This window comes from Macaca nemestrina, chromosome 11, assembly GCF_043159975.1.
Source record: "Macaca nemestrina isolate mMacNem1 chromosome 11, mMacNem.hap1, whole genome shotgun sequence".
NCBI classification, from domain to species: Eukaryota; Metazoa; Chordata; class Mammalia; order Primates; family Cercopithecidae; genus Macaca; species Macaca nemestrina.
Genome location: NC_092135.1, coordinates 78017744 through 78089832, shown reverse-complemented (window position 1 = coordinate 78089832; position 72089 = coordinate 78017744).

Here is a 72089-nt window from a genome sequence, read left to right as displayed (position 1 = left end):
AAGGTTAAATTTAAAACAATGTAAAATTAGAAAATAATTTGAAGAGAAACAAGGATAACAGCAAAGAAAAAGTTGTCTACATAGCAATAGGTAAATGGAAAAGGAGGATGAGGCGGAATGAGGTGACAGGAAGCAGAAGAAACAAAGGAGAGAAGAAAAGAGCAGTGATAGGAGGAAGAGTGAATAAAAAAATAGAAAATAAAAACAATATGGAAGTATTTGGCAAAATATACATTTATGGCAATAAATTAAAATGTGTTGTCCAGGCACGGTGGCTCACGCCTGTAATCCCACCACTTTGGGAGGCAGGGGTGGGCGGATCACATGAGGTCAGGAGTTTGAGACCAGCTTGGCCAACATGGCAAAACCTGTCTCTACTAAAAACACAAAAATCAGCCAGGTGTGGTGGCAGGTGCCTGTAATCCCAGCTAGCTGGGAGGCTGAGGTAGGAGAATTGCTTGAACTTGGGAGGCGGAGTTTGCAGTGAGCCGAGATCGTGCCACTGCACTCCAGCCTGGGCGACAAGAGTGAAACTCTATCTCAAAAAGAAAAAAAAAAAGTGTCAAAGACAAAGTCTCCAGTAGTGAACCTTAAACAAAATACAACCAGACATCATAAGAATGACTGAAAAAAGTGACATTTTAGAAAGGTTTAAAAGTTTAAGCATACAAAAAGTTTTTTTCAAACAAAAAGAATGATTAAAAAGTATAACTAGCATGAGCCATTAAGTATTAAATAAGAGCAACAAAAATACAAGAGTAATTTTTTAAAAAATATAAGAAAAATGACAGAAAAGCCAGCAGGAAACAACACACCTCCCTCAATCTTTGATCAATGAGGAAAAATAATAGAAGTTCTAAACTGGATAATAATGTAGATCTGGCCAGGTGCGGTAGCTCATGCCTGTAATCCCAGCACTTTGGGAGGCCAAGTTGGGCAGATCACCTGAGGTCAGGAGTTTGAGATCAGCTTGGCCAACTTAGCAAAGCTCCATCTCTACTAAAAATACAAAAATTAACCAGGTGTGGTGGGAGGCACCTGTAATCCCAGCTACTCGGGAGCCTGAGGTAGGAGAATCGACTGAACCCAGGAGGTGGAGGTTGCAGTAAGCCGAGATCACGCCACTGCACTCTCCAGCCAGGGTGACACAGCGAGACTGTGTCTCAAAAATAATAATAATATAGATCTAACTTCAGATTCACATAGTTTTCAAATGTATATAGTTAACATTTACAAGAAAACTTTTCTTTCATTCATTCCATAGATATTAATTGCTTACCTGTATGCCAACGCCCCTAATACCCTGACTCAAACATAGTGCTATTAAGTGTTAGAACAAGAGAACCCCAGGACTCCCCCAAAAGCAGAAATGTATCTGACTATACTCTGATCACAATGTAACAAAACTGGAATTGAACATACACACACACGCACACAGCCCTCTTAAGTGATCCTGGGGAGAAATGAAATCAACTGCAATTAACAATATTTAGAAATTTTTAAGTGAAAAAAATCATAAATTAATGACAATGAAAGCATGATATATGAAAATGTATGGGGTATAGGCACAGTTTAACTCAAATGCCAATACATAGCTTTAAAGTATTATTAGGAAATATCACAATAATCAAAGCACTTAACTCTAGACAGAAAGGTAGAATAGCATAATTAAGTAAAATACATTTCATTAGAATACAGGAAGTCAAAAGAGACCATAACTCTCACCCCAATAACCAAAACAAATCAAGTAAGTTGCAACATCATAGCTTTTAAGCCAATTAGGAATCTGAAGATACAAAGAAATCTAAATAAATTAATTCATTAAATGAATGAGCCAAGCCTTTCATAGGAGAAAAAAAAGACCACAGCTGCTTATGTTTCAGGCATAGTGACAGGAATGAGGACAAATGTACCACAGATGGGTTGAAGGAGGAATGAACAGAACTTTTAACAAACTTTTAACCACCATATGGCATTACACACTAGAATTCAAAGAAGCCCCAGTCAGAGTGTATCTACTCCCACATGCCAACATTTTCCCATAGTTCTTCACCTGGTACAAAAATACCACCCCAGCATCCCAAAAAGCTGACAGTCAGAACATACAGAAGAGGGAGATCACACAGTTAGGTAAGCTGGTGGTTCACCTGTAAAGCACTAAGAAATTTCTGGAACCTTGCCAATGTATAATCCCAAACACTATTGAAAGGAAAAGTCCTGATCCCACCTTCAAGTGTTGAAGCCGGTGGTGAACTGAATCAAATGGAAGGCAAATGAATGAATGAATGAGTGAACAACTCAACAACAGATAACCACACTAACTCAGGTGCTCCTCTAGCAGCTGGCAAAAAAAAAAAAGTAGCATGCTTTTTTTTAGAAGGCAAATATTAACTTTAGGGTCTAGTATCCTTTTATGCAAAATGTTCTCTATGTAATCAAACATTATGAGACACAAAAATAAGCATAACACTGTGGCCCATGGTCAAGGTAGAAAAGTATAAACAGAAGACGACCCAGGAACAGCTCAGAGGTTGGAATTATTAGGTATCATCTTTATCTGTGATAAAAATGCTAACAGATTCTGGGGGAAATGTAGACAACATGCATGAAGAGATAGACAATTTCAGCAAAGAATTGGGAGCTACATGTTTTTTTAAAAACACAAATGCTTCCAGTGAAAATTCTAAAACTGGAAAAGAGAATATCAGAAATGTTCAGGGGAAGTATCAGGGCAGACATTCTCACCTTCTTCCTGATGTTAGGAGAGAAGCATCTAGTCTTTAACTGTCGAAGTATAAGGCTAATTGTAGACTAGAAGGGAGTGGGTTTTTTTTTCAGATGACCTTAAATGGAAGAAATTCCCTTTTTGGTTTGCTGGGAGTTTATTTTATTATAAATGAAGGTTGAATTTCATCACATGTCTTTTTTCCATCAATTAAGTTAATACAGTAAGCATCAGAAGTGGGATTCTCTAGAATGACAATCATGGAAGCATGGTGAAAGCAGTGTTTGGGGAAAGTGTGAGGAACAAAGATCAACTTTTGATGCCTAGGTCGCTACCAAGTCCCCTTGGGTATGAGACAGCAGCCATGCTATGATCAGTTACTAGAAGTGAAAGTTACCAATAGAATTTTAAAATGATAGACCCAACTCCTAAGGAATTTGCTCACTGGATACATAAGGAAATGCAAAATAATGATAAGCAAGCTAAATACAGTCGTTTGGGGTTTTTTAAATCTGTAATAGCTAAGCTCAAAATAAAGCAAAATGTTGGGGTAGACACTGTTACTGCATCAGCCTTAGGGGTTTGGGACAATTTGAGCTACAGCATGTAGCCTTAAAGCCACTACGAAAGGGAAAAAATAATAGTGAAAAAACACTACAGTGGGAGGAAACAAAAAAAACTACTGAAACCAGGGAGCATAATGTGAAGAAATTGTTTCATTTTGTAGTTCAGTATCATCAGCTTCCTGAAAAATCTTTACTAAATGGACTGGGTTACTAATTTAGAAGGCTCCTTAGTTTTGAATGTTGCAAAATGGAGGAGCATGGATTGATGCAAGACATACAGATCACTATTGAATAATAGATGACTATACAAATCCCCTGGGGGAAGGCCCGGCACATAGCTGGCAAGTAGACTACATCAGACCACTACTGGTAACCCAGGGAGGCTTATCAATAGGTCTTGACAGGAGTAGACACTTACATGGGACAGGGCTTTGCATATTTGTGGTAGATGCAAATGCTCAAAACAACACAAAAGACCTGAAACAGAACATACTATGCCAGTTTGCACCACTCAAGCTATACTCCTTCAGACCGAAGAACACAGTGTATAGCCTATAGCATGAGGACAATTTAATGGTTATTCTTAAAATGTAACAACGGCTTCTATATCTGCATTTTCAGTATTTAAAATTTGATTGTGATTAAAATTTACATAAATATGATAAAATGTATGATTAACCTGAACACCTATATAAATTTTATATAACTTCATATTTGCTCTCTGTGTTCTTTAAACTCTAATAAATTACATCTTTTCCATAAACTGCTTGGTTTCTAGAAAAGTAGCACACACAGTAAATACACAAGAATCTATAATGATATGAGCATGATAGCAGAGAAACTAATTACAGGGATTTTTAAAAGCAAAATGCAAAAGGTAGGAGGGAAAGCAAAGAAAGAAATCATTTAACAAAACCATTTCAGCAAAACAAGTGATGAGAAACACGAAACGCCTAAGGCACTGATACAGCAGCAATTATATCCATATCTCCCATTAACTTTCTATTTGATGCCTCAGGGAGTCTTAACTCACAACCCTGGGAGACATCATTCTGGAAAGTTGGTTTACTTAGTCTTTTTTCTTTTAGAATTATTAAACTCATCATTAATGGTATTTTTTAAAAAGTAACATATACAAAAAATTACTTATAGTTAAGAATTTGTTTTGTATATGAGTGGAATATTTTGATTTTTATTGAGTATGGTAGGAGATGAATGGATCTCCTACTCATTCATGATTAATTCACTAATGATAAACATTCATTCCTTTATACTTGACAAATGCCCCCATTTTGTACGTTTTTACCACGTAGTGATGGAGGAAGTATCAGAGAAACTACAGGCCTCTCTCAGGCGAACAGCATCCAGGGATTCATGTAGCCATCTGTGTAAAGGCTGGCAAGAATATTTAAGTTTATCTGATTGAATGTCATTTTGATATGAGAAGTTTCAACTCCACTGATACCCACCCCAGGAGTTAGTTGCTAGTCTAGAGTGAAGCCACAATTTTCTCACCATATTGTTTTTGCTACTCTCCACTCCACCTACATTTCTTGATCTGTCATATTCTGCGTTAAACTGGGAATCAATTTATATTACTCAGGATTAGCAGACAGAATAGAATGTATGTGTATACAGAGAAAAAGATATTTATTATAAGAAATTAGCACATGTGATTATGGAGACCGGCAAGTCCAAAATCTGTGGTGTGTATTCACAGGCTGGAGACTGAGGAGAGATGATGATACAAATAAAATCCAAAGACATCTGCTGAAGAATTCTCTCTTGCTCAGGAAATTTAGTCTTGTTGCTGTATTTGGACCTTCAACTTATTGTGCAAGGCCCACCTACACTATGGAGCGAGATTCGTTTTACTCATAGTTCACACATTAAAGCGTTAATCTTATCCAAAAACACCCTCCAACCTGATATATACAATTGGCTATCACACAATCCCTCAAACAAATATTTTCCTGGTAATACACTGTCATTGATCTTTGCTAAAGTTGGGGGATTTAGACAGCAGACAAAACTTGGTTTCACAACTTTTTTCTTCCCTGAAGTAAGTAGAATTGAAGCCTAGACGGGAGCAGTGGTAAGCATCCTAGGAGATAGCCGGGAAGAAACAGGACAAACCAGGTGTGGGAACTGAAGAAAACAAAACACCATAAACTTGAAAGAAATAAATATTCTCAAAATGTAGATATTTTCATATCCCAATAATTTATCTACAGTAAGGATGTTTAAATTATGTAAATTCTCACATCCCTCAGTACCAGACTTAACTATATTTGAAATCACGACTATTTCATATTCATATTCATAGAGCCAATGGGACAGCCAGGTTTCCTAGAAATAAGATAATCAAATAGCAAGATGATATAATTTAGCTATTCTCAGGTCAGTAGTAGTCAGTGGCCCATAAGCAAAATGCAAGCTCTGTAATAAATGCCATGAAGGTCACAAAAAGCTGAAAGGCTTAAAGGCAGGGGGAGAAACTATATTCAACAGTTAAGGAAAATTCACACAAGGATCCCAGATACCTATCTACCTTGAGAAGTCACATAGGAAACTTTCATTCAAAGTCTCAAACTGTATGGATAAGGGATGAACTTAAAGATGTTAAAATTCCATCTCTAATTCTGACAAGGATTGATGTTTATGACAATGAAATTATTTAAATGTAAGTATTATCATTAATTATCTTCCATTTATGTCTTCTGGTTCATTTGGCTTTCTGATTCATACTTACAAGCATTAAGTTTACTTTGAATACAATTCAAGGACAGTGCTTTATTGCAAAATAACTTGCATATGAAACTAGTCTTTTTAGGGGCACCATCTGTTCTTCGTGACACTTTAAATGAAGGAGATTTCAGTTGCTAAATATTCCACAGAAACATATGAAGAAAATTCAAAGGGTTTGGGTTTCTAAGAAAATACAATATCCTCTAAACATGAAATAAAGCCCTTTCTTCAAAGAGTTTGCAATAACAAATAAATGTTTAATTATAGTTGATATTCATAGACCTTCTCTGGAAAAGCAAAATAGAATGTGTATTAGATAAATCTTTTTGTAAAGCAAGTGCAATGATGAAAGTCAGTGGCATTCTTATTTATAATCATGTAAGGGCAGAAACAAATGGTGGTTAAGCAACTTGCCCAAAGTCAAATGGTTCTGAAAAGGCTATTTAATTTGTTCCCCCTTACTCAAGATGAAAATATGAGTCAATTGTCCAAGGACAGAGTTGAGCCACAGAAGACAAGTTGTCTAATGGCATATCTTTGGAGAGGTTATTGAGACTTACTAGGCCTTAGTGTCTCACTTTTAAATATCTTGAATATGCTAGAACATCTCACAGACATAATTAATGAATATTAGTTAGATTTCAAAGTCATTGCAAGTAAGAAGTTATCTGATAAATACTAGGCATAAAAGTACCGATTAGTAATGTTTTGAGCTGCTTGGATGAAAGGTTTTCATGAACAGCTCAGTTGGACTATTACAAAGGAATTGGAGCTGCCATCTTTTGTGAACCACTTTAATCTGTAACAATCTACCCTGTCAATAAACCAGTTAAACTGTGGCTTTGTTGGAGAGCTAGGGTCAGAAAGTTTATTGTAGATTGTCATTTTGCTCTCTACATGGTGCGCCACACATCATTTTAAAATGATACACTGTGTTCAATATTTTACATGACTGGAGGATAACTCTAGACTTGAATTTATTGCCACATATACTTGCAGCTAAATCATGTATTACTTCAACCATTATTTTCAAGATATCAGCTAGCATAACTGATGCTAAACCATTTTATATATAAATTCATTTTGTCTCATCGTTCATTTACTACTTTATCGCTTTATGGTTATCTAAACTATTTTATAGCTGGAAAATTTTTGACGCCTTACATACAATATAATTCTGTTAGAGTAGGAGGAAGAAGAAAGAAAACCAAGACTTGCACCCTTTAATGCACCCTTTATGAAAAGTATTTTAAGAGGTTTGATTTTGTTTTTAACTTAGAGTCGCTATGATTTGGGGAAGAGCTTTTTGTCTTGGGATAAAAATCGATGTTGCCTTATTGCAAATATTTGTTTTCAATATGGCTGAGGAAAAAATCAGGACAGAAGCCATTTGTTATATGTATCTCTGAATTGCTTATATCTTGTGTAAATATCAATTCATCCTGAATTTCAGTTAAATTTTAATTGTCCTCAACATTCCTCACAGTGACTATTTCAACACTTAAATTTCAACAATAATCTTATATTCCAAGGTTTAAACCAACAACCTCACTCAAAAAAATCAATGAGGTTCTTTCCAAGACATTGTATTATTTAGCACATAGAGAACTGAATAAACCAAGAATTTTCTTATTTAAAAGAAAGTTAGCTTATATAGGCGAAGATCATGCAAGATTATAGCAAGTATCTCTTTGAAGTTAAAATACTGACTGTCAGGAATCCAAAGACAGATTTGTTCACAAAATTTTTTTTTTCCTTTTCTTCTCTGAAAGTGTTTTGACAGTCTAGCAATGCAGTTAAGTAGAGAGAGACCTGGGTTTGTAAGCATAGTAACTCCTGTTCTATTTATTTCCTCACAATTTAAACGGAACCGTTTAATGTGATATGGAGCCCACTAATTACTACAACTTCTAAACTTCCTATACCTCAAAGTCATTCAAGATGTAGTGTTACATTTGGTTAGAAATCAAATTATCCAAAGCAATTGTGCACAATTATTTTGTGTGATATATGCTTGATTTATATGGCATGTTTTAGCACTGAAGATCACATGCCGGTAGATTATGATTAATGAAATATCATACATCTCGATAACAATCTACATAGATTAAATACATGATTGCTTCACAGGCATTTACTTCAGAATAACCTCTGGAGGCACTATGTGTAGTATTATATCTCAGGTAGACATAAACCATAAAGATGATCCAGGGAGCAGAGGAGCCAGACATTTGTGTCTCTCTCACTCAGGTGAAGATAAAGTCCATGTAACTTAAGACAAATGGTATCTGCTTCTCATCCCTCTTCCCACCTCCATAAAATAAAAATGATGATACTTTGCCAAGGATCACAGGAATGCCAGAATATTCAAATATTATCTTGTTCATCTACTCCATAAGAGTCTGAAACAAAATGGTCTATGTAAAGTGTACTAAGATGATTTTATTTTCCAATATAATTTTATATTCATTTGTAGTTACCCTGTAGGGAAAATAGGTCTCTAGTAAATTGGCTAAAATGAAGTCTTTAGTAAGCCTGTAAACTTACAGAAGGCCACAGAGGGAAAGTGATCTTAAAATGCAGAAGCAACAGCTAAAGGCAAATAAACCTCCAGTCTACTTTGTTTATGTAATTTTAACGGCTCGAAAGTGAAAAGGGATGGGAATTATGTAAAAGAATAAATCATAGGTAGATTATCAGAAAGAGGAATTAAGGATTTCCAGGAATGTAACATGTTAAATTACACTAATAGTGACATTAATGATTAATCAAATAAGGTACTTACATAAAATATAAAGAAACATTCATTCTTCAGGTACAAAGCACAGTATCTTTGCAACTGCCAAATCTATGACCAAAATTTGAGAGCTTCTGTTCTCATGAGTAGGTTTATAGACCACTTTCACAGCCATCATTAACTTCCACATATAATAAGTAAATCATCCACCAAATTGTCCATCAATCCTTCTTGAATTTATCCATGTTTTTAGCTAACAGCACCTACTATGTGTCTGACTGAGATAAGCTCTGATTAGGAATATTAGAAAATCTCTTAATATGACTTATTTTAATATTTCAAAGAAGATAACTATCATCTCTGCTGGGCGCGGTGGCTCACGCCTGTAATCCCAGCACTTTGGGAGGTCGAGGTGGGCGGATCACAAAGTCAGGAGATCGAGACCATCCTGGCTAACACGGTGAAACCCCGTCTCTACTAAAAATACAAAAAATTAGCCGAGCGTGGTGGTGGGTGCCTGTAGTCCCAGCTACTCGGGAGGCTGAGGCAGGAGAATGGCGTGAACCCGGGAGGCGGAGCTTGCGGTGAGCAGAGATCGCGCCACCGCACTCCAGCCTGGGCGACAGAGCGAGACTCCATCTCAAAAAACAAAACAAAACAAAATGAAAAAACAAAAACAAAAAAACTATCATCTCTGAGAATTATTCAAAACCAATGCCTATTTTCAGCTAGACTGTAAATTATTTAACTTAATTTCTAAAATAAGGTATAAATATCAGAACGGAGGAGATAAATTTAACTTTATTTGCAGATAACATGATTTGAAATTCCAACTGCTCAGGGCACATGTTCACCCTTTGAACAAATCACTACACTTAGGGAGTTAGGAACTATCCATGGTCTATAGCTTGGGCTCAAGGTCTGCCCCAGTAGGTACACATATTTGGAAGTTCCACTAGAACTCTATGGAGTAGATAAGATTGGTTCTGCTAAAGAAGAAAAGGGTTATTAGCAGAATGGGGGAAAGGAATGCTAGATGATTTTTGAAGTCTTGTACATTTGCACTGTAAAAGGTGGAGTACTTTGTACAGTGCCTGGTGCATAAGTCCTCACTGAATATTAGTTATTAAAAGTGGGGACCATCTTTCCCTCTCCAGAGGTTCATGTAAAGTAACTTTGACTGCCTTTTCAGAAATATCGAGAACGGTTTTCTCTCAATCTCTCTTCCCATTAGAGAGAAAAATTACGTGACTGGAAAAGTTTAGAAAAACACAAAGCAAGAGTAACTTTCCCCTCCTAAGACTCCCCCTTTTGCAATATTCTGTGCCCAAGAGGGAGAGATTCCTCTTGTCCCTGCCACCATTCAGGATATAGCCCACGACTTGACCTCTAGAGGTCAAACCTACCTCTTCCTTTGGGTATAAACATGTTGATTCCCCATACATCTGGCCAAATGTGAGCTTTAAGTCTCATCTTAGATGGTCACCCCAAATACTTGCTGTGAGGACAGGTGTCAGGAAATCTGACTATGGTGGCAGCTCTATTACCTAGCTTCACCAGAAAAAAAATCTATGATTCTGTATATTGCTTATGTCTATTTTTTTGTTTAATCCAAACTAAGAGGGATAGAGGTGGGATTAATCATTAAATATTTAAAGACATGTTCAAGATCGCCAGCATTAGCTGTTATTGTTATTGAGAAATGGCACAGCACTAAACAAGCAAGAGATTTAGTTACTACTCAAGCTTAGCTTAAATTGAGTCATAGACTGTAGATCAATCATAATGCTTTAAAGTTGTCTGATACAAAAATCAAATACACAACAATGTAGTTGAGGGGGAGGCACAAAACCTATTGAAGATAACAGCTGCGGTTTGGTAGAGTATAGCCTACTATCCTTAAATGTCTGTGATAAAACAAAGTTTATTAACCAAAGAATATCTTCTATACAAAAAAGCAAGCCAAACTCTACAATCTCAAGGTTTCCTATTCCGGAAAAAAACTAAGTTTTCAGAATAACTTGGGAATAGGAGTGAAATCAAAGTATCTTAATATGCGGTTAAATAAGTATCAGGATGAATTGAGCCCCTTTGAACATAAACTTAGATGCATACACTGCCTCAAAGAAGAAAGCCAAGCAGAAAGGACAGGAGTCAACATCAGAGTCAGGGTCAGAAAGGAAGGATGCATGACAGACAGAGACGTTTTGCATTCAAAGGAAAAGCAATGTTATAAGGAGACAAAAGTTTAAATATATGAGAAAGTCTTCCCATATACCCCCAATTCTATTTCAAAAGGATTAATGTATACAAAAAGCATACAAATGGATAGTTTTCTATATTGTGAATGGACAGACTAGATGACCACTGAGGTCTCCCACCTCCGTGAAACCAAAAAATTATTTAAAACAAAATATTGGTCACTCTTGAATAAAACGAAAGAGGTTTTATTTAATGCTTTTATAGTTGGTGTTTTACTACTCAAATTTAAACATTCAGCCCCAAAGAATTTCAAAAAACTTACATATGAAAAAAATATTAAACAATGATATAAAGGTTGTTTTCCCTAAAAGAAGTCAGACTATTTTGTCAACAAAAAAATATGAATCTACAAAAAGAAATAATAAAACAAGTCTCAAAGGAACACTTACACACTGTTGGTGGGAATTTAAATTAGTTCAACCATTATGGAAGGCAGTGTGACAATTCAAAGAACTTAAAACAGAACTACCATTCTACCCAGCAATCCCATTGCTGGGTTTATACTCAGAGGAATGTAAATCATTCTACCGTAAAGACACATGCAAGTAAATGTTCATTGCAGCACTACTCACAATAGCAAAGATGTGGAATCAACCTAAATGCCCATCAATGACAGATTGGATAAAGAAAATGTGGTACTTATATACCATGGAATACCATGCAGCCATAAAAAATGAGATTATGTCGTTTGTGGGAACATGGGTGGAGCTGGAGGCTATGGTCTTTAGCAAACTAATACAGGAACATAAAATACCTCACATTCTCTCTTATAAGTGGAGGGTAAATGATGAAAATTCATGGACACAAAGAGGGGAATGACGGACACTGGGGCTTATTTGAGGGCAGAGGGTGAGAGGACGGAGAGGAGAAGAAAAAAAAATACTGGGCACTAAGGCTTACTACCTGGGTGACAAAATAATCTGTACAAAAACCCCCCGTGACAGAAGTTTACCTGTATAACAAACCTGCATATGTACTCCTGAACCTAAAAGTTTTTAAAAAGTCTTTACTACCACCAGGACAGAAAGTATTCTATTTTCACTGCTCCATCAAGAATTGAAAATCTAGAATATCTATAATCTAAACATCTTAAATTTATTAAGATAACTGTACTTATTAACCATAGAATTCTGCATTCAAATAAAATTTAAAATCATCATGTCAATCAATGGTAGCAAAGTGATATTTATATACAAACAAAAATAGTTTGAATTTGCAAAGGCAGTATGACTACTCTTATATAAGGTATACATAACGGATACAGAAATAATTATTAACAAAGAACAGTTAGGGGTACACAGAAAATTTGATAAGCCACCAGGAATACACCAAAAATGCAAATCCTTCCTCATGATGTCATGGTTGGATAAGTAATTTCCTAACTTGTATATGTATATAACATATGTACAATAGAGAGGAAAAAAAGGGGGACTGTTTGAATTTTTCTCTGCTTAATGGGAGAACAAGCACTGCCTTAGAATTTGAACTAGGATATGTTAATGAAATATTTTAATTCCAAATCTTATTTCAAGACCTATTCAAAGTTTTGAGTATGCCTAGGAGGAATGTTCTGAAGAGTAAAAGGTAATTAGCATGATATCAGGCAAGGGTCAAGGAAAGATAATCATAAGGAATCCCCAAAACAGAGATGCCCCGGAATTGTAAGAATAGGGGGTTTAGGTTTTCTTCTATTGTCTGCTATGCTCTAGGCTGCCACCATGATTTTAAATGTTCAATGAAAGTGTGATGTACGTAAGTGTTGTATTGAGGAATATGGGAGGCACATGTCCCTTCTTTAGCAAAGTTTATAGAAGTCAAACAGTAGTTTCAAGAGCGAATACAACAATCAGAGATTAAGTACTCAGCACGAAATCCCAAAGAGCTACCTGTGAGGAAAAAAACACACCCCCCTCCTGACATCTTCCATATCTAGAACCTCCTAGAAATCTGTGAAGATCTGTTTAAGGGATATTTTAGACTCCCCACAGTAAGTGGAAATAGAAGCTTCAGTCATTCTATTAGGATATTTTTTTGAATGTTTTAGTCATCTGACGAAAGGCTACTTACTCTTAAGGAAGTTTTAACAGTATTAAATACAGTAATAAAGTAAAATTAGTGCACTACTAGAGTTTACTAAGAAATGAAATTCAGTGTTCTGCTTTGAAGTCTGGCTGCTACACAATAGCCAAACTTTCAACTTCGTGGTATGTTTGCATACAGACATATGGCTGGATGGTCCAGTATCTTCAGATAACTTATTTAATTTCTTCAGGCAGCATTTATTTTGTTTTGAGCCACTTAAGATTCTCAGTCACTTCCGTTCTTGCCTTTTGATTATAAATTAGTTTATTTTCTTCAATTAAATTTGCCCAGGGTTGTCAGCTGACCCCATAGTGTGAGCTAAGGCACATATGCATCAACAGTGCTTTGGGGTTATACCTTTCTAATACATATATTTTCGAGTTTAGGATTTATAGGTCTTGGAGCTCAAATACAGAATTATTCAGTTTCTTGGCTCTAATGCAGAAGCAAACTAATATTCCAACAAAAGCATACTTACGCAGTGAAACAGCAATGTTTTTCCTATCAAACGTGGAAACAGATAAAGTAGGTTAGGACCCAGGCTTACCTGATGAGTGTAGGAAGAGCTCTGCATAAGGATAAAGCTATCATTTCCCTGCATGAGGAAGTGACAGTAAGACATGCCTATGTTTGAACCATCATATTCTAACTCAGTCCTTCATAAGGTCAAATTTTATGGACGATAAATGTTGCAAAGAAAGCAGGACTACAGTTGTCACTCTTTCAACAAATAAAATATATCTACTGCTAGAACTCTATGTTATTGATGTCATATAAGATCCAATTTATCCAATTGGAATAACAAGAAAATGCGGTAAGAACCATTTACATTGTGCAATTGATAATCCTCATGAAACTCTCATGTAAAATGATACTCCTCTTCGAGATAAATTGTTGAAAACTAAAGACAGTGACATTTTACCTCAAAATTTCCTCTGCCCCTCTAAGTACCAGTTTCTTAGCCACCAAAAGGCACAGATTAGAAAAAGCTGTAAAATGTACCTAATTTCTCAAATCTATGTGCTTGATATGAAATAATAGAGAATCTGTATTCCTGGCTTTATTCATCCTACATTGATCAGCCAAACAAGAATATGGTAAAAAGGGAGGTAAAAATATATCTTCTCAATTTGTATTGTTTGCAGATTAACATTCAGTACATACGGCTACCATGGTAATAAGTTAAAATAGTCATAAGATATGGTGAAAATTTTTAAATAATTCATGTCTCTAAACTATGAATGCAGAATTTTTAAAGTTTCTATTTATAGTCTTTAAGGGAACCTAGGATTACACAAGAGTATGCTTTTATGTGAGTACAAATTCAGAAAGTTATAGAAAATTAATGATGAGAAAGCAAGCCTAAATGTGATGTTATCTTTTCTCTCAAGGCAAAACAGAATGATTCAATTATTACTATTATTCCCCTTGTTTTCCTATTCATAAATAGAAACAGTGATCCAGTGTTAACTCCTACTGAACAGGCAGTCCACCTGCAAAGACCAGCACCCAGGCTCTCATGACATTAAGACAGAACAGGGTGATTCACACCAGCAAGAGATTGTATTGTCTTCCTGCAGAAGATCATTACCCTGAGGAAAAAAGAGTGGGTGAGAAGTCTTAGTTTTGATTTTTAAAAAAATAGGTTCTAATTTATCAGTAAAAGAAGTTATAAAACATGGGGTAACTTTGAGCATACCCCTTTTAAGCCTCTTCAAATGGGAAAAACTGCTCATGGCTTCCTGCTGATTACCTGCTTATGTATAGGTCAAGTGTTTCAGAATGAAAATCCTGATGTTTTCTGGGCAAGCTCACCTTCTCAAGGTCCAGATTGTCATGTGTCAGGGGATAACAGTTACACATCTGCTTCACCTGCCTTCCTAACTCTTCCTCACCTGCTGTTGTCTAGTGACCCAGCCATTGAATGTCCTGTCCCGTATCTAACACATGCAGGATTTGCTTAGCCAACATAAATAGTGCACCCATTTTGGCCCCACAGGAAGTTGTTATAACATGAACAAGCTATCTGTCACTTTTATTATTTGGTTAATAATTTAATGTCTAGAATTATTCTTAAGTTATTAATGAGTTTTGACTGTTCAGCCTCCTTTCCTAACCAATAGCAAGGAAGGGTAGTGAATATACAGAATATTTACATATATACATATACACATTATATATATGTATATATACACAAAATATACAAAATATTGGAGTATATGTACTTGCAGGGCAGAATTTTAAATGTCTACCATGTTAAGAAAATAAAAAATGCTATGGTTCTGATAAAATTAGAAAAGACTACATACATTTATATATATACATATATGTGTGTATATATATATACATACAAAATATTGTGGGTATGTATACTTGCAGGGTAGAATTTTAAATGTCTACTATGTCAACAAGAAAATGAAAAAATGCTATGGTTGTGAGAAAATTAGAAAAGACTACATTCTATGAAATAATGCCTTTTTTTCCAAACTCTTGTTAGTTGCAAGTTTATTGCATTATGCTGGATTTCAGTTCTAAGGACTTCCCTGGATATTTTCTGAACACTTATAGCAATTTGACAAATATTAAAGTTGTGTCATCCTAAGACTGCTAGGGCAAGATGGGAAGATTTTATTTCTTTGTTCTTATTTGGTCTTATGATGGATAACTATTTTTTATTACTTCAGATAATTTCATAGAACTTCAATTTTATTTTGAAGGAAAAGAAATGGCTGTGGACAGTGCTTTAGAAATTAGGATTAAGCTGCCAGTAACCTTGATGTCAGGCAGTGGAGCAAGCAATAAAATGATGAAATGTGAGAAGACAGCCTTATCTTGGATAAAGTAAGACCCAGTCCTCTCTAGCGGAATCCATTAAAATCACATTTTGTTTATTCATTTGCTTGTTGTATAAAAATAAGAATTGGTCTCTTTAAGTCTAATTTAGAAATTACTAATTTTGGTCTGTTGCTGTTGTCTTTAATTAGCCGAAAAGCTACTCTGAGCTATTACTACTACTAGAAAGTATCCAAGACATGGGAATTGGTCTTGCAGATATTTCCATTTTTACTCAACAGGGATTCTAGAGATAACTATTTTATATCCGATAGGTATTGGTTATGGACACTCAGAAATTTTAAATTGAAATATCTTCACAGAAAATTTCCTAATAGAGATTCCATTTATGTTTAGTCATCTAGAAATGATATTTCCAGATTTTTCTAGTGAAGATTGTTTTAATTTTATCAGCAAGAATTGCTTTGGTGCTTCACTGTTTTTCAGGATTTCACTTTCCTTACATAGGTTACTTGCTTCAAACCTATACAGCAATTACTGACATCAAACATTTGCATCAATTTTAACTAAAATTGTGTTGATCAAATCCAAATTCCCCATATTCTTATTACATGCTTAAGATCATTTATCTAAATGTATTTTTCTTAAACATTTAATATCTACATTTTAACCAAAGTTTCAGAATTTAATACCAATGTCACTTCAGAATGGTTTTGTTTTTGTAGTACCTTATTAAGAATACTCTTCATTTCAGTTGATTAATAGTAATATTTATTGTTTTTTTTTCTTTATATATATTTTTTCTTTCTAGTTTTGTTTTAGTAATCTTTTCAGTTACAGTCACCTTGGGAATCATTAACTCCTTTTCCAATTAGGGCTCCCTACCTACAGATGAAGGACAGGACTGAGCTTGTTCTCTCTCAGAAAGGAAGGTTCTTTTCCTTTGAGACTAAATTCACCTGACTGGGAGGTAAAAAGGTGTTTCTGGACTTAGAGTATGGAAACCTTAAATAGTAATCTGAACTGATCTTGGAAACCTTAAATAGTAATCTGAACTGATCTTGGACATAATCTGATAAAAATTAGGTGTAAAACACTTATTACCATGGCATCTATATGAAGTATGAGAGATCCTTATGGTGATGGAGTATTCTACAGTTTGGCTGCATCAATATCAATATCCTTCGTGTGATATTGTACTCTGGGTTTATGTTGTTATTAGAGGAAACTGGATAAAGGGTACATAGAATCTCCCTGTATTATTTCTCTGCACTAGAACTACATGTGAACCAGAAATTATCTCAAAATAAATTTTTAAAAATACGCGTCTAAAGTGCTCACTTAATTCCTCTCTGCCCTTTTCTGTAAGTAGGCAAATGTGGAGAAAATCTGCCTAAGAATTGTCCAAAGTCCAGTTTTATTCAGAATTAAGAAAGCTCTGTTCTTGATTTTCTCTTGCATTTTGTCTCAGAGGTTTCTCTTTCATTTTGCATCAAGAAGCCTGAATTCCAGTCCCAACTTTGCCAATAAACAAATGACTTAAGCCATATCATTTTACTTTTTTGATTGTCAGTTTTATCATATAAAATGGGGGATTGAGCTAGACAACTTTCAGGGTTTTTCTAATGCTAAAATTCCATGATTCCAAGTATACTGAACTGGTGCTAAGTATTTATGAAGCAAATTATAGTAACTGACAAATTATCAGAAATGAGTTCTTAAGTAGAATATCTAACAAGGTAAAGGCTGTGGGTTTCTCAGGTTTTCATCTGTTGATAGCTTTGGAATAGAAATATCTCAGGAATCCTAAAAAAAAAATACAGTCTTCTAGCAGGCAACTAAAATTGGCCCATATTCCTATTACGCAAAACCCAGGTGACCTTTAACTGAATATTAATACTTTTTTAATGTTAATATTAACATTACATCTCAATATAAAAAATTTAAACCAAGCTCTCATTGAGAGGGAGCCATTAATGACTATTAAGTATCTTTAACTTCACCAAGAATATTCCTTACAAAACTGTTTGCTCCAGTCATTCTTAACACCTCCAATACAGTGTAAAAACAAATGCAAACTCATTTGTGAAAATATATTCATCCAGTTACTTGCATGTTTTGCTCTCAGATTCTGTTGAAGATTAAATCAACCAAAGGTCACATGAAGAACATCACTGAATATTCTTTAAAAACGTTTTTGAAGAGATTGTCTCGATACTGGTTCAGGATCTGTTGCAAAAGGATTCATACAGGTTTAGCATGGATAGAAATATATCCTTTGAGAATTTAAAACCAGGAAAAAGCTTTCTCCTAAACAATGTCTGCATTTATTTATGTCACCTAATTTGCATTTATAACCTATAATGTTTTTCTCAGTCTTTGCAGTCTAAAAGCTCACACCTAAATTTAAAACTCAAACTTAGTACTATTAGTAGTATTAAACAGTTTTTAGTATATACCCCGAATTAAAATGAATATTAAGAATGAGGATTTCTGGGTCTACAGCAAGAGATTCTGATTAAGCAGGTCTGAAATCTGCCTTTTTAATGACTATCCAAAATAAACATGCTGCAAGTGATCCATTGACCTTTTGTTGTGAAATACTAGCTTAGTTTTAAATATTTCCCGTTTTTGACATTTCAAAGCTATCTACTTTTATAGCAGCAGCTTTATCATATAATTATTTTATCTTAATCTTAATTATTTTCTAGAATTAAGCAGAATAAAAATAGTGTATCTTGGCATAAATATAAACTTATATCACAGGCAATTAATTTGAATTCAGTGAAGAAAACCATGGATGTACATCCTTGTATCCTAGGTGAGAGAAGACTTCTTAGAACTGCAAAGACCAAAAAAAAAATAATAGATTTCGTGGTATCCAAATTAAGAATTTCTATTCAATGAAGGATAACACAAAGTTAATAGTTGGCAGATGGCAGACTGTATATGCAATTGCTGAAAGTATCAAAAGAATTATACAAGATTATGCTATCTGCACACACATACACTAAAATCTACCCAGACTTATGCCAATGAATAGAAAAAAATAGTGACCCCAGTGAAACACAGGCAAAGAACATGAATAAGCAATTCAAAAAAACAAGTATGAAAATGCTAATAAGCATTTAGTGCTTCAGTTCATTGGTCATGAAATTTAAAACAAAAAATAAGATATCACTTTACATTTAATAAGCTGGTAAACACTAAGAATATCAATGACTGGCAAGCATACAGTGACTTAAGGATGTGGCTACTCTGAAAACAGTCTGGCTGTCAAAGAACTTTGCCAGCCCTTCTCTTGCCCATAATGTTTTCTAGGTAGGAATTACACACCTATGATGTTCATCAAACCACCAGAAGTCCATATTAAGTCTTTGCTTGCTCCTTAAATCACCTCTCTCTTGACTTGAGGAGTGGCAAAAGCACCTCATCCCCCTGTGGCAGAATGTGAGAGTAGCAGAACACCAATAGCCCTCTCCCCAAACTGTCCTTCAAAATTGAGCCTGTGATCCTTTTAGACCCTTCGTGCCAGTGGAAAGGTTACGAATCATGCAGCCATCCTCCACAGTCTCCCACAATCTCCCTGGAATATCTCACATCATGGAGTTTTCTACATCATGGAATGTGGAATGTGGCATCTGTTAACTCAGTGCTTCAGCTAAATTTTCCATTTTATTGAACTATTTCAGGTGCTTATATGGGTCCAACTGAACAAAAAGCTAAAACCAAGGGAAAACACTTGCTTTGATTTTTATCTCAAAAGAAAAACAGACTCATGCTACCAGAAGTGGATTAACTTTTACACTACACTTGACACTTGAATTTTTCTAGTCTTTTGTATTTTAGAAATAAAATACTCTAGATAGTCTAGAATCCAGTTACCTAAAGCCTCTGCAAAAGGACAACTGAACTTCAAGAGGAAGATGAAGTACGTAATTTTTTTTAATCATTATGGTTACGCTTCTGAAAGTTTGGTTTTAAAATAATTATATTTAAAATGTTAACTGATTTTTAAATGAAACTTATGAATAAAGCATAATAATTTACACGTCCAGATTTACCCTTCAAAAATTGAAGAAAGTGTTACATTTCAAACTTTTATATAATATAGAGTATCTTTCTCCAAAGAAATGAGATTCTTTTAAGTTCTAAAACTTGAGTCAATTTCTCTGTCTTACCAATATATTACTCAAGACTTGTAGAGCAGTAGTATCTCAAAGTGTGGGCAAGACCACAAGTCTCAGAATTACCTTAGTTATATGTAAAATATGCAAACTCCTAAGCCCCATCCCTAACCTATGGAAGCAGAATCTCATGGAACAGGGCCCTAGGATTTTGCATTTTTAAATGCATTCTTAAGCAACAAACTCAAAAGCTAAAGTACGTAAGTGTTCAAATTAAAATGTGAAAACCACTGTTGTGGAAGCTGTACTTGGGAAAGTTTTTTTTTTTTTTTTTTTTTTAATATAAACTGAATAGGGTCTCTAAGTTTATGACAGCCTGGCTTAATGATTAGGGCTATGGACTAGAGCACAACAAATGTTTTTTATTCCCTGCGCCACCATTTCCCCTTAAAAATGATATCAGTAAATTATTTAAATTCACCGTGATAAGTAGGATATACAGTAATTCTGTTTTCTTGCCTCAGAGGCATGGCGTGAGGTTAATTAAATAACAGCTGCAAAATACTTCTGGCTCCTTAGAGAAAGACATTATATAAGACATTATATTACATATGCAGCATTTTTGTCTCCTATGAAAATAGAGCTACAGTGTTCCTGAGAATTCAGCCTATGGCAGAGAAAACAACCATGACACAGCTTTCACAAGGGCAAAATTTTGTCAGTTGGTATCAGACCCAGCGAATGCTATGCTTCTATTCTTTGTGCAAAGACCACTGCCATCTTGTGGAAAACAGTCATTGTCCTTATCTTGGGCTTCTATTTCATTTGTGGGAAATGGTGACAAGATAATTTGGGTTTTCTGCTAGCGAAGATTCGTGGTTTATGAAGTCTTAGTCACCCTGAGGCCTGTTATCTGTGGCACATGAGGACTCAGTGAGGCCACGCTGAAGGTCAGGTAGTGTTAATGGAAGGAAGAGCTCTACAAACTAGACATCTCCCCAGGGCTTTGAACTATACATCTCTCTCCAACAGGGTTTGCCACAAAAACCTGCTTTTATGTTCCATTATATTCTGGAATTAGGGCCAAAATAATAATATTAAATCCAATGTTGATTGCTCTGGGAAAAATTATGTCAATCTGTAAATGGTGTTTATATTTATCTGTCAAAAGAAGATTAGGGATTGCCTGCAAAAAGTAGATGAAATAGGGTCATTAAACAGTCCTGAAGTCTACCAAGTTTGATAAATAATTGTCATATTTTGACAAACATGATGAATTTTTAAATCTATCCTGTAAAAATGGGTTTTTGTAGAAAGACAATTCCTTTCTAACCTTTATCCTATTTGTTGAGAGGCTTAAAATTGGTACGAAACTATACTAAGAGATAATATAAGCAAATGTCTTTTATCCCAGAAGCAAAAACTTTGCCTTAAGTATTATTATTATATAGAAAAACACATAGTCTTTCTGGTCAGAAACATTGCCTTTTACCTTTAAAGCAAGGATTCCTTAAGAAACACCTTTTTAAAATTTGCATTTTTAATTGTGGTGGTTGAGTTAGTCTTAGGCAAAAAAAAAAAAAAAAAAAGCAAACAGATGAAACTCACCTTTGATATTCTAATCTCATCACTTCCATACTTTTACTCCCCCCACACTTCAAATATCTCCCCTCAGGAGATTTCTCACCTCTGTGTTGGGGCTGTAACTTCTTCTGTCATCAGATAACTTAAACTTATATTAATTTACACTAAAAAGTTAGAGTAAGTCACTCCAAAAACAGGAAAATATTTTGAAGAATTATCAGTCACTGCTTAAACCAAAAGGTAGAACAATTTTTTGTTGTTGATTTATTTATTCATTTTACCTGATTTTTTGTTTTTGCTGTTGTTACACTTTAAATTCTAGGATACATGTGCACAACATGCAGCTTTGTTACATATGTATACATGTGCCATGTTGGTGCTTGGACACAGGGTGGGGAACATCACACACTGGGGCCTGTCATGGGGCAGGGGGATGGAGGAGGGATAGCATTAGGAGAAATATCTAATGTAAATGACAAGTTAATGGGTAGAACAATTTTTTTAAAAAAAGAATCTAGGAAACTTTGCAGCGGGGAGAGTTTGGTATGTGACTTTTCTCTCTAGAACCCAAGATTTCATTGTGTGGATAACCATCTCTTCAGCTTATCGATTTTTAAAAGTTAAAAAAAAAAAAAAATCCTGAACAAGAGTAATATCCTAATTCCTTCAAACAAAATGATGTCCTCTTACCTCAGCTTCAAATCTCATCTCAGTGCAGTGTTTCATCCAAAAGAAATTACAGAGGTGTCTTGAAGAGGCAATGAAAAGAGGAACCAGGACGACTACTACTACACATACTACAGATAATTTTTTCTATAATCTTTTTTGGATAGATTTTTCTCTTACGTCCTTTGAGAATTGAAACAATCAATTCCCTAAATTTTTCATCTTTGTGTTTCCAAAAGCACCTCTAGCCTTTTTTTCCATTATTGACCTCCATTTTCTTATGTAAGCAGAAGTCTTCACACTGCAATTCTACCCAGTGTTCTGGTCAGTATGTTAGAAGCCCAGGAACCCAGCAGTGATAGCAAAGAACTCTCCTTTAGAGGGTGGAGAGAGGGTCAAAAATCATGAACATGTATCTTCAATATTTTTGCTTCTATAGCATCAAAGTAGTATCACATCAAAAAGAGGAAGAGTTCTTGTTTGAGGCCCATTTTATCCCAAGTCAGGGCTGATCCCTATTCAACCCTCTGAAGAGTAACAAGTATGAAAATAAATGGTGTACTAAAAGACAATTTCAGGTCTAGGTACAGTGACTCAATGAGCACGCTCCTCCTTCTGTCTGGAACACTATTTTCCCATGTCTGTTGGCCTAGCAAACTCCAAAACATGCTTGAAGAACCAACTATTAACACACCCTGAAATGGGTTCTCTGGCACAGATTGTTAGTTACTTTCCTTCCAGTCCATTATTTGCTTGTTCTCATAACAATAAAGCTTTCTATTTTTAAAGGGACAGCATACAAAAATAAATAATTAAAATATTTCTATTTCTCACTTATTTTTCCCTTAGGTATGGCCATAAAACTAATTCCTGGCCAATGGCCTACAGGCTTGAAGAATGGGTTAATCTTCTGAGCTGTTCTCTTAAGAGAATCCTGGGTGCTTTCAACTCTCCCAATTTCTCCTTCCTGCTGGCTAGAATGAGGATGATGGTGAGAACTATTGTGGACTATGAATTAAGGAACACACTGGTAATGGCAGAAAAAACAGATAAAAAGAAACTAAAGCCTTGAGACTGTGGAACCGCCATACCAGCCCTGCAATTTTGTGCCCAGAATTGAGGTATGAGAAAAACTATTTCATTTAAGCTACATTAACTTTAGGTCTCAATATTCAAACTTAAGAACCCTCCAACATGTTCTGGTAGTACTTGGTGCAAGTTTCTCTTAAGACACTGGTGTCTTTGTATTCAATAATATTGGATTTCTTATCTAGAGACTCAGGTAGGATATCTTATAATTACTTGTATTCTGGTGTTAGGTACACTATGTTTGAAATAAAAATATGCTGAATATAGATAGAAGAATGAGTAGTTGAGTGAATAAATGAATAGGTCATGTGATCAATTTATATTCATTCAGATTCAGACATGTTTATCTTATGACTTAATAGAGTTCTCTGACTTGAGATTTAGAGAATATTTAAATTATAATAGAAAAAAAGAACAAACTTCAGGTATAAAAAACATAAATTAGGGAAAGGATGCCTTATCCAATAAATGTTGCTGGGAAAAATGGTGAGCCCCATGTAGAAGAATGAAGCTGGATTGGCTAAGGTCATTGGCTTAGGCAAATAATTTATCTGTTGCTTAGGCAAATGAAACAAAAATAAAAATAAATGGGACCTACTCAAACTAAGAAGTTTCTGTACAGCTAAAGAAAAAAGCATAATATAAACAGACAACCCACAAAGTGGCAGACAATATTCATGAACTATGCATCTGAGAAACAACTCAAACAAATCAGCACAGAAAAAACTAATAACCCCATTAAAAAGTGGGCAAAGAACATGAATAGACATTATTATATATGTCTATTCATAAAGTTAGACATTACGTATATTCTCAGAAGAGGATATACAAACAGCCAACAAACATTTAAAAATGCTTACTATCACTATTAGGGAAATGCAAATTAAAGCCACAATGAGATACCACCTTACTCCTGCAAGAATGATGATAATTTTTAAAACCCAAAAAATAGATGTTGGTGTGGTTGTGGTAAAAAAAAAAAAAAAAAAAAAAAAAAAAAAAAAAAAAAAAAAAAAAAAAAACGAACATTCTGGTGTGAAGTGTTCACTGCTGGTGGGAATGTAAATTAGTATAACCAGTAGGAAAAATAGTATGGAGATTCCTTAAAGAACAACAAGTAGAAATGCCATTTGATCCAGCCATCTCACTACTTGGTATCTACCAGCCATAAAAAGGAATGAAATAATGTCTTTTGCAGCAACTTGGATGGAACTGGAGGCCATCATTCTAAATATGGAACCAGCCTAAGTGCCCATAGACCAATGAGTGGATAAAGAAAATGCAGTATATATACAACATGGAATACTACTCAGCCATAAGAATGAAATAATATCTTTTTGTAGCAACATGGATGGAGCTGAATGACATTCTAAATGAAATAACTCAGGAATGGAAAACCAAATATACGTTCTCACAAGTGGGAGCTAAGCTATGAGTACACAAAGGTATAAGAATGACACCACAGACTGGGAAGGTTGGATGGTGGGTGAGGGATAAAAGACTATAAATTGGGTATAGTGTACACTGTTCAGGTGATGGGTACACTAAAATATCAGAAATCACCACTAAAGAATTTATGTATCCAAAAACCACTTTTACCTCAAAAATGTAAATAAAAAATATTTTTTAAAAAAAGGGTAATGGTTAATTTCAGAGAAAAACATTAAAAGAATAAACTTTGGAAGAAAAAATGCTATAAAGGATTATACATGGTGATTTTCTAAAATGATTTATGTAAACACATACGTAATTAATGACAACCACTTACTTCTCACGTAGGATTCTCTTTCTAATGAGCAGTCAACTCTTCAAAGTCCTAGTGCCAGTGCTGGTTTTCTCCTTATTTTGTCTACTTTCATCAAGATGGTCTACTGATAGAGTCAGAAGTTCTAAATAGAACAAGCTGTAAAGTTTATCAGATTTTATCTGTACTCTCAAATTCAGTTTCTAAGATATAAGACCTCCTGACTCAACTGTTGGGTTGAGAACTAAAGAACTAGTAAAAACACCATTCCATCCAGCCATCCCACTACTGAATATCCACCTTAAGGAAAAGAAGTCATTATATGAAAAAGACATGCACATGCGTGTTTGTAGCAACACAATTCACAATTGCAAAGATATGGAACTGACCTAAGTGCCCATGAACCAACAAGTGAATTAAGAAAATTTGGTATATATACACCATGGAATACTACTCAGTAATAAAATGGCTGAGTATTGAGGATCAGTGCCGCTACCACCGTTGGTCTTTTATCATTCATTTATCCCTATCTCTCTGCATTTCCATCTTCATGTGTATTTCCACAATGCTGTGAGAGAGAAACTCCCTTAATGGTCAGAAAAATCAAACTCTTGATTTATACATGACAATTTGCATTTTGTGCAGAGTATCCATCTGGGCTGAGGGGGCCATTTCACCCATTCTTTACTCACTCAAAGACTATGTCACCTGAGCCCTTCTGTTGCTTCTGAAGGCTATAGTTTAAATGGGCCAGAAATGGCTGTCAAGTCTCAAGATGGATCTTGCCCTTATGGCACAAAAGCCCCCATTTTCCTATTCACCAATAGCTATACTGCTGATCCCTCATGCTTTTAAATCTGTTTTTCCCTTTGGGGTTTTTCCTGACTTTCAGTTTCCACTGATCTCTTCCTCTCTTTTTAGCAAGTTAGACATTATTACGTAGCCTACACCCTTAGAATTCAGACACAAAGCACAGCAGACAGAAGCTCCACCTCTCTGAGAATATTTCTTCTATTCCAGGTCCCTTCCCAGTCTCCACCATCCCCTGAGATATACACACACACTCACATATCACACACATAAACCCTCTCTCCATGACCTTTTCTATTCTCTTTTCAACATTTCCCCCCTCCCACAACTACTCTGCAACAAGGGGTAAATGGTCATGCTTATTTTGCAAAAGCTGCAGCTGGCATTCAAATTGCTGCTGTACTTGCAGAAAAGTCATTTTCAATATTTATTCTTTAACTCTTTCACAATTCACTTTAAGTGGTTTACTCTACTTATTAGATAAGACCTATAAAATGTGGTCCTATCCTTCAGAAGTTTTATTCTAAGGACAAAAAAAATATGTACTTTTAAAATCTATATCCATGTAATGTTTATTGTTATGGCATAAATGTTTATCTATATACAACATGCCATAACATTGCACTATGCATTTTAACTTATTTCTACTCATCTGTGTCTTGTTTGAAACACAAGAAGTTTGAAACCAAAGTCCTGGCAATATTGACTAAATGGGGAATCTGAATAAGTGATTTTATTTTCTGTTTAAAACAGACAGTTTATGTCAGATATGGCTTAGATCCAAATTCTCCTGCTAGGTAGGTCCTATCTCACCTATTCATCTGCTGAATTGTTTTTCATTTTCACATTAAAGTAAACTCTGCTGGCGTTAATCATGTACCTATATTGTACTAACTCAGTTATGAAAGTATCTTATGCCCCTCATGTAGGAAATTCTAAGAAAATCACATTTTTTTAAATTTTTTTTTTATTTGAGACAGTTTTGCTCTTGTTGCCCAGGCTGCAGTGCAGTGGCACAATCTCGGCTCACTACAACCTCCTGGGTTCAAACGACTCTCCTGCCTCAGCCTCTCAAGTAGCTGAGATTACAGGCATGTGCCACCAGGCCTGGCTAATTTTGTATTTTTAGTAGAGACAGGGTTTCACCATGTTGGTCAGGCTGGTTTCGAATTCCTGACCTGAGGTGACCTACCCGCGCCCAGCTATATTCATTTTTTTCCTCAGTTAACCCACATGTTATTAGAGACAAATTCTGATAGCTCAGTTCTTCTTACTGCCTTTCATACAGTAATTTCACAAACTTCTAACTTTCTTGTTCTATTGTCTATTAGTTCAGTCTAAATATTACTGTTCACAAGGCTTTACTCAATATAATCCCCTCAATACTTCTACAGAATTTTAGGTTTCATTCCTGAAATATCCTCCAAACCTCATTTTGTGCAACAGTAACCAATACATTTCAAATTGACAGGCTTCCATCCAAGAAAATAAATGGCAGGAAGTTGAAATATGACTAGAGAAACTGTTTGCCAACACCATTCATCAGAATTCTTGGAAAATAAGTGAATTTGATCATTGTTAATTTTATTTACAATGAATCCAAGGTAAATTTCTTAGACATGGATTTTGTGATAAAGCATCTCTCAGAATGGGAATTATTTAATTACTTCTCTTTAATGAAAGATGCTAAGTATCTCCATCACATTTTCTTCAGGCAAATATAGATGATATTCTTCCTGACATAAAAATGCTTAATATGACATAGCTATGGGTATAAATACTTCCTGTGTTTTGATCATATGAGTTGAAGTGCTATTACTTTCACCCTTTAAAAAAATGTCCTTAAACATGTTGAATACATAATATAGGCTCATATTATGGGTGTTTTATGTTACAAGACCAAGGGGGCCACCTTAAGTCCAGAGAAATGAACTCAATGCTTAGTAAGGTTAAAAGTGGCCAAATCAACAGCCATGAAAGACTTTTAAAATTGGTGAAAGGGTCTATCTTAACTAATAACCTGGTTTGAACGTATGTATTTTAATTCTGAGATTAAATTATTAAATTATTGCAGATGCCTTTTCATCATTATAAAATTGAAACCAAATCTAAGTGGGAAGGTTCGGGAAGAGAAGTGTTTGCCTTTCTAAATTGGGTACGTTTTAGCAGCAGGCCTCTCACAGATGTGCAAAAGGAGTGGAGACCATGAGCTCTACAGAGACACAAAATCCACTGACTACACGATGGTGTGATCAGATTGAGCTGCAGTCTGAAACCAAACAGATGAATAATTGATAAATATATCAAGTGAGGAAAGCAGCAGGTCAGAAAGGCACAAGCTGCTAAATTAGAAAGACCAGTCCTCAATGCCTACATTTGCCTCATTTGCTTTTCACTGTTATCATTTTTGTTTAGAATTTTTAGAATGCTTGAAACTGGTAGAATAAATTAAAGCTATCTTCTTCATTGATCCTCGCTGCCTCACCCTGCTCCAGGAATGCTGATGTACAATCAACATTCTTTCTATTAAAAATCAAGCTCAGCAAAATTGCAAGGGAATTTCAAAGTTTCCTTATATATAGCACAGTTCAGGAATAAAAACGGAAAAATCTATTAGGTTATTTGATAAGTTCATTTATTCATTAACAAATATTTAATATATTATTTAATTCCATTAGCAAAAACTATGTAGCATAAGCCACCTAAGTCCTTTAATATAAGAAAAATTGTCATTGTTTTGGTTGGAAACAGGGGCATATGTTTTATTTTTATTTTGATATTATCAAATGAGATTGTAACATCTAGTAACATTTTATAGTTAATTCTGTGTGTAATTTTTTTTTTTTAAAATAGAGAAGAGACCTGTATTTTTCTAACCTTTCTAATTCCTTTGGATCAGAAATCCTCAACCCTGAACACATCTGGGAATTTTGCTGATTCTTTTCTTTGGGGAACTGTATACAAATTTTCACTACAGTAAGAATCTCTTTTGTAAATAGCTTCCAATCTGTTACAGAATACTTTTTACTTTAACATTAATATGTCCTTTAAAAATTTACTTGGTGACCCAGGCACAGTGGCTCACACCTGTAATCCTAGCACTTTCGGAGGCTGAGGCTGGCGGATTGCTTGAGCTCAGGAGTTTGAAGACAAGCCTGGGCAACATGGCAAAACCCTGTTTCTACAAAATAAAACAAAAATTAGCAGGGTGTGGCAGCACATACTTGTAGTAGCAGCTACTCGGGAGGCTTAGGTAGGAAGATGGCTTGAACTTGGGATGTTGAGGCTTCAGTGAGCAGCCTGTTGAAGACCTGTCAAGAAGTACAATCAATGAGTATTTATTGAGCACTTTTTCTGTGCCCAACACATGGCAAGGCAACCAGAATATTAATATAACACCAACAAGCCTACACCTGAGAAGCTCACACCTTTATCGCTGTCCATTTGTATATATTGCCTATTCATATGCAGCATCGTCAGTCACTTCTTTAACAGGTACCAATGATATAGTAACAGGTGCCCCGGAACTGTGCTAGTTCAAAGTTAGAAATATAAATACAACATATATTCAGTCTTCTACGTACTCAGACTAGTAGGAGAGAGAGAGTACCTAATGGGAAATCTCCGTGAAAAACGCTTAAGAGAAATACTTCAAAGGTACTGTAGTAGCAAAGGTAATTATCTTTATCTAGGGGCATCAAGGAAATCCACACAACCATTGGGCATGCTCAAAGCCATACTGCTGGACACACAGAGTCCTTAGTTTTCTCATTATATAGACAGCAAGCTTCTTACCCATATGCCTCAATTTATCCTAAAAAGAATACCTCCCTCAGACCACCCACCAAATGGCTCTGTCTCTGGGCACGGTTACCACTTGGCATCTGCTGAGATGTACAGCGAGGGTATTAATTACTGCTTGCCGTGTGATAAATGTGGTTGATAGTTCTTGATGAGGTCAGTGTTTTGTGGATCTTAATGATTCCAATTTGACAGACAGCAAGCCACTAAATGGTTACCAGGTGGCAAAAATATTGTGTTACCCTGGGTAGAACCAAAGAGACTAATATGAAATAACCTCATCGTATTAATTACTTGAAAGCATATTTTTTCCAAATAATCTTAAGCAGAAATTCTAAGTTTTTCTATTTTTATATTTAAAAAAACTGATTTCTTAGTGGACTCAACCAAAAATCAAAAATTATTCAGACATAAAATACAGATTTGAAGTCACTGAAGCATAATGAGGGATATCAACTATAGAATGCACAGCAAATACCTAGCCTTTGGAAAGAAAGGGCCACATACATATTAAGTAATTTAACTTTACTACTTAACATGTTCAACTGTTTAAATAGCCTAAGTATCTTTATGATAAGGCATTTAGCAGAAGATATTTCCTCAACCTCTTTAGAAAATTCCTACTAGTATATTAAAGTACTTACCAAAAAAAGTAAAAAAAAACAGAACAGATATTTGTTTGCTGTCTAGTAAAAACAGCAAAAATCCCAACATATGGCTCTCTTACCTCCTCACCAGGTCATAAGCTTATTGAGGAAGAAGCCATTTGTCAATTATTCTTATACTCCCAGAACATAGCAGAGGGTCCAATATAGGGGTAAATAATTTTGTTGAGTCATTTAACAGCCAAATCTGGACTATGGAGATTGAGCCTTGGCATACATTCCATCATGTGTATAGGACCTCCATCCCTCATGAGTCAATCTGCAGACAGGCAGACAATGCCAGTCACTGTGCACACATAGACACAATATGTGAGGGTACAGTAAAAACAGAATTACAGAATTTAGAGTCACTTTCCTTAAGGAGCTTAATATAGTTTTTGAAGAAGGGTGGTTGTTAGTGGGCATGACTATTTTGCGTCCCAAGGACTAGAACATTGCAACCCAAAATTCTTTATACAAGTCTTAATCTAAAATGCAGGTCTAACACCTATGACCTCTCCACTTATGCACCTTATATCATCATAGAAAACTGCTAAAGTAACAATAAAACCTGATGTTATTTGCCAGTGATGATATTAAAAGGTCAATCATGCCATTTCTTGACTAAAATCCTCTACTAACTCTCCCATTTCTCTTAGGGTAAAAAGCCAATGCTTGCCTAAAATCTAACTTCCCTTACTTTCCTTCTTCACCCTGAGCCCTAGCAGTCTTCTTCCATCTCAGCTTTTGCATTGCGCTTCCTGTCCCCTTGTCCCAGAACCTTCTTCTCACACCCTTTCTATGTTCAAGTCTTTGCCCACAGGTTACTTTCTCAATGAAGTTTAGCCTGCATACCCTGTTTATGATTGGAAATGAAAGGAATTAGTATATGCTACCCAAAAATATGCCATAAGATTTTGAACTGAGGACAATTGAGAAACAGCAGATGCAGGAAGGGCTTTCTGTCCTACCATTTTTGTTTTGTTTAAAAGCAGGAAATACATTTTCCTTTGTAAAATGTCCTTCCCCTTTTTCATGAAGAGAAGATTCATTACTATAGACAGCACCAACTTGAGTCTACGTAACAAACCTTACTAAATTAACCCTTATCTCCCCCTTATATTTACCTTCTCATAATTTACTTCCCCTTAGAGCCCACACCTCCCCTTTCCTTTATCAAGTCACTTCTCCACAATTTATCATCCTATGTTGAGATATTATGTAAGTCCCAAGTTTTAACCACCCCATTAAGTTACTCTTCACTGAGCTCTCCCACATGTATGTGCATTGCATACATAAATAACCTTTTTTTTTTTTCCTCTCCTGGCAATCTATCTTTTATCAGTTTAATTTGCAGACCCCAGGTCCTGAACCTAAAACAATGGTAAGGAAAAATATTTATTTCCAACAGAACCTTTCTCCCCTAGTGTTTTCCATCCTCCTTACTGTGTTTTATTTCCTGTACAGCACTGATAATGCTCTAACATATTTCATGCGTTTAGGATTGACTTCCCTCTTCCAGAAAGTAAGCTCCATGAGGACAGCGATTTTTCTCCCTTTTGTTCTGATGTATCCTCAGTGCCTTGAGTGCCCAACATATAGAATGCATTGTTGAATTAGTCAATCAATTATAACCACCATGACCTTTGCACATGAGCGCTACACATAAGGAGCTGATAGAGATTATTAGGAAATTAGAGTTTAATTTCTTATTGGGATGGAAGAGTAACAAATCACGAAGAAGTCACACTAGAAATGTACTCTTCTCAACATTTATCATAAAATATTTTTATAAGCATCAAAAAACACTTAACAAGAAAAACAATTTGGAGTAAATTATTCTTATTTTGAAAGCAATTTTAGAGTTTTTGGAATAATGGGAAATGCCTATGTGTATGACAAGGAAATCTACCAGCAAAGTATGACTTTGGTTCAGTCTTCATCATGTATTTTTTTTTTTTTTTTAAGCATCAGGTAAGCCTATCCTTAAAGAGAAATTTGCTCTCCAGTTATACACTTATATAAATATTATTGCTGTGTGAATGTTTCAGTCACTATCTTAACTCTATATTAAGTGACTAGTCCAAAGTCACCGACAAAATTGCTTTTATATACCCAACACATAGCTGCAAAACCCTATGTGAAATATTTCATTTTCATAATCAGTTTTAATGTTTATTATTTTTTAAAATGGCCTCTAGGAATACAGCAAGTAACTTGAGAAACTTGATCAAAATAAATTCAATTAGAGCCAGAAGTGAACAATATCCTGAGCAGCATGCCTAGATTGTTTCTAAACTATGATGAATTTCCATTATATATTATCTATTTTCTTTTATTCAAAACATGTTGAGTTTTTGGTGTGTAAAAATGGCTCAAGAATCTTGACCGCACAAGCAACCATAAAATAAAAACTGTTTTCTAATCTTGGAAACAAATTGTTGAATCACTATTAAATCCAAATTTAATTTAGTTATATATATTTCATTTAGACTGATAACACTTGATTGCATGATACATTAGAAAAAACACTTAAAATTGTAAGTGTAAGATATCTTTGATTCTAATACGCATTCCAATTTCAGATTTTAAAATGGGGAAAATGTCTATCTGAATCAATGAGTCATTTTCTAGTATTTAGGGTATTTATAACCAGAGTAGCCAAATACTCTTTCTACCAAAAACACAATAAGAGCAAATTAATTATTTGAATAAGCTACTATTGAGGAAGGTTGTTCTTGTGACACTCAGGATTATCAAATACTATACTAGATTCAAGAAAAATTGTAAAATAGCCTATAGTGGAATAGTTCTGGCTAGCATGAGAAAAATTATTCATGATCCACAAGTTAAAAATCTAGAAGAAATTAGCCTGGATCAAAAAGAAATAACGTTTTCCTCATAGTCTTTTTGAAGGAAATGCTAAGTTGCAAAAAAGTATTATTGTCTTAGAAAAATATCGGTCCTTCTTAAATTCATGAAGTAATTGATTTTCTCAAATTGTTTTTATTGGAATTCTGAATTTTCACACAATGACTTTGTCTAATAAAAATATTCACCAATATGATCTTTTATATCTAATTCTTCTTCATGCTGTGCTTTAATGGGAAACTAGAAAATGTCATTCTAAAAATTGTTTTGACAAATAGATAAATCACAAAACATAAGCAAGATAATGTTTAAAATGAGGAAGGATTTGGCAGCCAAATAGCCAAGAAAAAAAAAGAACTACTAGTATCAAGATTGAAAGCACTTATAAAATTTTAAGAATGTGTGACTAGATCTTTCAAAATGGGAATTATAAACAATAAGAAATGTCATGCAATTTTATTTTATGCACAACCGTGTAAGTAAATGTACCATTTGATTTAATAATGAGGACATGAAAAAGATAAACTGTTAACAAAATATAGTCTGCAATAGCTTCTTTCAGAAATGGTGTATACATTTTAAAAGGAGAGAGTCAATAGATGTAAGATTAAAAAACATTATTCATCTCTTTCTCACAGCAGGGTGACTAAGCCTGCTGTCACCAAACATGTTACCTCACTGTTCCCTGATGGAGTTCCTTTAATAGGATGAGACGAATGCAAGTGTTTAACTATTTTAACATATCAACAACAGAAAATAAAAGCAGCTATTGAAACAAATTATCTGGCTTCCCACTCATTAAATATGTGTATGTGATTAGACAGAATGGTACTGATGTCTAAAATTTTTATACAGGTTGAGCTTCCCTAATCTAGAAATCAAAACTCCAAAATTCTCTGAAATCTGAAACTGTTAAAGCACTGACATTATACTTAAAGGTCATACTCAAAGGAAATGCTTACAGGAACATTTCCGATTTCGTACATTCGGATTAGAGATACTCAACAAATAAGTATATGCAAACACAGCAAACCTCATACTATTGCACTGTGTTTTATTGTGCTTTGCAAATATTGCATTTTTTAAAAATTGACAGTTCATGGCAACCCTGTGTCTAGCAAGTCTGTGGGCGCCATTTCTCCAACAGCACGTGCTCACTTCATACATCTGTGTCACATTTTGGTAATTCTCACAATATTTCGAAATTTTCATATTATATCTATTATGGTGATCTGTGACCAGAGATCTCTGATGTTACTATTGTAATGGCCTTGGGGCTCCATGAATCATGCCTGTATAAGAAGGCAAACTTAATAAATGTTGTGTTCTGACTGATCCACTGACCTGCCATTCCCCTATCTTCCCCCCCCCTTCTCCTCAGGCTTCCCTTTCCCTAAAACGCAACAATATTAAAACTAGACCAATGAATAACCCTAACATGGCATCTAAATTTTCAAATAAAAGGAAGAGTCATATGCCTCTCACTTTAAATAGAAGGCTAGAAATGACTAAGCTTAGTGGGAAAGGTGTGTCTAAGAGTAAGATGGGCCAAAAGCTAGACCTCTTGTGTTGAACAGTTAACCAAGTTGTGAATGCAAAGGAAAAGTTCTGGAAGGAAATTAGAAATGTCACTCCAGTGAACACACAAACGATAAGAAAGCAAAACAGCCCTATTGCTGATACGGAGAAAGTTGTAGTAGTCTGGATAGAAGATCAAAATAGTCATAACATTCCCTTAAGCTGAAGCCTAATCCACAGCAAGGCCCTATTTCTCTTCAATTCTACAAAGGCTGAGAGAGGTAACAAAACTACAGAAAAAAAGTTTGAAGCTAGAAGAGTTTGCTTCATGAGGTTTAAGGAAAGAAACAATCTTCATTACATAAAAGTGCAAGGTGAAGCAGCAAGTGCTGATGTAGAAGCTGCAGCAAGTTATCCAGAGGACCTCGCTAAGATCATTGATGAAAGTGGCTACCACTAAACAACAGATTTTCAATGCAGATGAAACAACCATCTATTGGAAAAAAATGCCATCTAGGATTTTCATTACAAAAGAGGAGAAATCAATACCTGGCTTCAAAGCCACAAAGAACAGGCTGACTCTCTTAGGTGCTAATGCAGCTATAGTGACTAAGTTGAAGTCGATGCTCCTTTACCATTCCAAAAATACTAGGGCCCTTACAGATTATGCTAAATCTACTCTGTCTGTGCTCTATAAATGCAGCAATAAAACCTGGATGACTGCACATCTGTTTATGTCATGATTTACTGAATATTTCAGTGCTACTGTCAAGAGCTACTGCTTAGAGGAAAAAAAGATTCCTTTCCAAGTATTACTAACTCACTGACAATGCACTTGGTCACCCAAAAGCTGTGATGGAGATGTACACAAAGATATTAATGTTGTTTTCATGCCTGCTAACACAGCATTATTCTTTGATTCATGGGCCACAGAACGAATCTCAACTTTCAAGTCTTATTATTTAAGAAATACATTTTGTAAGACTAAAGCTGACAGTGGATTCCTCTGAAGGATCTGGGCAAAGCAAACAAAACCTTCTGGAAAGGATTAACCATTCTAGTGTCATTAAGAACACCTGTGATTCATGGGAGAGGTGAAAATATCAACATTCACAGTTTAGAAGATGTGAATTCCAGTCCTCATGGATGACTGAGAGGTTCAAGACTTCAGTGGAGGAAGTGCAGAAGTGGCAGAAATAGCAAGAGAACTAGAATTGTAAGTGGAGACTAAACATATGACTGAATTACTACAATCTCATGAAAAAACTTTAAAAGATGGGGAATTGTTTCTTATAGATGAACAAAGAAAGTGGTTTCCTAGGATGGTATTTACTCTTATAGCGCAGATGCTGTGAACATTGGTGAAATGAAAACAGAGGATTTAGAATATTACATAAATTCAGTTGATGAAGTGGCAGAGTTTAGGATGAATGGCTGTAATTTTGAAAGAAGTTTTTTCTGTGGGTAAAATGTTATCAAGGAACATCAAATACCACAAACAAATCTTTGGTGAAAGGAAGAATCCAGCAACGTGGCAAACCTTATTGTCTTAGTTTTTAAAATTGCTGTAGCCACCCCAACCTTCAGCACACACCACACTGATCAGTCAGCAGCCATCAACATCCAGGCAACACTCTTCACCAGTAAAAGAATTACAACTCACTAGTTTCAGATGACTTTTAGCATTTCTAAACAGTATTTTTAAATTTAATTTAAAATAAAACTCCCTTCACTTTTTCCATCCTGTTCCACTTTTTCCTTGGGCTCCCTTTTCCCAAAGCTCCCAATTTTCTCACCCAGTCTTTATTCACAGACGATGACTTAATTTTTGTGGGATAAGGACCTAACAAATTATTTCTTTTAGTAACATTTACATTTCCTAAGGTTACCACCTTTAGGTAACCTTAAGGAGGTAAGAACCACCTAGAGAAGGATTAACAATGTATCACCAAAAGCTTCTGGAGATGGTTTCTAGATGCCCCTTGGTGCAAAGAATTAAGCCTGTACCTTCTATACTAAGTTGAAGTATATTTCACACTTCACACGTCAGTTATATTTCCCCTCCAGCTTTCATTCTACCTATTAAGAATTTTACATGGAAACATAGGATTTTCCAGGATAAAGAAAATCCTTATACAAAGAGTTTCATGAAACTCACTTTGTTCCATACAAAAGGACTTTTGGATATAGAGCAACATCCAACTCTAGTGAGTAGTTCTACGGAGTTTTTCAAGCAATTATGATAGAATGTTTTCATTCTCTCTAGTCAGTGTGAGCTGCTAAGATTAAATTCGCAGCTTTTCATCAAAGCTGATGTAACTTTCTTACTATCATATCCTTTAAAATAAGGACTGTAGCCTGAGGGCACCTAAGAATATGTGGCCAAAGGCAAAAACAGAGGGTTTTTGCAGTTTAGAATATTTTAAACTCAGAATATTGACTATATATTTTTAGTCAGACATTTTCTTTTAAAAGGAGCAGTAATATGCCCATTTTGTAGCCAGTTTTAAAATTTTCAGTCTTCACCCCACCAAAACCAAACACCACAAAACAGAACAACAAGTGAGGAGGAGGGGGAGAGAGCAGCAGATGGTAGGGAGTAGAGGGAAGATGATGCCCTTCTGTCATACAACATAATCCATTTCGAATATCGAAACTGGCCAAGATCAAAACTGGCCAAAACAACAAACTCCACTGTTGAAATTGACACTAGGGTATAAGATAATAACCAAGGTTTCTCAGTTGAAATAACTTTGTCACAAATTTAATCTCAATGTCTGTAATATCATGGTTCCCAGCCCTTCATGCTCATTAGTATCCCCTGGGAAGATTTAAAGCTGTACTGATTCCCTAAAGCCACTCTCCTGATTCTGATGTAGTTGGTCTAGGGTGCAGCCTAGGCATCAGGAGATTTAAAAGCTCCCGGGGGGATTGTATGTGCAAGCACTCAGTGTTTATCAAAAGACAGAAGACACAGCTATTCTAGACACCTGTTTGAACGGATTGATAGTGCCCCAGCTTCATTAGATGTCTACCTAGTGTTGAATCTTTGTAACATCCCCCACATTTGTTCCGTGAAAGAGGGACAATAGGAGATCACAGTCTTACATAGTAGCTCTCTAACCCATTAATCAACGAGTTGTTCCTCTCTCATTCTCTCTGTGGGTTCTGACTCATGCTGCAGTAGAGAAAAAAGAAACAGCCTAGCCAATAAACGACCGCTGCTACGCGATCGCCTTTCTTTGACTACAGTAAAGGGCCAGAAACTGCCTTTTGGGAGTGCAGAGACAGTGTAGGAACGATGCTGCCATCTGGCTGCCTTCCTAGGCATCTTTCTTTTTAAAAAAAAAAAAAAAAAAAAAGAGTTACTAATCATACTCTCCTACTTCATTTACACATTAGACACAGGCTTCACTATTCCTCTGCAGCGGGGACTCTGCAGTGACAGGCAGAACTCAAAGGGAGAGCAGAGCAGCCCAAGGGAGAGCAGAGCAGCCCAAGGGGAGCAGAGCAACCCGAAGAGAAAGCAGAGCAGGCCAAGTAGAACAAATGCTCGCCTTAAAAGAAACTTTCCTGAGACAGGGTCTCATTCTGTTGCCCAGGGTAGAATGCAATGGCACCATCTCAGCTCACTGCAGCCTCAACCTCTCGGGCTCATGGGATTCTCCCACCTCAGCCTTCTGAGTAGCTTGGGACTACAGGCGTGCACCATCACACCCAGCTAATTTTGTTTTTGTACAGACAGGGTTTCAGCATGTTGCCCAGGCTGGTCTTGAACTCCTGGGCTCAAGTGATCCACCCGACTCAACCTCCCGAAGTGCTGGGATTAAAAGGGTGAGCCACTATGCCTGGCAACACCTTTAAAAATTTCTTCACCCACCTGTCCACCACCTTCAAAGTTGTTCTTTGAGGGTTTTCAGGAGTGAGGTTAATACAAAATGGGATAAGGCAGTTTTGTTACCAGGAAGGCTTTAACATACTGGTTCCCAACTTTCCTACACATTAGAATCACCTCGGGGAGGTTTATGAAAATGCAGATTGCTGGGCTCAACTCCCAGAACATCCAATTCAGTAGGTCTGAGTTAAAGTCTGAGAATTTGCAATTGTAACAACCTCCCAGATGACACTGCGCTGGTCTGGGAATCACACTTTGAAAACCACTGAACAAATTGTCAAAAAATAATTGCTGACAATCAGTAACATAATAAAACCATTAGCCCCCTCAGCCAAGGAGGCAAGACTGGGTCAAGAAGCCATAGACGGTGGCAGTGACCAGGGTCAAAAGATGTTGCCACTCTGGGGTTGTTCCTAGATATCTGTGGAGTAGCATACCAAAAAGGCCAGGTAAAGAAGTGGTATGGATGAGGACTGGACGAAAAATGCCTCTTCATTGTTTTGCCTGGGCTCCTCAGAGACTTCTGGGAAACATTGTGCTGTCTTTTACCTAAATATTAAATCATCCCTGTGCATCTAATTTAGTGGGGGGCAGACCTGTTTCACAAGCCAAAATAACAGGCTGCAATAACTGAGGATTTTATAGAGATATAACCTGACCACAGATAAATTAGTTTACATTCTCATAGCACCATCTAGTGGAAATTTCAGGATTTTTGTTTTACATCAAACAGCCTAAAATGGAGGTAGTTTATGTTATGACAGGGAGAGAGGGCTGCACCATTGCTAATTGAGGTGCAATGCAGACAAGTAAACAAAAACAGGAAAAATGTGGCTATGTGAAAGATATTTTTTAACCATATACAACATGTTCTATGAAAACAGCAAAGCCATTAGCTAAGGAACTTGTATGCACAAAGAAATATGTACAAATAGCTTTTCCAGAACCGTCTGGTAAAAATATGTAGTAAAAGTAGGAAGATTATGCTATATAGAAATATATGTTTATGTGCTGTGTTTATATGCCACAGCCTCAAACCTCCTAACTTATTAACAATTATATGAAAAATATAGGAACAAAGCTCGTGATCTGTATGAATAGAACGGGATTCAAATAACCACACACATTACAAAGAGTTGAATAAATTGAATTCTCTATTTTCTACTGTATAGTCCAGGAAGAGAGAGTAAGGACGAAAACAGAGTTGGCAAAGCGCTGCTGGTGGTTCTAAGAAGGGATCAGAGAGGGAAAAAAATGCAAGATGTTAAAAATCTGTTTTACTGTCCCACAAAATGTTTGCAAAACTGTTCTAGGTGAGCTGATAGTTTAAGGGTAACTGTTTCATTAAATAGTTTGAACTCAATGGATATTAATCAGAAGCAATTTTCTTTCTCTAATCATATGATTGGTCAACTTCTGCTTTCTTGCCCCTGAATGATATCTCAGGCAGATTCCATTGATAATTGATCATTTTCATAGTCCATATAAATCATGTAATTTTACCTAGCTCAGCTTGTAAAACAGATTACCCAAAGGGTTCTGGCCTGCCCCTCCTCCCGACTCCAAAACCATGAAGCCAACCTGGTTGCACAAAACCTCCTCTTTCTCCACATTAAGATCTAGCTTCTTTAATGACTTGAGGTGGGATCAGAGGAGAAGAAACAAAATAGTCTCTTCAACCCAATTCTTTTCTGTTGCAGAATTTTCTGCTGGGTATTGCTGCTCATCTAGAAAACACCAGCTACCAATGGATGTCCTCTGTGTCGAAATACTCCTTACCTCGGAGGATACTGTGTAAGTTCAGAAGGCCCTGAAGAGTCTCCCCGACATGGTAAATCCAACTCTAGCCAGTATTTTCTGCCCCTTTACAGCTTCCCCCATTAGCTTCTTTCCACTGCAGTGCCTACAGCCTGTAAATAGGACTCAGGTGGAAGTACTGCTAACGTGACTCAGGTTTGGCTACATCTTCCCCACATCCACTCAGCCTTTGGGAGATTTGTACATTCTTATCACTCAAGTGCAGAATCTTCTGTTCCATGGCAACCACCTTCTTTCTCTCCACAGGCTTCTGCCTGACTCAGACAGTGACTGATTAAGGAGATAGCCTGTTGGGAAATAAGATACTGACTCCCTTTCTTTTAGTGCCACCCACAATCTCGTAAGGGAGGAGTACGAGGCTTCTCACCCCATAAACACTTCATGTGGAGGACTCTGGGCTCCTTTCTCCTCCCAATTGTCCCTCTATAGCTTCCCTTCTGCTAGCCCAAATCTGCCTAGTTGTATTAATCATGATTGAAGAGAGAAAAAAGAAACATTGGATTGCCACCTTCACCTGGAGGGACCCACAGGTCCAGGGTCCAAGGCTACTTGGTGGAAGCTAGGCCACAGGTAGGCCTGAGTGGTGGGGATGGGAACTGGCGCTGCAGAGAGGATGGAGTTACCATGATCTGAGGCATAGTGAGAGGGGTAGAAATACCCTTCCCTCGTGTGCGCTCTGCTGTCCCGATAATGTCTCTACTCAGCCCAGAGCAACAGGAAGCCAACTGGCTTGGACAACCTGAAATACTGAAATACACCTAAAATACACCCTGCCACGTATCACAGGGGGGCCGAAATCTTCAGGTGTACCTAAAATATGTTCTATGAAACATATTTTCATACCTAAAATACACCTGAAGATTTCGGCCCCCCTGTGATACGTGGCAGGGCAGAAGTTTGAGGAAGGGATTGAGACTCAACAGGCCTAGGATGGCAGTCCAGTCTGAGAGTGGAAAAACTGGCTTGGCTGATTCATACTCAAAACTCTTCTCTTTTGTACCCAGATCACCAATTTCCTTGAATCTATCTAAGCTTTGGAGTGAAATGAAAGGTCCCTAAAATCCCATAGCCCTTTGTTTGCTTTCATCTTTGTGTTCTTGTCACCATTTTCAGGTCAAGAGAAAAAGCTTCTCTCAAGATCTTATCATATGAGGTTAAATGCAGGGTCTCCCAATATGTTGTTCAATTGTGGTATAAAAATAAGCAATTGCATTGATACTACACTGCTTGGCCCCAGATTGTATGTGAAATATTTTTATAAATATTTTACCCAGTCCATTATTTCCTACCCCAAGTGAGATTTCAAGATATCCAGGATTTTAAAATTACATTTAAGTATATGTAATGCTATGGAGAACCTCTGAATATATTATATTTCAGTACCTTCAACTAAGATTTTATTAAATTGTGTTTCTACTTATATCAAAAATCCCTGTACTAATAAATCTTCATTGGATTTTATATGTGCTCAGCACTATGCTTTGAGAGAGAGAGAGAGATAAGTATCTTAGGCTGAGTTCCCCAGAGGCAGACTCTGAGATGAAGATTCGTGAGCAAGTGGTTTATTAAGAAGGTACTCTCAGGAGAAATAAGGGAGTAGGGAAAGCAGAATAGGAAGGCAAACCAAGCAATAGTGTGTTTCTGACCAAGTCCCATAGAGGATAGCCTCAGCCTGGTCCTGAAGGGAACTCCAGGTGTCCTGTAGGAAATTTATCCCAACTGGAAGCAAAGGAATTTGGCTCTCATGCTCCAACACATTATTAGATAAGAAGCCTGAGGTTGGGCCAGCGAAGAATGTTCACAGGTGCTGGCCATTGGAAGAAAAACCATGCCAAGGCTGCAGGAGGGGCAAGCAGATGGGCAAAGAGATTGTGATATTGTTATATAAGAAGGAAAATAAATATTTGGTCTTCATCCCCAGTTCCTGGGATAGAGTTTTTCTAAAACTCTTGAAATTTCCTAGTAGATGTGAGAGAAGAGTCCTTTATTATTCATAAGCCTCTTTCTATCACACCCGAGTTTATGCTAACACGGCAACTCTTGATAGGTCCCTAGATAGCTTCTGCATGGAAGCAGACAGTGAGGAAACTCATGTGATATTGGCCCCACCCCCTGACCTCTGGGAAGGGATTAGGGGCTGGAGACTCAGTGATGCCTATGTAATACAACAATGCAACCTCCATAAAAACACTGAACATGAGGTTCGGAGAGCTATGTTAGTGAGTACATCAAGATGCTGGAGGATGGCATGCCCAGAGAAGACATGGAAGCGCTGCACCCGCTTCCTTCCCATACTTTGCCCAGTGCATCTTTTCTATTTGGCTGTTCATCTGTATCCTTTATAATATACTTTATAACACAGCAGTAAGAGTAAGAAAGGAGCTTCCCTGAGTTCTGTGGGCCATTTCAGCAAATACATTGAACTTGAAAAGGGGTCATGAGAACACCTGACTTATAGCTGGTCAGTCAGAAGTATGGTAGGCCCTGGACTTGCAACTGGCATCTGAAGTGGGGGTTGTGGGAGTCAGCTCTTCAACTGTGGGGTCTGCACTAATTCTGGGTAGTTAATGTCAGAATCAAGTTAAACTGTAGGACAACCAGTTGGTGTGCAGAGTTGGAAACTTGGTTGATGTTGGGGGAAAGAGTCCCATACATTGGGTGTCAGAAGTTGTTAGTAAAAATTAGATCAGTGTTAGTAGAGTAATAAGGGAATCTGGGTGGAGCACCAACAGTCTCTACTTCAATCAGCATAAAACTTGTCTTTCCATTGGTACATTGCCATCTAGAAGACTACTGAACAAAACTGGACACCAATATTAGAACAAGTATATAAGAAAGTGCAAAGTTATGGCACAGCTGAAGCACACTATCACAGAAAAAAAAGCAGTGGTGACCAAACTTTGCAGCCCATTGAAATCATCTGAGAATCTTTAAAATATACTGATGCCTAGATTTCACTGCTTAGCACTCTGACCTATTTGGTATGGAGTGCAACGTGGGCAAATTTGTAAAGCCAATCCCCACCACCCCTCCAGGTGACTCCAATCTGCAGGGAAATTTGGGTAGAACAAATTTAAAGCAACAGAAATAAATGTGAATTGCATCCCTGGTAAGAGACATCAGGTAGGGGATGAGGCTTGAACTGGGTTTTGAAAGATGGTAAGAATTAGAGTAATAAGAAATAAAAGGGGCCAACATTACTGTCAAAAGATACCACATAACTTCTAAGACAAAAATTAGCATGACCAAAAAAGAAAATCAACTAGAACATTTCTTGCTGAGACTACTGGAAAGTAAGGTTTTAAAGATAAAGTGCATCCCTATTACAGTGGATTCACAAGTGAAGCAATTTTTTTTTTTTTTTGAACTTGACCCAGGGGCAACCATTATAGATTTTTTTTTTTTAGTGGAAAACTAAAATGATAAAAGTAATGTTTAAAGGAAAGTATTCCATTAACAATATAGAAGATAGATTCAAATTGCAAGAGACTTGAGTCAAGGAGGTCTGAGAAGAGGCCATTTCAGTAACGCTTTTGATATGGGACTAGAGCAGTAGCTGTCAGAATTGAAAGGAGGAGACGAACAGGAAAAGGTATTTTAAAGGAGAGAGAGGCCTTGAATCTTGGATACAGAATCCACAAAGAGAAAGAAATTAAAGAAAAGTCAAAACTTAGTAAGTGATGTAAAGTATTAACTGATGTGTTTCTTTTCATGCACATGAAACCCCAGACCTACCTTCGGTTGGGCTGGGAGACATGACGCAGGCATTAATCCATTTGGGATGTCAAAAAGGGACAGTAGTAAAGAGATCCCAAGTCCTTTGCTTTAAATAACAGTAAAGTTATATTGTGCATATAACAGAATATTTTCCAAAAAAAAAAAATTAAGAAAGCTTTTTGTTTTTCTTCATTCTAGCTTGCTTGCTTTTCTGCCACCGCCCTCCCTCATGCCCCCCACCATTTGAATCTCCCTGGGAAAGAAGAAGAAAGTTGGGCAGGAACAAGATAGGTTAGACACTTAAAGTACTTTGAACACTATCCACTCCTATTTCTCTGTCTCCTCCACATCCGTAAGCCTTGTGGATCAAAAAGAGCCAGAAGAATGTACCACTCTCCCTTATCCCTACAGATGCAAGGAGAGTGTCATGAATGGAGTCCTTTCTGCCCACCACATGGCACTGAGGTTTGTGCTATCTCAGACACACAGATCTTAATGATGGTGCTATATATTGACAGCCCCGGAGAGAGGTCCTTGAGCAACAGAAGTTATTTGAGATATTTTAGAGAGTTGGTAGCCGAAAGATCTGTCAGAGTTGGTGATGAATTATTGCAGCAAAAAGTGATATTGGACCCTCAGTTTTCCACACTGTGATGGAAGCAAAAATATCCTAGCAAAAGTAAGAATTTGTGCTGACAATCAAGGATGATGGCAGGATAACAATATCTCAGCTGATGACAGCATGAGACAGATCCAGACCAAGATGACGACCCCTCCTCACCAACACTGTTCCTCCGCAGTAGAAAGGGGACTAAATAAACATATTAGTGACAAATATATGGATATGTAGATATAGCTACATTTTATAGTTATTACATGTAATTTATATTTAATAAATGTTAAACATAAGTGACAGATCACTAAATTTGATTGAGTATAATTATGAAATCAGAGTTTTTCTAGATATGATTGGGGTTATTTTGCTACTATTAGAAGAAACGATGCATGAGGTAAAAATATATTTCATTATAGAAAAATAAAGAATGTTATGTTTTTTGCATCTGAATTTGTAGTCTTCGAAAATAGGGTAGCCTTCACAAGGTTTTAAGGTAATATGACGAGAGAATGATGGTGCCAGATGATTAGTCTGACTCGGCACAGATTGTTTGAAGTAACAAGACAGGCGGTAAAAAATACACTTTAGGCGGGGAGGGAGTTTTACCTGATTTAAATGATGAGTTAATGGGTGCTGACGAGTTGATGGGTGCAGCACACCAACATGGCACAAGTACACATATGTAACAAAACCTGCATGTTGTGCACATGTACCCTAGAACTTAAAATTTAAAAATACACTTTAGGTTGATGGAATCAAAACTAGAGTCAGACTAGGACATAAAGGCCAAAGTTATAGATTGATTCAGTAGTCATTAGCATGAAGCTGATCATTTAAGCCAAGATGAATGTACAAAGAAAAGCAAATAGGAAAGAGCTTGAAGTGATGCCTAAAGGACACAAAAGTGAGCTTGATATTTTAATTTTTAATGCAATTATTCAGGCATATAAGAGGGCATGACATAAAATGTATATGGTTTTTCCTGCATCTTTTCCATTATTTGATTAAACTGAGTCATAACAATTTCATAGGCATATATTTTCTAATCTCTTTAATAGATTTAACCTACTCATGTAGGTTTGTGGAATATAAGACATTGCTGAAATACATGAGAAAGGCTAAAAGCCAGACTTAAGAAAATCTCCCAGAATAAAGAGCAAAAAAGCAAAAACAAAAACTCAAAAGGTAAAATGTAAGAGTTGAGATATTTTAAAAGTCCCAAGAGGCCCAATATCCAAATAATGGAAAACTGAAATAAAAATTAAAGAAATATTAAAATTTCCAGAGCTGATTCTGCACTGAATATTTACAGATTTATTGTACAGTAATCTGTTTATTTTTATTTCACAGAACCAACCCATCAAGTCACAGAAGGCATAATTTTAATTCTGAAAGAGAACATAAATCCTATGAGCCCTGGCAATGTCCACATTGAAATTTATGACAATAGTTTGGGAGGTGGAAGCAGAGAAAGAGGAACCCTGCTACTAAACAGTATAGAGGGAAGAGGAACTGTTTTAAGGTAAAAGACTAAAGTTTTGAGAATATTATTTAAAGTCCTGATAGTAACCTAGAAATAAGATTGTATCTGACTAAATATGGGACAAGTCAGGAAGAGGGTAGGGTAGGGTAGGGTAATATTGTGTGACTGAGCACAATCCCCACGGTTGGCAGCACCTGAGATGAACTCCAGTGATCCCTGACCCAAGCTATTGTAACACTCTGTAATCCCATCCATTTGACCATAGACCAGACTTACTGACTTCTAAACAAATAGAATACAACAAAAGTGTTGAGATGTCACTTCCTAGATTAGTTTACAAAGAAACTTTGGCTTCATCTGAGACACCCACTCTATTGCTCTCGGGATTGCTAGAAGGGAAGACAGCTGCCATTTGGTGAGCTGCCCACATGACAGAGAACAGGCCAAATATCCCTCGAAGAATTGAACACTACCAACCAGGGGAGTGAGCTTGGAAGCAGATTCTCCTACTGAGAAGTTCAGATGAGAAGGCAGTTCCAGCCAATGCCTTGATTACAACCCTTATGAGAAATCTTAAGGTGGAGACCTAGCCAAACCATGCCTTGATTCCCAATTCACAGACTGTGAGATAATATACTAAAAAATGCATCATCAATTTAGAATAAAAACCAATCAAGCTGTTGAAGAATGTGCACAAAAGTTGAAAAAAATATTACTCCAAAGATGATAGACAAAGAATGGCAATCTATTTTAAGAAAAGAGGTATCTGCAAGGACAAATGAGAACAAATGGAGCCAAAGCAATAAGAGAGGGAAATTTTTGTAAGCTATAAAAATGATCTGAGCCTGCAGTCAAAAGGGGTCAAGATGTTGCATGCCACATTGATGAATGGAGACTCGTGCTTAGAAATCATCTGAAAAAAAGGAATTTTAGGAATAAAGGGAGTACACCTGTAAATGTTCAGGAAGAATACATAGAATTGATATTTTTTTAAATAAAATTCATTCTCCAATACATTGGCCACAAAAAAGTGAAACAACTTCTATATGAAGTGAAAAAAGTGGTTGCGTTCTAAAGTTGTGCACAAAAGCCACTGAAAGACATGCTTAGACATAAAAGGGCTATGAAAGTAAACAACTATTAACTCTTCTCTTAAAAAAATGTATAAACTGTATTTAATTGAATGAGCAATAAAATATTTAGTAAGAAAATGGGATACATAGGTCTGCGTGGGAAACACTGATATCAGTTAAGTATGTGGGATGAAATAAAAATATAACTTTAGTCTGACTCAAAGTAAATGTGCGTAAATACTTAAACATTCATGGCAAGAAGTTCAAACTGATTTCATTTTTATTGAACTTGATGAAGATATTACATTCTGGGGTGTTTTTGAAAAAGTGAAAGAGAACCAGTAAAAAATTTTATCAGTTAACTTTTACTATGTAACAAACCACCCCACAACTTACTGATCCAAAACCACCACTATTTAGCTTATGATTCTGTGGGTAAGCAATGTGGACTGTATTCAGCAGGCCAGTTCTTTTGTTCACATCTGGCCTCACCAATGCATCAGAGTTCAACTGCCAGGTGAGCTGGGGAACTAAATAGTTTAGGATGGCTTCTGCTAGGACAGCTCCTCTTTGCTCCATGTGGTCTCCATGTTCCAGTATGATAGTCTACCCTTTTTCATATGCCAATGGAGGAATTTTCCAAGACAGCAATTGGAAAACATGCAAGGCCTCTTAAAGTTTGAAGCCTGAAACATGATTTCACTTCCATTGCATTTTGTTGGTCCAAGCAAATCACAAAGCCAGTCCAGACTTCAAGGTGGAAAAAAATCAACTAACTCCTAGTGGGAAATTCTGCAAAATTATGTTGCCAAGGGCCATGGAGACCAGAGGTGAATAATTGCAGCCAATATTACAATCTGCCACAGCCTAACATCTGGCCTTAATTATTCACATCCCTCTCACAGGCAAAATATACTCACTTCCTGAGTCATCCCGAAGTCTAATCTAATCACAGCATTAGGCTCAAAGTTCAGAATCTTGCGATCTTTTTCCAGTCTGCTTGTAGCTCCTCTTGACATGGAGGCCTCTGACCTAAAAAGACAAGTTGTCTGTAACCCATAATCCCAACCTACAATAGTAAGGTAGGGCAGAATAACAAGAGACACTCCCATGCAAAAAAGTGGGAGGATCAAAGGCATATAACAGTCACGGTCCATAGACATTATGAAATTGAGCCAAGCAAATATTTCTACTCAGAGGCAGTAATGTTCCTTGATTAAGGCCCAGCTTGAATCCCTGGAAGTGGCTTCTCAAATTGTTCTCCATGACCTGTGGCTCCACTCGCAAGTGCCCTTTATATTTCTGCCAAGTCATCTTGAGTATGAGCCTGCTCAATGAAATGTGGCTCAACTGTCCCTTTGCCACCATGGCTGACAACCAGCCAACCCCAGAAGCAGAGCTACCCTACTGTGTACATGAAGGATTCCAACTGAGCCATTGAAGCTCACCCTAAATTGCAAGCCACTGAATCTGAGTTAAATAACTGTCTTTGTTTTAGCTCCTCTACTTTAGTTTATTATACAGATATAGCTAACTAACAACCCATGAAGTTTTTTAAAAAAAAAAAAAAAGTATAATCTACTGCAGTAGATTTAAGAAAAAATTTATAGTCCTTATAAAGAGATAAAACACAGCTAAACAAAAACAGAGAGGATCAACTGTATCACTTATTTCAGAAAATAGGCTAAATCCTGTTCCTCAGGTAAAAAGGAAAATACTGTCATTCAGTTCAAGATAAATTTCAGCTATATGTGGTTAATATTTCTAAAATATGATAGAGAAATGTCAATAAAAGTGTGGGCAGATAAGTATTAGCAAATAGAAGCAAAAAAATGAAAGGCAGTGATTACACGATTATAAAATTAAAGATTCAAAGCTTCAAAGGTATTAATGATCTATTTTAAACAGATAAGGGGTTAAGTCAATAATACATAAGTTATAAACCATTACTGAGTATCAAAAATATGTAAACATAAGTTCAAGAGAAAAATAACAAAGTAGATCTTTACAAATTATTAAATTTGAATTATATTGATTTATTTAGGATTCAATATTCTATATAGAGTGAATATGCATTATTCTCAAGCATCCCTAGAACACATCTAAAAATCTATCATAGTAGATAATAAAGAAAAATTCAAGAAAACCTCAAATCAAAAATTTGAAGCGCTCATTTTCTGATAGAACAAGGGCCCTTATCCACGTATGGGCTTCAGAAGATCCATAGACTTCCTGACACAGTATTTTGTGTTTATGATCATTTTCTGTGTTGCATGTACAGTTTTTCATCAATATTCCAACTAATCCCAATCCTTCATACATATGAAATTGGGAGCTAATAAATGCAATTATAAATGAAAAGGTAAAACTCCAGTCACAAAATTTCTAAGAAAAAAATATTTTAAATGTTAGTGTTAAATTTAATATGATACAAACATGGTATAAACTACTGTCTGCATTTAATGAACAGATGTAATTGGAATTGCTCTGGGTTAGAGTGGACATAATTGTCATGTTTATTAAGCAATGATCCATAAATAAAAGCGCTTGTTACATTATTGAGTCCTGCATGCATACTGCAATAATATATGGCTTATTTGTTTTATGTGTACAATTTTTATCAATTAGAAATTTTTTCTTGCAAGTGAAAGAAAATCTATTGCCTGTTCTATTTGCAGACAGACTCCGTACTTAGAGAAGCAAGAGAACTTGAGCAACTCCAGAAACATATAATCTCAGCTTCCCAAAATTTCCCTTCAGAACCTCCCTCTGTCCCAGAAGTCTCCAAAAAGTCTCATGACATTTCCTTGGCTCTGATGGCATCAACTGAGTGTCCCTGAACTAATCATTGAGGACAGGGAAAAGTGGGAATCTGATTGGTTATGCCTAATTCACATATCCCAACAGCCCTCCACCCAAGCACATTTGCTGAGAGCAATTGATGAGCACATTCCAAGTTCAAAATGGGGATATTACCTAAACCAGCTGAATAGAAAATAAATGGTATTAGTAACATGATACATACAGTCTATTGAATATGAGAATTTCATATTTGCATGTTTATTGTTCATTCTTGCCATTCTGTAGTTTAAGGAAATGGCTATTAAAATTCATAAGCTGGCTATAATAATTAAACACTGTTTACATGTCCTTTTTCTCACACCTGTTTTCAAAATTAACAGAAATACCACACTTCCTAGAATCTGGTAGTTTTAGGTGATTAGGATTCATGGAATAAAGCTACCATACATCTGCATTATCTCATAGTTCATACATTAAAACTAAATTCAAATAAATTCCCAAAATTTAGCTATTAAATCTTGAAATCTTTTAATGTTTATCATTAATGATTCACACATTTCAGCAAAATCAAGTAAGATTAATTCATTGTTCATGCTTCCTGGAATACTGAGATCTAAAAACAACCAAATTCTTTACTTGCAAAGGTATTCTTTCATTTATAACTGAAGTTACAAAGTATGGAAATTCAGTAAAGATAATTGATGGGAGATAAAGGGTTCTGAAAAAAAACTTCAATAAAGTGAAAATGTCATATGAAAGAAAAGGCATAATATGAAAGTAAAAACAACCTGGCCGGGCGCGGTGGCTCACGCCTGTAATCCTAGCACCTTGGGAGGCCAAGGTGGGCGGATCACGAGATCAGGAGATCGAGACCATCCTGGCTATCACTGTGAAACCCCATCTCTATTAAAAATATAAAAAATTAGCCGGGCGTAGTAGTGGTGGGCGTCTAGTCCCAGCTACTCGGGAGGCTGAGGCAGGAGAACGGCGTGAACCCGGGAGGCGGAGCTTACAGGGAGCCAAGACCGTGCCACTGCACTCCAGCCTGGGCGACAGAGCCAGACTCTGTCTCAAAAAATAAAACATAAAATAAAAATAAAATAATAAAATAAAAAAAGCCTAGCGCACAGAGAAAAGACAGAGACCAAGAATTGTTTTAAGAATGTCTAAGGGCTTAACCTCCCCGACCTCAGCATAGAATAAAATGTATTTGATGTTTCTTGGGCCTCAGAATGTATGGTACATCAAAGTAATAAAAAATAATTTAGGCCGTTTCAGACTGAGATTGGCAAAATCCCAATTTGTCATAAACAGGATTTTAAAAGCTTGATACTGCATAAATAATTTATAGTTTCTGAAGAAAAGTTCTAAATTTGAAACCATGCATTAAATAGAAGTCTATATTAACCACAGGGCCCTCCATCTCCTTCAGGAGCTGACCAAGATACTTTACAAAAAGGTTGTCATAAATAAAAGCAAAATATTTCACTGCTTATTTCCTATTTTTGGAAATGTAAACCAAACCCAGGACATTTAAGAGATATGTCATAGGATTTTTAAGTAAATAAGAACAAAAATGTTGCTTATATGCTCTATTAAGTAAATTACATGCTAAATTGCCCCGCCTTTTTTTTTTTAATGGGAGAATAGTATTAATTCCATCTTTACCAAAGTTCCGTATCACATCACAAAATACACTTTGACGCAATAAGTCTTTAAAATGAAGCAAAAATTATAAACCCCCAGCAAGAAATCTGAGTAGTCTTCTCAGACTTTTATAAGATTTTTTACATTTCTTGCCCACAACTTGACATAATTTTTAAAATGACTTATCTTTATGAAACATATCTAAAGCATTCAAAACTATGTTTATATAGAAATCATCTTTCTATATTCATGTTTCATTGGTTTCTATAACAATTTACTTAGATTACATGATGAAAATAACAAGTACTCCTACTGACTGATGGGTTTGGAAACAAGCAGGACTAGTTGACGGTCAGCATGTTACACATCCAAGTACCTGGATTTTGGAGGCTAAAATGAAGCACCAAAACTTAACCAAGTAAACAATAGTCAACAATAATACACATTTATACCATATTCTCATGTTCTTAACACTGTTAAGTGCTATATATGGACTATTTCAATCACCCAGAAACAATGAGGTGAGCATCATTATTATCCTTTTTCACCTGTGAAGAAAATGAAGCTTAGAGCAGTTGAATAACTTGCCCAAGATCACATGGCTAAGGAGTGGTGAGTCAGGGTTTGATCTTAATCTGATATCAGATCCCAAGTTTTAAAAGTCTGTGCTATGCTACCAGGAGTCTTCACTATTGAACATCAAAAGTGGAAGACTCGCAAGGTAAGATCAGAGACCTCCCGGACCAAGGCTGAAGGTTGCGATTCTTACTGATAACATCCCCTCCATTCCTAGTCTACATGCTCCTTTGTCATAAGGATATGAGTGACTTCTCTGATGTGTTGAGAGGAGAAAGGATCTGTGAACCTTGGGAGGTAATTGAAATTTGGGATGCTGTAAAATTTTTGTGAAAGCTTTTTTCTGAGAGAGGTCTTAGGAAAATGTTCGATTCTCCTGCCTTGAAAGATGCTTGTAACTAAAAAATATCTTAATATTCTGCTAGCTGATCCTGCACTCGAGAGCTCATGGTCATGGAGCTAGGGGTAGGAAAGGGGTTCTGATTAGCTAACAATTAAGTTTATTATAATTATTGTAGTTTTATTACTACCATTATTGTTCCCATTGTCACCCTTGGTCTTTCTTAATGCCATCTCTTCCCTACCCTTAATCACCGATATTTCCTATCACTTAAGTAAATCTATCAAAATATACTCAGCCCCATCCCAGGCAGGTTTTCCTAACCGTACTAGCACCTGGAGAGAGGTGACTTGCACTGGCAGTCATGGCATTTCATGAGTATCAGTCAAAATGTATTGCAAGGTAAAGAGCATTAATCTGGCGAGTTTCTTAAATGGAGGTCAGATAAGAATACTGTATAAGGCAGTATGTTAAGGAAAACAACACTATCTGTATAGTGTTTGCTATGGACATCGGCACTATGCCACATGTTTTACTGACCATCTGGCTGACCCAAGTATATCAGCAGGCAGTGAGACATGTGTTCCATGTGATGATATCCCTAGCACACAAGCAGATTAATATTTTTTGAAGAGCAATCCAGGTCGACTTTCTAGAGTTCCTCTGCATTTAAAACTCTTTATAATTTGGCCCCAAATGACCTGGACAATCTTCCACTACTTTCCCATGGGAACCTCCTCCTCCAGACACCATCTCCATAGCATAGCTGTGGGGTACAGCAAAGAGGCCTTTGATTTCACACCTGGATATATCTCCACTCTGTACTTCCTGTCCATGAAGTTGCTCACCCTTTTTAAGAGTTTCCTTATCTGTTAAAAAGAAAAGGGAGGTGATACAACAATAATGAGTATAGTACACGCCCTACCTCATAAGTGAAATGTATTGCCTACAAATTCCCAGCCCAATACCTGGCACATAGCAAGTGATCAATAAATATTTCTATTATTGCTTTATAATTGTTTTAATTAAAAGTTTAAGAAATGGACACGTCATCCTAATGTTTTGACACTTAAGATGACTTTGACTACTTTGTTTTTTTCTATATAATAGAATACATATTTTGCTAAATATGTCCAACCCCCCAGACTAATTTATAGCACTCCTAGTTTTAAAAAAAAAAAATTAAAATAGAATATACATGTAGGATTCTGGAGTCTAAAACGAAGCATATTTTCCATGTTCTTAACACTGTGTTAAGTGCTATATATGGACCATCTCACTCAATCGCCCAGAAACAATGAGGTAAGCATCATTGTTATCCTTTTTCACTTGTGAAGGAAACGAAGCTTAGAGCAGTTGAATAACTTGTCCAAGATCACATGGCTGATGAGTGAAGAGTCAGGGTTTGAGCTCAGTCTGACACCACAAAGTTTTAAAGCTCTGTGCCATGCTGCCAGGATTAATCACTGTTGAACATCAAAAGTGGAAGACTCACAAGGTAAGATCAGAGACCTCCCAGATCAGGGTTGAAGGGTGCATGTCCTCCTGATAACATTCCTTCCATTCCTAGTCTACATGCTCTTTGTCATAAGGATATGGGTGACTTCTCTGATGTGTTAAGAGAAAGGATCTGTAAATCTTGGGAAGTAATTGAAATTTGGGATGCTGTAAAATCTTTGTGAAAGTTTTTTTCTCTGACAGGTCTGTCTTAGGAAAATGCTCGATTTGCTTGGCTTGAAAGATGTTTATAACGATAAAAAATGTCCTAAATATTCTGCTAGTTGATCCTGCACTCAAGGGCTCATAGGCATGGAGCTAGCGGTAGGAAAAGGCTTCTGATTAGCTAACAATTATTTAAATTCTTTTTTATAATTATTGTTGAGGTTTTATTAGCACTATTATTGTTCCCATTACCATCCGTGGTCTTAATGCCATCTCTTCCCTACCCTCAATCCCTGATATTTCGTATCAAAATATACTCAGCCCCATCATCCCAGGCAGCTTTTCCTAACCATACTAGCTCCCCACAATTGCTCCTGGATGTGAATTCATATAATTGTTATTGTGTCCATCACATTTCTTATTGTTGGTTATTGTTTATGCATGATTGACTTATCTCTACTTGTACAGAGATTATAAATTGTTTGAGAACTGCAGTGTATCTTTTATGTATCATCACCCTCAGTAGCTTCATTGTAAGAGACATTCAACCAGAAAATATTGATTTTCTACTTAAAGGAAACATAAGCACAGCACCGCCATGTTTAGAAATCAATTGGCCTTAGATATTTCTTACTATTGCAACCCTCATACAAAAGAGGAATAAAAGTCAACTGTACCAACTGACAGAACAGGTGAAGAATAAGGATTTTTTTTCTTTGAAGAGATTTAATATTTCATTCTGAGGTTCTGAACGAAAAAATTTCAATCACCCCATTCCTAACACAGACAACAAATTCCAAAATAAATATACAGAGGAAACTGAGCCACGACTGTTTTCCAGTATAACAGTGCTGGAGACCCCTTCAACATAATATGGATTAGGAAGTACATGGTCTGCATTTGAGGTAGCAATGACAGCATTTGTATTACTAAAGAGCCCTGTCTGAAAGAAAAAAAAAAATACAAATAAACCAAGGCTCAGATATGTTAGGAAATAGAGCTCATTGATATTAGAATATAGACGAGAACATGGGTCTCATTTCTTGCATTGATTCTCATTAAAACAACATACAAATGATTATCAAAGCCATTCTTTTCTTTTCATAAGACTTAATGCATTCTGGCATTAAAAATATATAGGGTACCATTACAGCCGATGTAGAATCAGAATAGAATCAAGCTAGTAAGATCTGCCACGTGCCCCTTTCTCTCACCTAGGACCTTGATATTTTAACCAAAGATACCATCTTAAGAATTACTTTTTCAAAATAACTATTTTACTGATTTGTTTTGACTTTAACCCTTAGGCAAGAGATTGATTGGAGATTTTAGTTGTCATATAATGGCAAATTAGGCATTTCCTTCTAAAAACTTTCTTCAGGAAAGGAAAAATATCTTTTTATTAATTTGTCTCTAAACCCACAGTACAAAATGTAAATTTCTCTTACAGATTGAAACACATCAGGTAATCCCTGTATGTCCTTGTCTTTCTTAAAGAGATAACTACTGAAGCCTTTTGTTTCTCTCCAGACTGGTCGTCCTCTGGACCAGCAGCATGGGTGTTGGTGATCCTTTGGGTTCCTAATCACTTTCATCCTGGGGATTTCCTTGGCGTCTTATCAATGCCTGGACCCTTGTTTCCTGGATCCCATGTCAACTTTCTGGCTTACTCCTTTATTGTGATGAAAATTCCCTAGTTAATTTCTAAGGAAATATGCTTCATAGGCCAGTGTTGAGACTTTGCCTTTAGAAATATATATTTTTTATCTTCACACTCCATTGACAGTTTTTCTGTACATAAAAATTCCCAAACTCCTGTCTTTACTTTTGCTCTATTTTCTGGACAGTGCTCAATTTTCCTGACACTTCTAAAGACTTAACATGTCTCTCAGCGATTTTTTTCAAGAGTTTTTTTTTATTCTCAAAGTTTATCTTATGTCTTGTTTGAAGAAAAGCATCTCTAGCCAGATGCAGTGGTGCATTCCTGTGGTCCTAGATACTTGGGAGGCTGAGGCAGGAGGATCAATTGAGCCCAGTAGTTATAGGAGATGGAGACCAGCCTGAGCTATGTACTGAGATGCTGTCTCTGAAAAGGGTGAAGGGGGATGTATCCTTTTGTTTAGGAGATGCAATATCTTCTGTAGCACATATTAGTAACGTTAGTATCTGGTTCTCCTCTTGCAGAGGAGGGCAGACTACACTTTCCTACACCTTGAAGTTAGCATGGCCATAAGTCTTATTTCAGACAAATCATTAGAAAAAAACTAATCTTGTCATTTCTAGATGGAAGTATTTAAATGCAGTGGTCTCCAGTTTTTTCTTCCTTATAGTGACGCATTGACATGAAAATCAAAGCAGCTTGGAATACTGAACCAATACATAGAGAACAGCTAGAGAGACAGCTGGAGGCACACCTGAACCTGCATAGATACTGCTTGAGCGAGCAAAAAAACTTAGTTGTATTTAGGCAGATTTGGGGGTTGTTATGCTAGCCTAAGTTATGCTATCTTGACCAATTCAATCACTGGGACCACAGTGGGGCACTGCCATAACAATAAACATCAAATATGTAACATTGGCTCAGTGTCGAGATATCAAGGATTGAAGAAACTAATATTGAAGGCAGGAAAGATGGTGATTCATGCTTTTCAGTGGCAAAATATTTGGTACAACTATGAACTTGGAGAGGGATTAGGAAAAGTAGAGCTAAATTCTGTGATAGGTCTCTGTGGGTAATGCTTGATGGCATATTACAAGAAATAGATGAGATCAGAAAAAAAATTGTTCAGCCTTCAAATAGGAATGAAAAGAATGAAAGAAAATTAGCCCAGAAATTGGAGAACATGTTAGAAGAGAACTAATTTTCAAATTTAAAATTAAAGTTTTAAAGCAAGGGAAGCTCATTAAAACTCAGCCTTAAGCAAGGATCAAAGTAAGGGAATGGCTGCCATGACTATTACCAAAACCTCTGTGTGGTTTAAATGTTCTCAGGTCACCCAGTATATTCTTTCAATTGACAAAATAGCATAAGGAGATGTTGAGTGGTGCTTCTCACTAAAGCCTAATAGACACACAATCTTAAGCTATTGAATAGCCTCAGAAATGAATGCTCCAATCTCCTGCCTGGGGAACATAAGCCTGAGTAGCAATCTCAGCTATGTGGAGGGAGGGATGTAGCTGGAAGCTTTTATGTTCAATACGAACACTTTGATTTAATCTCACTGTTCAAGATGACACCCATCTACCTGAACTGAGTCAGATGTCCCAAAGCTCTCTAGATAACAGTTTCCATATAATGGCAAATTAGGTGTTTCCTTATAAAAAACATTCTTCAGGAAAGGAAAAAATATCTTTTCATAAATAAACCTCCATTTTTCTGCTCAATACATATAATGTAGTTATTACCTCCCATTCCTAATTCTTTCTGAGCTCATCCCCTTTTTATCCCTTCTCTATCATTTAGTGGAATTACAGAGGAGAACCAAAGTAAACATGCGTCCAATCTACCATGTTCAACCTGATCTACCCTTACCCTGGCCTTCCCTATTTCCTCTCCAGTCCTCTGTCATTCTCAACACCAGAGCCAGAATGACCTTTTAAAACATAATTCATATCATCTATTTTCAAACCTATAGTGGATTTCCATTGCATTTGAGTAAGACTCAACCCCCTAAAATGAGCCTTGTGTATATTTCTGATCGCATCTCACATTTGTCCCTTCCATCCTGTATATTGAAGCCACTCAAGATTTCTGTATGAGCTTGCCTAAACCATTTCACTCTTAGAATCTTCTCACTTGCTATTCCTTCTCCCAGGAATCTTCCATCACTAAGTGTGTGTGTGTGTGTGTGTATGTGTGTATGTGTGTATATATATATATATACACACACACATATATATACACATATATACACACAGGAGTTCTCAACTAAAATATGACCTCCACAGAGATGTCTTTAACTGTGCAGAGTACTGAGTCTACAATAGCCTGATTCCACTGCCTCCCAGTCTCTCTATAAAATCTTTTTGTAGTTATTCTATTATCCATTAATATATAATATACTACATATGTATTTACCTATGTCTTCCTCTAGCCAAATCCCTCTCAAATAATATCAACTCAGGAGACCTTGTTTTCTTATTCATCAAAACTTACCTACCATGGACTATTATCCATCTAAGTATACCTTTAAGAGTAAGCATCTAGTATACCTTTAAATGATATACTGAGATGTGACTGAGCAAATCATGCCTGGACTATATTCTAAATCAGAATTATGTATGTGCTTCATTTATCATTTGTCAATTTGGAGGGTTTTATTTTTTTAATGTGAGAATATTTCTTCCCTCTGATAAATTTCCAGAAGGCTCCTTCTGAGAACAATAGATAAAATACAAAAAATAAAATACAAACAATAAAAATTAGAGTACTACTGTGACAAGGATTAAGGGGGCAAGGTCATGAACAGAAAGGAACCACAGATGGGTAAAGCCAACATTCTGTTAGTTCATTTTTCCTTTTGTCAATTAGAAATTAGAGCTTGCAAGAGTAGAGACAAGAATTCCTAGCAGAGAAAAATCCCTGATAGGTAGAGAAGCCACCAAAGCTTTTGGCAATATTACTGTAGAAAGAAAGAAATGTAAAACACTAGAAAGGGTAAGTATGAGGAAATATCTAAATAAATGTCAATGTTACTCAACAATAACGTCTTATAAAGGTTTGCATGTGTGTAGAATTTCAATGGCTGACCAACGTAAGTGGCAAAAGTAGGGGGAGGTAAATGTAGTGTTCTAAGTATTTTACATGTCTGGGAAGTAGAAAAAAAATACAAATTCATATTTGACTCTATTAAGTAATGAATGTGTGTTTAAAACACAAGGGTAACCACAGAAATATTTTTAAGGATGTATAACTATAAAGGTAGTTGAAGGCTAGGCACGGTGGCTCTCACCTGCAATCCCAGCATTTTGAGAGGCCGATGCGGGCGTATCACTTGAGGTCAGGAATTCGACACCAACCTGGCCAACATGGTGAAACCACATCTCTACAAAAAATACAAAAATCAGCCAGGCATGATGACGGGCACCTGTAATCCCACCTACTTGACAGGCTGAGGCAGGAGAATCGCTTGAACCCAGGCAGCAGAGGCTGCAGTGAGCCGAGATCGCACCACTGCACTACAGTCTGGGTAACAAGAGCAAAACTGTTTCAAAAAGTAAGAAAAATAAAAGCTAGTTGGGAAAAATAAATTTTAAAATTTTGATCTAAATGAAGGTTGAAAAAAGAAAAAATTAAAATCAAGTGGGAAATTATAAGATGGTAGACACAAAAATCAGTAAAGTACAAATTGACTAGACCAACTAAAATATTAATGTTATCAGACTATTTCATAGAATGTCCTGGTCACGTAACTGAATTAACGAAGTTATATTTGGGGAAAAGTGCATGGCATAGACATTTTCTATAAGAACTACTGCTGCAGAATGAACAGAACAGTTCAAGGAATACCAAAACTTGCAGTCATCATCCAGTCCAGCTGTCCTAAAGTTAGCATAAGCCACTAAAGTACAAAATGTTTGCAAAACCAATCAAAAAATGCCCATGATGATCCACACATTTGAGGAAAGTTTTGAAAATATCTCCAAATTCTTACAAACTAAGGAAGACTTCTGTAGCCCATGAATCAAAGAACAGTGAAAATTAGAAAATATGTTCAGCTACATAAGAAATATGAAACCTAACGGAATGCAGCTAAAACTACCCTAGAATGAAGCATAGGGTCTTACATGAATATTTTAGAAAATAACTACCAGAACTTAATCTAAATATCTTCAAGAAAAAAAAAAAAAAACAGCAAATTAAACCCAGAAAGGTAGAAAAGTGATAGTGTAAGAGCAGAAAATTATTTAGGAGAATAAACCAAAATAAAGTTAAAAACCCAAAGTTAATTATTTAAAATGAATAAAACTATACATGCATAGCAAGACTAATGAAAAATATACTGAGAAGGCTTAAAATATGACTACCATAAATGAAAAGGAGGATACTACCATAGGTCCTTATAGGTATAGAAAAAGAAAATTATGGAAAACCATCTATGCCAATAAATTTGAAAATTTAAATGAAGTAGATAATTCCTAGAAAATCTTAATGTAGCACAAAGAAATGCAAAATAAAAGTATGCTCATATTTTTAAAGATTAGGTCTATGTTTACATCTTCACACAAAGAAGTCTATAGGTTTAAGATGAGATTCAGAGACAAACACTCAAAGGAAAAAACAACAAAGTTACACAAATACAAACCCTTTCAGCAGTTAGAAAAAGATGAAACACTTCTCAGTGCATTTTGTGAGGTCAATATAAAGCAAAATGTGATTAGTATTACAATCCAGAAAAATCTTAAGCTACCTTCTCTCATGAGCTTGGATCCTAAATGCAAAATTCTTAAATAAAATATTAGCAAATTTAACGCAGCAATATGTAAAAAGGATACACATCGGCTGGGTACGGTGGCTCACTCCTGTAATCCCAGCTCTTTGGGAGGCCGAGGCGGGCTGATCACAAGGTCAGGAGATTGAGACCATCCTGGCTAACACGGTGAAACCCTATCTCTACTAAAAATACAAAAAATTAGCCGGGCGTGGTGGCCGGCGCCTGTAGTCCCGGCTACTCGGGAGGCTGAGGCAGAATGGCGTGAACCCGGAAGGCGGAGCTGGCAGTGAGCGGAGACCACGCCCCTGCACTCCAGCCTGGGTGACAGAGCGAGACTGTCTCAAAAAAAAAAAAAAAAAAAAAAAAATGCACGTCATGCCTCCAGGAATTATTCATTATTCCAGAAACGCAAGATTAACACTTGAAAATCAGTATATCCAGCCATCTGATATTTTACAAGCTGACAAAAACAAGCAGTAAGAAATCCGTACTTAAGAAATGGTTCTGGGTAACTGGTTAGCCACATGCAAACTTAAACTAGACCCCCACCTGTCACCATATGCAAAAATCAGCTCAAGATGGATTAAAGACTTAAATGTAAAACCCAAAACTATACAAACCCTGGAAGACAACCTAGGCAATACCATCCTAGACATAGGAACGGGCAAAGATTTCATGAAAAATATGCCAAAAGCAAACCCCCAAAAAGCAGATTGACAAATAATCTAAACTTAGTTTTCTTCTGCTGTACAGAAGTTCCTATCAACAAAGTGAACACACAACCTACAGAATGGGAGAAAACATTTTTGCAAACTGTGCACCCAAAAGGTCTACTATCCAGCAACTTAAATTTACAAGAAAAAAATAAACCCCATAGAAAAGTGTGCAAAGGACATGAAGACATTTTTCGAAAGACATACATGTGGCCAAACATATGAAAAAAAGTTCATTACTGATCATTAGCGAAATGCAAATAAAACCACAACGAGATACCACCTCACACCAGTCACAATGGCTATTATTTGATGTTAGTGAGATTGCAAAGAAAAGGTTGCAATTATACACTATTGGTGGGAGTGTAAATTAGTTCAACCATTGTGGAAAGCAGTATGGCCATTTCCCAGAGAGCTAAAAACAGAACTACTATTCGACCCCACGATCCCATTACAGGGTATATACCAAGAGGAATATAAGTTATTCTACCATAAAGACACATGCACATGAATGTTCATTGCAGCACTACAGTAGCAAAGACATGGAATCAACCTAAGCGCTCATCAATGACAGATTGGATAAAGAAAATGTAGTGCATATACACTATGGAATGCTATGCAACCATAAAAAATGAGGTATCTTTTTGGGGAACATGGATGGAGCTGGAGGCCGTTATCCTTAGCAAACAAATGCACAGAGAGAAAACCAAATACCACATGCTCTCACTTAAAAAAAAATGGGAGCTAAAGGATGAGAACTCATGCACACAAAGAAGGGAACGACAGATACCGGGGCCTACTTGAGGGTGAAGGGTGAGAGGAGAGAGAAAAGCAGAAAAGATAACTATTGAGTATTAGGCTTAGGCTTAGTACCTGAGTGATGTACCCTGTAGAAAAAACCCTCATGGCATGAGTTTGCCTACATAACAAACCTGCACATGTACCCAAGCCTAAAAGATTAAAAAAAAAAATCACAATATCAAAATAAAAGAATCATATAATCAGCTCAATAAATGCATAAAAACATTTAATAGAAGGGAATTTCTTTATTAATAAGTCTCTCCAACAACATTACAGCAAACATTGTACCTATTAGTGAATTACTGGCAGCTTTTTCTCTAAGATGAAGAATGAGAAAAATATACTTTAATCATGACTTCTATTGTACTTTTATCCAGGAAGTTCTACAAGATGCAATAGAAAAAAAATAGGCAAGAATTGAAAATGAAGAACTATTTGAATATGCTGATTGTGTACTTTGGAAATACAAGAATGTCTACCAACTATAAGAATTAATAAATTTTTCAAAGCCAAGAATATAAGGTCAGTATTTAAAATAATTGTATTTTCCTATGTAGCAACAAAAAAAATAAAAATTTTAAATGAAACTATGTGGCAGCAAAATATCAAATATCTAGGAATAAGTTGGGGAAAACAGAAAACATTTTATGCAAGGTTTTTCTGAAATTTATACAACATTATTGGGAAAAATTTCAAAGGCCTAAATCCATGGAGAAATATACCATGTTTTTCTACTGGAATGCTTAATGTTAAAAATAAATCGGTTGTCTCCAAATTACTCCAGAGTCAAGGCAATCACAATCAAAATCGTAGAAGTACTTTTAGAGAAATTGGTAAGTAGAATCTCAAGTTTATATGGACAACCAAAAGATCAAATATGACTAAGATAAACTTGAAAAAGAATGAGACAGCTAGAGACCTTACATTTTCAGATAAAGACGTATCTAAAGAAAATTTTCAAATTCTTAAAATTAAGGAATATATTCTTAAAAATTAAGTAAGAATTAGAATTTATCTAAATATTAACTAAACCAATGTGAAGTTGCTGCAAAAATACAGAAATAGACAAAAGTACAGACTAGAGAGTCCAGAACCAGGACCATATAAACCATCACTCAATTTGTGACTACAGGATTGTGAGGAAAGAATGGTCCTTTCAATTAATGATGCTGGGATAATGTGATATCCGCATATTTTAAAAAATGAATCTTGAAGACTAACACCACATCCAAAAATCTATTACAACTGGATTCTAGATTTAAATGTGAAAAGGAAACTATAAAACTCCTGGAATAAAGCATGAGAGAAATTCATCATGAACTTGGGATAGGCAAAAGTTTCTTAAACAGGACTAGAAAAGTGCTAACCATAAGTATAAAATGAATAATAGAGTTGTATGTATTAGAATGTATAACTTCCAAAAAGAGAAATGGGCAAACCACAAAGTGTTAAAGATAATTACCATATATATTTCTAACAAAGAACTTGTATCCAAAGTATGAATCTATACTAGTATCTATATCAATTCATTAAAATACAAAGATAACTCATGTAAAATAAACCAAAAAAAAACTTTATAAAAGAGGTATTTAAATTTCCAATCAACATGAAAAAATATGTCAATGTTTGGTTTTGTTCCACTTGCTTTTGGTGTCTTCATGAAATCTTTGCCAGGTCCTATGTCCCAAATGGTATTTTCCTAGATTATCTTCCAGGGTCCTTATAGTTTTATGTTTTACATTTAAGTTTTTAAATCCATTTTGAGTTGGTTACTGTGTATGGTGTAAGGAAGGGGTCCATTTCAATCTTCTGTATATGGCTAGCCAGTTATCCAGCACCATTTATTGAATAGGGAATCGTTTATATCCATTGTTTGTATCTGTCAATTTTGTCAAGGATCAGATGGTTGTAGATTGTTTGAAATTGGGCAACATGAGGCCTTCAGTTTTGTGAGTTTTGCTTTGGTTTTGTTGTTCTTATTTGCTGCTTAAGATTGCCTTTGCTGTTTGGGCTTTTGTTTCTAAATGAATTTTAAAATATTTTTTTAGTTCTGTGAAGAATGTAATTGGCAGTTTGATAAAAATAGCAGTGAATCTGTACATTGCTTTGGGCAGCATGGCCATATTAACAATATTGATTCTTCCTAACCAGGAGCATGGAATGTTTTTCCATTTGTTTGTGTCATCTGATTTCTTTGAGCAGTGTTTTGTAATTCTCATTGTAGAGATTTTTCGCCTTGTTAGCAAAAAATATCTAGGAATATAGCTTATTGTGGCAATTGTGAACGGGACTGTGTTCCTGATTTGGCTCTTGGCTTGGATGTTGTTGGTGTATAGGAATGCTGATTTCTTTACTTGATTTTGTATCCCTGAAACTTTGCTGTTTATCAGATTAAGGAGCTTTGGGGAAGAGACGATTAAGTTTTCTAGGTGTGAAATCATGACATCTGCAAACTGGTATAGTTTAACTTCCTTTTCCTTATTTGGATGTCTTTTCTTTCTCTTGCCTGATTACTCTAGCTAGGACTTCCCAGTACTATGTTGAATAGGAATGGTAAGAATAGGCATCTTTATCTTGTTCCAGTTCTCAAAGGGAATGCTTCCAGCTTTTGCCCACTCAGTATGATGTTTGGCTGTAGGTTTGTCATAGGTGGTTCATTATGATTGAGTATAGTCCTTCCATACCTAGTTTGAGTTTTTAACATGAAGGGATGCTGAGTTTTTTACTAAAAACCTTTTCTGTGTCTAGTGAGATGATCACATGGGTTTTTAGTTCTATCTTTCTATGTGGTAAATCACATTTATTAGTTTTCCTATGTTGAACCAACCTTGTATCCCAGGAATAAAGCCTACTGGATCGTGGTGGACTAGCTATTGATGTGCTGCAGGATTCTGTTTGTATTTTATTATTTTTGCATTTATGTTATCAAGGATATCACCCTGACGTTTTATTATGTCTCTGCCAGGTTTTGGTATCAGAATGATGCTGAGCCCATAGAATGAGTTAGGGAGCAATCCCTCCAATTTTTTGGAATAGTTTCAGTAGAAATCACACCAGCTCCTCCTTAAACATCTCAGAATTTGGCTGTGAAATTGTCCAGGGACTTTTTCTGGTTGGTAGGCTTTTTATTATTTCATTTCAGAAATTATTGATCTGTTTAGGAATTCAATCTCTTCCTGATTCAATCTTGAGAGGTTTGTCTCCAGAATTTTCCTAGGTTTTCTAGCTGGTGTGTATAAAAGTGTTTATAATAGTCTGAGGGTTTTTTGTATTTCCATGGGATCAGCAGTAGTACCCCCCCCTTTCTGTTTATTTAAATCTTTTTTGCTTTATTAATCTAACAGTCTATCTTATTCTTTCAAAGAAAAAGCTCCTCGATTAATTCTTTTCTTTGTATAGTTTTCTATGTCTCCATTTCCTTTAGTTCAGCTCTGATTTTGGTTATTTGTCTTCTGCTAGCCTTGGAGTTGCTTTGCTCCTGTTTCTCCAGCTCCTGTAATTGTGATGTTAGGTTGCTAATTTGCGATCTTTCTAACATTTTGATGTGGGCATTTAATGTTATAAACTTCGCTCTCAACACTGCTTTAGCTGTATCCCAAAGATTTTGGTATGTTGTATCTTTCTCATTAGTTTCATAAAATTTCTTGATTTCTGCCTTAATTTCATTATTTACCCAGAAATCATTCAGGAGCAAGTTGTTTAACTTCCATGTAATTGTATGGTGTTGATTTTGTTAGCATTGATTTCCATTTTTATTGCACTGTGGTTGGAGAACTTGGCTGGTATGATTTTGTGTTTTAATTTGCTGAGGACTGTTCTATACCCAATTGTGTGGTTGATTTTAGAGTATGTGCCACGTGCAGATGAGAAGAATATATATTCTGTTTTGGGGTAAAGGGCTCTGAGGATGTCTCGTAGGTCCCTTTGATCAAGTGTTGAGTTCCAGTCCCAAATATCTTTGCTAATTTTCTGCCTCAGTCATCTGTCTAATGCTGTCAGTGAGGCGATTAATTCTCCCACTACTATTGTGTGGTTATGTAAGTCTTTTCACAGGTCTCGAAGAACTTGCTTTATGAATCTGGGTGCTCCTGTGTTGAATATTTATTTAGGTTACTTAAGTCCTCTTGTTGAATTGAGCCCTTTACTATTACCATAATGTCTTTGTCTTCTTTGATGTTTAAAAGCCTGCTTTGTCTGAAATTGTAATTGCAACCCTAATTAAAGAACTTCTGCATAGCAAAATAAACTATAGCATATATAAGCAACCTACAAGACGGGAGGAAAATGATTGCAAACTGCATCTAACAAAGTTCTAATATACAGAAGCTATAAGGAAATTAAATTTACAAGAGAAGCAAACAACCCCATTAAAAAGTGGGCAACAGATATAAAGACACTTCCTCAAAGATATATAGGTGGCTAACAAGCATGAAAAAAAATGCTTGACATCACTAATCATTAGAGAAATGGAAATCAAAACCACAATGAGATACCATCTCACATCAGTCAGAACGGCTACTATTAAGGAGTCAAAAAAAGTAACAGATACTGGCAAGTTTGTGGGAAAAAAGGAACACTTACACACTGCTGGTGGGGATCTAAGTTCAGCCATCGTGGAAAGCAGTTTGGTGATTTCTCAAAGAACTTAAAGAATTACAGTTAAACCTAGCAATCCCATTATTGTGTATATATCCAAAGGAATATAAATCATTCTACCATAAAGACACATGCACACATGTTCATCACAGTACTATTCACAATAGCAAAGACATGGAACCAACCCGAATGCCCACCAACAGTGGTACATATTCATAATGGAATACTATTCAGCCATAAAGAAGAATGACAATTTCCTTTGTAGCAACATGCATGCAGCTGGAGGCCATTATCCTGAGCAAACACACACAGGAACAGAAAATCAAATGTGTTTTCTTACAAGTGGGAGCTAAAAATTGAGTGCACATGGATAGAGAATGGAACAGACAGCAGAACCTACTTGGGGGTAGAGGATAAGAGGAGGGTGAGGATAAAAAAATACCTATTCAGGTACTATTCTTATTACCTGGGTGACAAAGTAATCTGTACACCAAAGCCCTGTGACATGCAATTGACCTATATAATAAACCTGCATATGTACCCCTGAACCTAAAAGTTTAAAACAATGAAACAATGCTCAATTTTATTATCAGGAAAATGAAATTAAACCACAGTGGAATAACATTACATACCCACCAGAATGTCTAAAATTTTAAATGGCAGAACATATTGAGATTTTAATGAAGATATGGATCATACTGCTGGGAGGAGTATAAGTTGATATAATCAGTTTGAAAAATGGTAATCTTTACCAAAGCTGAACATAAGCATGACTCCTAGGTACATATGCCTAATAGAAATGCACACATCCATTCACCAAAAGATATACAATGAATATTGTAACTACAAACGTTCTCCCAGTAGCCAAACAACTCAAATGTCTATAAAAAATGGAGAAATTATGGCATATTCATACAACGTAACACTGTGCTATCCAGTAATGAGAATAAACAAAGAATAGTGGTTATCCTTGCAGAATGACGAAAGACTAGAACAGGGTAGGGGTGCCTCCTAGGTGCTTGTAAAGTTATTTCTTGCTGTAAGTAGTGGTTAAGTGGGTCCACTCAAACTCTGAAAGACTGTTTGGAGGTGGGGCCTTTGGAAGGTGATTAGGTCATGAGGATGGAGCCCTCATGAACGGAAATAGTGCCCATATAAAAGACGCCTGAGAGAGAGGTCCCTTCCCTTCTCCCCCCATGTGAGTTTACACAGGAACAAAAATCAAAAAAAAGACCATCTGGAAAGCAGGCCCTCAACACACATCAAAAGTCTGTTGATGCCTTGATCTTGGGACTTCTCAGCCCCCAAACAAATGTGAGAAATGAAAGTCTGGTGTTTATAACCACCCAGTCTATGATATTTGTTGTAGCAGTGTGAATAGTTTAAGGCAGATGTACACATATGATTTGTACACTTTTAAGTTTGTAAGATGGCTCTATTAGTCCTCCCATTACCAGGACTAATCTAATGCTTTCTGACTCCAAGGATCTTCAAACGCTCAGCTAAATTATAAAGTTATGTTAGCTTTGTATTCTGAAGGCTAGATACCACCAGCACGGAGGCAGAGATTTAATATAGACCTATAGAGAAAAAATACTTAATCCTAGGGCAACACTTACTAGGCACTGACTAAATACTTAATATGTGAAGTTTATATGTAATTTGTATGTGTATTCAAGAGTCTCTAAATCAAATAGCTTGGTAGGTGTTCCAGGGTCTCACTATATGTGAAGGTTCAGGACTAGATTTGTTAATGGTCCCCCGAATAATTTTGAACTCTCACTCTCCCTGCTTATACCTGGAGTAGACTCTATCCTGCTTTTGGGGAAGCTTGATCAGAAAAGCCTGCATTTTCCAGAACAGAACAAAGCCACTGCAGAATGAGGTGTTGCATCTAAACTATCTGGTCAGTGTGAGTCACAAAGCAATGCACGAGGTATCCATCGGCTGTGAGTTAAGCACTTTGGGCAAAACAACTGAAGGGACAAAGAAATACTCCAGACACTTGAAAATATGTACTTTTTCTGAATATTTTTGATCCATGACTTGTTGAATCTGTACATGCAGATCCCACAGATACAGAGGGCCAAATAATCATCTCTGCCAGTCATCTCTGCATGGAACCATTAGGCAACACTAACCTTATTTGTAAGGCACCACTTACCAGGTGCCTCAACAAAGTACTTGGAAAAATTCACGCAATAAAGCACATAAATGGAAGAGTTCAAAACTAGCTCTCAAAATGATATACATTTCCTGCTAATCTGAATTGGAAGGGAGGGAAGAAAACATCTTACAGGACTTACCAACACCACATTCATATGGGAATTTTATAAAAAGCATATGTAACAAGTTTCACCAAAATTGCTAACTTTTCATTTTCTGGATGTAAAGTAAACATGATTATCCTAAAATACTTTAATGTCTAAGATAGTACTCTGTAGTCGTCTGATCATTTTCTCATATTGTTCATTCTATTCATGTATTTCTAATATTGCGGTGGTTCAAAACATTCTTAAGTCTCAACTCTTTTGTTCATTGGTTTTAGGACAAAGTCAGGTCCATTCTAATTTCTTTCAGATTCTACATCTTTGTTAAATACTCAGAATGCTACTTTGCCTTCCACACAGACATCTTAAAAGAAAATGATGTACATGAAACACTTATGAAAATTTCATAAAATTTCTAAGGATACTTCCAACTCAGAACTAAGACAAAAAATAACATTTAAATAATTTGATTTTTTAATTTCATTGACATTCAGTGCATTTATTCTAAGACATTACATTAAGTGTTATCTACACAATTTTGTAACCGGCGCTTTTATGTAACCTAAACTACTCTAGAACCCATCCATTACAGATCCTTAGGATGATCACTTTGAGTTTACCTCTAAGTTGGACCATTTGCCTCATCTGCCAAGTGGCAGGGGCATGGCCCTCCCTCATATCTTTCTGGGAAAATTGCAAGGAAGTCCTCATAGGCCATGAGTGTCCACTGCTCAACTCTTTCTGCTGTTGCTAAACTCCAAACATTACTGCCAGTCTAAAGCACTGGCCATTTAATATAGCTGCTGCTGTCACACCAAGTTCACTTTTATGGGCTGAACAATGTCTACCCAAAATTCATTTGTTGAAGTTCTGTCTTTCAGTACCTCAGAATGTGACTGTCCAGTCATGCTTCACTTAATGATGGGGATACATTCCGAGAAAGGAATCAATATATGATTTCATCATTGAGTGAACATCCTAGAGTGTACTTACACAAATCTGGATGGTAAAGCCCCCTACACACCTAGGCCCTATAGCGTAGCCTATTGCTCCCAGGCTACAAACATGTATAGCATGTTACAATACTGAATACAGTAGGTATTATACCTCAATAAGCATTTGTGTATCTAAACATAGAAAAGGTACAGCAAAATATGATATAAAATATTTTTAAATGGTACATCTCTACAGGGCACTGTATAACTCCATGAATAGAGCTTGAAAGACCAGAAGTGGCTCCTTTATAAACATTGTAGACTTAGGCTACACTTAATTTTTTAATTTACTTTCTTCAAGAATTAACCTTAGCTTACTGTAAATTTTTTACATTACAAACTTTTGTAAAAAGTTTAACACACAAACATTGTATGGCCATACAAAAATATTTTCTTGCCTTGTATCCTTATTCCATAAGCTTTTTCATACTAATTTTTCTTTTTCAACTTTTTTGTTAAAAACACACAAACACATTAGCCTAGGCCTGCACAGGCTGAGAATCATCAATATCACTGTCTCCCCCTCCATATCTTCAGGGACAACACACGTGGAGCTGTCATCTCCCATGATAACGACTTCTTCTGGAAGAACTTAAGACCCGAGATTGTTTCACACTTTTTTTCATATAAACGGGAGTATGAGCTAAAATAAGTACAGTAAATACATAAGCCAGCTAACATTGTCATTTGTTAATATTATCAAGTATTATGTACTGTACCTAATTGTATGATTTTTTACAACTGGTAGTGAAGTTTACACCAGCATAACTAGAAATATGAGTAATGGGTTGAGTTGTGATGGCCACAATGTCACTAGGCAATAGGACTTTTTCAGCTCCACTATTATAATGAGACCACCATCACATAAGTGGTCCCATCGTTGACCAAAACATTGTTACATTGAACCTAACTATTTTGAGTTCGAGCCTTTAAAGACTCATTAAGGTAAAATGAGGTCATATATGGAATAGGGCGCCCAGCCATAACAAAAGGTATCCTCATAACAAAAGATTACAATACAGACAAGAGCAAAGAAGCAGGGAGAGGACGGCTATGTACAAACCAAGGAGTGAGGCCCTCAGAAGAAACCAACCTTGCCAACACCTTAATCCCGGACTTCTAGCCTCCACAACTGAAAATAAACTTCTACTGTATAAGCCACCCAATCTTTGGTACTTTCCTATGACAGCCCTAGCAAATGAATAGTCACCCTCAGTATGGCCTTCACCCAAACTTAGTCCCGTGCATCCCCCCTCCTCCAGCTTTACTTCGCCACAGGGGCTGATAGATCCCCACATGCAGCACATCGTCTAGTTTCTCCATTCCTTCTTTCCTAATGTCCAGTTCTTTCAGAAGGCCTCTAAGAACATAATTCTCTCTCTTTTTGAGGTTTTGGAGAAGCACAAAGACCTTGGAGTCAGGGAGGGTTTAAAGAGCAGCTTTCTAATGGATCCTGAACTGCAGCTTCTTCCTAAATCTCAGAACCTCATAACATCTGACACTCTCAGCCAGACTCCTTAAACCTAGATGGCACAATTTTTCTTTCAGGAGTTTCTTTGCCCTTCTCTGTAATTTAACTTCTATTCATGCAGCCTCTTTCATCACACATATTGGTAGATATCTGGTTCTTTTTCATGGCCAAGATCCAAGTTCACAAAAATCTCCTGAACCTCAGCGAAAATCAGGGCCGAGACTGGGGACCTATTTCAGGGTCTTTAATTTTTGAATATGACTGATTTTCCAATGCATCTGGAAAAATCTCTGGGATAGATGCCTCAAACCTATGAGAGACCCATCTGTCTCAGCTGTAAACCTTCTTACATGAGAATTTCATACTATTATTTTACTATGTCATAAGAATTTTGAATATTATACTTTATTTTA